General features: G+C 43.7%; 4 protein-coding genes across 7 annotated transcripts; 2 read left to right on the top strand and 2 right to left on the bottom strand.

Annotated features, from left to right (window-relative positions):
• Window positions 1-13,715: 13,715 nt before the first annotated feature.
• Window positions 13,716-21,559, top strand: TMEM221 (transmembrane protein 221). The gene is made up of 3 exons (XM_088149435.1): window positions 13,716-14,011; window positions 17,307-17,392; window positions 20,597-21,559. The coding sequence occupies exons 1-3, from the start codon at window positions 13,716-13,718 to the stop codon at window positions 21,121-21,123; spliced, it is 909 nt and encodes a 302-aa protein (XP_088005561.1). The 3' UTR covers window positions 21,124-21,559.
• Window positions 21,560-23,721: 2,162 nt separating this feature from the next.
• BORCS8 (BLOC-1 related complex subunit 8) lies at window positions 23,722-27,222 on the bottom strand. The gene is made up of 4 exons (XM_007435568.4): window positions 27,100-27,222; window positions 25,784-25,896; window positions 25,155-25,219; window positions 23,722-24,262 (listed from the first exon to the last, which is right to left on the bottom strand). The coding sequence occupies exons 1-4, from the start codon at window positions 27,134-27,136 to the stop codon at window positions 24,157-24,159; spliced, it is 321 nt and encodes a 106-aa protein (XP_007435630.1). The 5' UTR covers window positions 27,137-27,222; the 3' UTR covers window positions 23,722-24,156.
• On the top strand, window positions 27,137-40,400 carry RFXANK (regulatory factor X associated ankyrin containing protein). 2 transcript variants are annotated; one of them, XM_007435567.4, is made up of 9 exons: window positions 27,137-27,276; window positions 29,485-29,654; window positions 31,675-31,758; window positions 32,889-32,954; window positions 36,364-36,464; window positions 36,559-36,684; window positions 37,949-38,015; window positions 38,421-38,501; window positions 39,850-40,400. In XM_007435567.4, the coding sequence occupies exons 2-9, from the start codon at window positions 29,531-29,533 to the stop codon at window positions 39,927-39,929; spliced, it is 729 nt and encodes a 242-aa protein (XP_007435629.1). In that variant the 5' UTR covers window positions 27,137-27,276; window positions 29,485-29,530; the 3' UTR covers window positions 39,930-40,400. The 2 variants fall into 2 exon arrangements, with proteins under 2 accessions (XP_007435629.1, XP_007435628.1); XM_007435566.4 differs by lacking the exon at window positions 27,137-27,276 and adding an exon at window positions 29,041-29,257.
• A 15-nt stretch (window positions 40,401-40,415) lies between these two features.
• NR2C2AP (nuclear receptor 2C2 associated protein) lies at window positions 40,416-51,663 on the bottom strand. 3 transcript variants are annotated; one of them, XM_088149437.1, is made up of 7 exons: window positions 51,501-51,663; window positions 49,332-49,412; window positions 48,307-48,397; window positions 45,923-46,028; window positions 44,367-44,402; window positions 42,493-42,561; window positions 40,416-42,313 (listed from the first exon to the last, which is right to left on the bottom strand). In XM_088149437.1, exons 2-7 carry the CDS (start codon window positions 49,370-49,372, stop codon window positions 42,198-42,200), a joined length of 459 nt encoding a protein of 152 aa, XP_088005563.1. In that variant the 5' UTR covers window positions 49,373-49,412; window positions 51,501-51,663; the 3' UTR covers window positions 40,416-42,197. The 3 variants fall into 3 exon arrangements, with proteins under 3 accessions (XP_088005563.1, XP_088005562.1, XP_088005564.1); XM_088149436.1 differs by having other exon boundaries at window positions 40,418-42,313; window positions 49,332-49,482; XM_088149438.1 differs by lacking the exon at window positions 44,367-44,402 and having other exon boundaries at window positions 40,420-42,313; window positions 49,332-49,482.
• Between the last annotated feature and the right edge of the window lie 18,535 nt (window positions 51,664-70,198).

Below are 70,198 nucleotides of genomic sequence, written 5' to 3' on the forward strand. Positions count from 1 at the left end.
TCAACATATTCCAACAACTGGTGAGCCAATTTTTTTTTCAAATATTTTATTAGGATTTCTGTCAGAGTACCGGTATTTATTTGTTAGAGATATATCCCATTCTGGAGCTCAAAGTGGCAAACATAGTGATTCCTTCTCCTATTTTTCCCCACAACAGTCTTGTGAGGTAGGTTGGGCTAAGAGAGCAATTGGCCCAAACAGGGAACTTCATGAGACAACAGTGGCACAATACACTTGAGAAGTGCTACATCTGCACAATGTGGGAAGCTTGGATAGTTTGAAGTTATTTTGGGGGGCCGATTACGTTCTCTGAATCTGGGCCACTAGATTAGTTCCTGCTTCAGCACGCAGTTACAAACGCAGGAAATGGATTAATTCACTAATCTGTATGTTGGCAGAATGACATCCTGTATGCATAGGAGGGTGGAAGTTGCATTGGAAGATATAGAAATGCTGAAGATACTTAGACCTTGGAAAAAATGGCTCAAATGAAGAGAAACACAACTTTGAAAATAACAACAGCAGTGAACATGCACAGAGATCATAGAATGCTGGGTATTCATACAGGGTGGGAATGGAATATCCTTGAAAAGGGCATTTCTTTTTGGCTGGCACACTGCAAAAAGAAAATTCAACTCTACTTAACATCACCAGTTTAAAAAAAGTATGTTCAGGGCATAATCTTCTGGGTGTGGCAACCCAAGTGTGGTATTTTTCCCCAATTGTGCTTTATTTTATCCCATTTTTTAAAAATGTAAACTTGCTAAAGCCTTTTACGCGATTTTAAATAATCTTGGGCCATTTAGTTTGCCGTTGGTTGTTTGGGTTATTTATCTTTTAATTCTTTGTTGTAAACTCCAGTGAGAATAGCTGATTAAAGCATGATATAAAAATAAAATAGAATTCGAGGCCTGCACCATCTAGATAGCTCTTTAAATAGCCACAAAGACAAAGTAAGGTTCAGCATGCATGAAATCTAGGACAGGCAACTACAGCATATTATACATGCTTGTTGAAAATGGTTATTCTAATGTTTGCCATCCCGAGTTAGTAAAGCACTCTACATGTTCTCAGGGGCATCAACTCGAGACATCAGAAATGAATTTCCTGGAGTTGTATTTGCTATCTTCTCATTGTCCTCAAGAAGCAAAGCCAATTTAGTGCCAAAAAAAAAAAATTCCCTGTTGCAAATTTTGCATATTAAAGATTGCACAATCCAGCCCAATTTAAACACTTAAAAAAAAAAACCTAGATGACTTCTTTAAAAAGTTTCAGTATGTATTTAAATATTTCAGGGTAAACTCAATGGGGGTGAAAATTACTTGATCATAGCTAGATGGTGTCTCAGAGATGCTGAGTTTTCTCCTGGTGTAGAGCTTCATTATTGATAGTTAGACTTTTTTAATGACCTCTCTGATTAAAAAACAAACAAACAAACCCTCATCCAGTATTTCTCAAACTTGGCAACTTTAAGACATGTGGACTTGGGATTTGAAGTCCACATGTCTTTAAGTTGCCAAGTTTGAGAAACGCTGCCCTGATCCAAATCAACAATAACACCTGCTCCATTTGCAATAATTTCACTGGGTTCTATTTAAATTAATAACTTTTATAAACAGTGCATTTCTCCCCTCTGGTGCAACAATAATGCTTATTAATTAAAAGGATTTTGCTTCTTTCCCACAAAACTAGGAAAACAAGATAGAGGAGACCTGGTCTTCTGTTTAAAGGTAGACTGCTTCTATTGAGAGAGGACCCATTTAGCTATAGTAGCTAATAAATACTGATAGCTTTAATAAAGAACATAAGGAAGAGGTTTTAGGCAATGTACAAATGTCTGCATTCTTATAGGAATGGAGCAGCATAGAAATATTAATAAATACATATGCAACGTTTCGACAATATACTTATCCTGGTTAATTATCCCGTTTTCTGAGTTTGTAAAATACACTAACCCACAAACTAACCAAATAGCCAGGACTCCACAACTATGCCATAAAAAAAAAAATTAACCAAGGCAAATATTAACTTCACATGTTGTGGGAATATATCTGCTCAGTCTTTGCCTGACCTGGCTAATTGTGTTGTGTGAACATAGCCCCGCATATTCACATCAGTGTGGGTAGAACCAATTTTTTTCCCTCTCTCCATGCTGATATCCAGGTAGAATTTCAAAAAGTCAAGAAATCTCCTCTTTTTTTAAATCTCAGAATTTCCACTACGAAGTGCAGTCTGGGACGCTGGAAATCTCCATCCTGTGAGTGCCAAGCAGTTTGATCCCTGGTTCGCTCTTAGTAAACCACTCAGCTCAAAAGTCCACATATTCTTGGAACCTCTACTTCTCCCTATGTGTGGTACATTATGGGCTAGATTTGTAAAATCCAGTCTAAAAATGAGGTTGGGGTGTTTGCAGTTCAAGATGTGCTGAGGAACCCAGCCATTGGCTCAGCAGGTTGTGTGAACCAGGCCGTTGCATTAAGTCATAGGGGTTTGGGGTTTGGTACAGGAACAGAAGAATTGCATTCTGTGAACCTTCATTCAGTGTGTTGCATAAGCTGAGACGTTAGAGTCACATATTGTGCAAACCCATAAATCATGGTTTGTAAATCACGGTAGCAGGGTTCATATAACATGCTAAGTGAAACTCAAACACTAACTCCTGGCTTCAAGTGATGTTTGAAAGCAGCTGTTTTGTGAGGCAGCTGTATTCATGATGGTTGGGATCCCCTGTTTGGCAAGGCCCTTTCGTTCCCCAGAACTGCTCTGTAAACTTATCAGAGCTTTTTAATTTATGCATTTTCATTTTTTTTTAATTGAGGCATGCTCTTTAATTTTTCAAAATGTATTGGGGGCACACTAGTCATGGTGGAGCAGTTCTGGAGCTGCCAAGAAGTGTGGAATAGTTTGCTCATTTTGACTTTCAGCCAGCCACATAGCCAAGCCCTTTTGAATGATGGGCTATTCCCTCTTTTAAATGTCCCCTCCACATAGACATGTACCATAGACAAGTAACCCGTGGAATATAGAGAGGGAAAGCCTTAGACAGCCCTCCAAATCATCTTTATTACAGTATTATTGTTGTTGATTAATTTATAAGATTTATAAACCTCCTCACTCCAGAGGCTCTAGGTCAGGGGTCAGCAACCTATGGCCCATGGGCCAGATATGGCCCACCACCTGAAATCATGTGGCCTGTGTCCCCAAAAGAAATATATTTACCTGGCCCACCTGAGAGAGAGAGAGCTCACTGCTTCACCAGCCAGCTCAGTGCAGGTGGAACAAGTCCCGGGAAATGGTGGTGGCGTAGCCTCTGGCCCCTATGCAGAAGGTTGCCAACCCCTGCTTTAGGGGGTATACAAGGAATAGTATAATACAAAGCAATAAAATTGTAAATAATAGCGCTTTTTTTTACGTCTGCAAACCTTGTATTTGGTATCTGTCGATTCCTCCCTCTTGGGCATGGATGTGAAATTTGGGAATACATAAATCACAATGAGTGGGTCTATGTGTGTATACCTGCATATCTGGATTTCCTCAAGTTTTCCTCTGACAAGCTGTAAGTTTTGCCATTTGTAGTAATGAGTAACATCGAGGAGGTGTTTTCTCTCTTCTCTCCTCTCCTCTCTTTTCCGCTTTTGGCCACACCTATGCACGGCTGTCTGCTCTCCCTGATAGATTCCTGAGTGGCTGACGGATCCACGATCCTTGGAGAACGAGAGAGCCGGATTCCCTGGAGAAAAGTTTGTGTTTACAAGAGCTGGAAAGGAAACTGATGCAACCAACAGCCTCCGGTTACATGTGAACTGATGGCAACCGACCAGAACAGCTAGGCTCGGAGAGGCTAACAGACGCCAGCACCCTGTCCTATCTTGGCTCAGGAAGGTTAAGAGGTCCTAGTCTGCTTCTCCTGTTCCTATGTTCAGAAAAATCCAGGATAAGACTTCCTCGTGTAGGATTAAAAGCCTTGTTAACACCAGGAATTTGTTCTGATTATAGAACGGGGCTGTTTTTATAGGTGACCCCAGATGTAAAAATACAAGCCTCGTTTTTCCGACCTCTCGCTGGGGAAAACCAGGGGTTTAAATTTGGACCGGATGCAGAGAAACCCAAGTTCAAGTCCTTTAAAAAGCTCAAAGAATACTCTAGGCCAGTGTTCCTCAACCTTGATGACTTTAAGACGGGTGGACTTCAACTCCCAGAATTGAAGTTGAATTGAATTTAAGACGGGTGGACTTCAACCCCCAGAAGCTGGCTGGGGAATTCTGGGAATTGAAGTCCACACAGCTTCAAGTGGCCAAGGTTGAGAAACACTGCACGAGAAACTCAAGGCAGCTTCATTTCATCCTTGCAACAATACCCCTGAGAGAGAGGCTGGCCTATGAAACGGTGGCAATGTTTGTGGAACTTCATTAACCAGGTCAGATAAAGATCTAGCAGGTGCACTTGCTAAACCCCGACGAGGTCTTTTGTAACTGAGTGTATTGTGTAAGTCTAGCTCCCAGGGTTAGTTTATGGTTCCAAACATGGTGCAAACCTACTTCTACGTACGGCTAATGACTGCCTAGAGCAGGGTTCCTCAACCTTGGTGACTTTAAGATGGGTGGACTTCAACTCCCAGGCGCGATGATGCTGGCTGGGGAATTCTGGGAGTTGAAGTCCACACAGCTTCAAGCGGCCAAGGTTGAGAAACAGTGTTTTAGAGCATCTATATAACCAGAAGGCCCAGGGCTACAAGGAGTCCCCAAATGCCTTGGGTATCAGCCCCCAGGGCTACTCCAGAAGTTGCCACCCAACTTAATTATGAACATGATAGAAAGGAGACATTATTAACTACACAGGAATCTGATTATTATGGTTGTGATTTGGAGTGCACGAGCACACAGAGGTAGCAGGACCTGTTGAAAGAGCGTGAATCAAAAGCGTCACCTAGCTGATGGGTATCCAAAGGGCCCAAGGGCCACAATTGTATTCATCTGTTGAGTGGCGGGCTTCATCTAAACCCATTTTTGCCAAAATACATGAAAATGAGAAAAGGTGACAATTATGAAGAAAAGGTGAATTGATAGTCTGGGGAATTTACTTATTGATTGCACAATCCGTTGGCGCGATGATGATTTCCTTCTTTCACAGCGTAAAACTAAAACATTGTTTCTTGGCTAACAATATTCATTTTAATAAAATAAATTACATTTTCAGAATAACCTTGTGGGCCCGTGGGCCACCAGTTGGATACCCTTGATTTAGCCCTATTAACTGAATTAGTAAACTTTTAATTTGATTGAAGCATTGTTTCCTTGCTCAGAAATTCAGGCAGTTCTATCTCTTCCTGATCAGATGGACATCATTTTGCAGGACTGTCTTAGGAACTGCGTCTTGGAATTGTTAAATTTCTGTTTGTGTCATCAGCGACAGAATCTAGCCACCTTGTCTTCTGTTGGCCTCCATCCATCCATCCATCCATCCATCCATCCATCCATCCATCCATCCATCCATCCATCCAATTTATGTGGCCGCCCATCTCAAACAAGTGACTTTGGGTGGTTAAAAACAATTTTAAAACAATTCTTTAAAAAAATCTAGCAAAAAAAAAAATCCAACGAAAAATGTAAAATAGATATCCAGCGGCCAAGATAAAAAACAACGAAAACCATCAATACAAATGTAATACAAATATTTCAATAAAATTAATTCACAGGGGGATGATGATCTACAGGGCAGGATGAGTGACAGAAAAAGCTTTCTTCTGGGGTCCCAACAGCTGACACTCTTTAATGGGTGGATCCTATAACACGCCTCTCCTGCTGGATCTGATGGGACAGGTAGACGTGATTGGGGAGAGATGGCCCGCAAATAACCTGGCCCCATGCTTTTCTCAAGTGCCTTCTACTTTTAAAAGCATTGGGGTCTTCTCCAGCGATTCTTGCTGTTGCATTATATGTCCAAATTATCTAAACTTCAGCTTCATGATTACCAATTCCAGTGAGCAATCTGAATTTGCTTCATCTAGTAGAGAATGACATGTGGCGTAGCATATTGTGAGAACCCTGCCAATTACTCCACTGACTGATACCATAGGACAGTGTTTTTCAACCTTAGCGACTTTAAGATGAGTGGACTTCAACTCCCAGAATTCCCCAGCCAGCCATGCTGGCTGGGGAATTCTGGGAGTTGAAGTCCACTCATCTTAACGTTGCCAAGGTTGAGAAACACTGCTGTAGGATGTACAAATCCCATGAGGTTGATTGGCATGAAGAACCCAGACAGAACCATGTGCCAAAGACAACTATATTTTCCAGAATTAGCTTCTCAATCATGATTTCCCTGGGGTGGAAGAAGCCAGACTTATACCACCGACGCAAAAGACAGAATGGGCATCTCCTGGCCCTTCTGTGTTGACCGAAGGGTCTGGTTTCTCTCCTGTGCTGGGGGGGGGGGGGGGAAGGGGGGTGTTGGGAAGGGCAAAGCACGAAGGGAGATCAACTGGATGGTGAAACATTCAGGCCTGAGGATATCCACCTTTAAAAAGAGGATGCAGACTGCTGCAAATTTAGGAATAATATAATGAAAGTAGAAATGCAGTACAGTAATCTCACCCAGTGGGAAAAAGCATTTCTGTGTCAGCTTCGTGGCTGCTTTTTTATTGCCTTTGCGGGGACAAAATGTAGGGATTCCCGGTGCTTGATTTTTAAGCTGAATATTCCCCATTTCCTCTCCACCTTAGTAATTATAAATGAACACCAACTATAAATACAGGATTTAACAGTCAGTTTCTGAGTTGAATTGATGTTTTCTAGCAAATTATCCCTAGCAAGGATTGGAGAAAAATATATATGTTGTTGATTACAAAATTTCCCTGTGCAAATTGAAAACTTCCTCTTCTATTGCAGACCTATTCAGTTGTTAAGCTCTGTGGCGGGGGGTCCTTTAAAAGATGCACCAGATGTTAGATCCCCCTGGTCTTTCTGGCATGCAAGAGAGGTCTTTGTCCTAGATGAGAAAATCCAGGAGTCGCATTTGATCCCAGCAATCTCAGGATCGCGGAAACCTTTAAGGCTGGATTATTTCACTAGCTCTTTGCCTCTTTTGATTAGATTTTCTTCATGATGAATTCCTAGCCTGGTCTTTCAGGTCTTCTAATGGTGCACCCATCGCCACTGTAACGGTTCATCCACCTTGCTGCTGATTGTCCTCTACTTCAGGGTTCCTCAACCTTGGTAACTTTAAGACGGGTGGACTTCAACTCCCAGAATTCCTTGCTGGCTGGGGAATTCTGGGAATTGAAGTCCACCCATCTTAAAGTTGCCAAGGTTGAGGAACCCTGCTCTACTTCTCTTTCCTTCCACCTTTCCTTCTCCACAGAGCTGGGTCTTCGCATGACGTGTCCAAAGTAGGCTAATTTGAGCCTGGTCATTTGTACCTTGAGTGAGAACTCTGGGTTGATCTGTTCCAGGATCCATTGATTTGATTTCTTGGCTGTCCACAGTATTCTCAGGAGTCTTCTCCAACACCAAAGTTCAAAGGCGTCAATGCTCTTACTATTCATTTTAATCTACGCTTTTAACTTTCTAGGTGTTGGTTTTGTTTTTAACATTTTCTTGGCTGCCTTAAGTACTTGCCAGAGGATAAAGGCAAGAGATAAATCATATAGAAAAATAACACTTCTGTGCAGTTTGGGGAATGTCCCTTTGAGTTGAGCTCAACTTTGACAATGGCACAAACGCAGATGTGCAGTTTTATCGGCAACAGCGTGGAAGTTCCACGCGGTTGCCTTTTTCCAGGGTATTTTTGGACTTGCCACAATACAGAATTAGGATCTCCTGGAGGTGTCCCATCTCCGGTTCTGCTCAGCTTTCCAGCCCAGATGTTGGCTCGGTGCTCCCTCTGCAATTTGTCTCTACAAATTCCCTGAATTGGCAAAATAACATTTTCCAGAAAACTCACATCACTCCTGGGGGCGACTAACAGTTGATGAGCACCTTCAAGGATCCTGCTGTTTCCTTTTGGGGGGTTGGAGTCTTACATTAGAATCCGGCAGCCCTCTTAATCTTGCTTCAGACAGGGCTGCTCAGAGCATCTGCATCCAAGGTCCTCTTCATTTACAAAAATATTCCCAAATAGGCCCACCGGGCACTTGCAGATAATGAAAATACTGGAAGGTGGTCAGATCAGGTGCTCTATCAGGCCAGTGGTTTCCAAAGGTATGTGTGTGGGGGGGTGCACAATACAATCCATTAGGATGCAGGAAAAAAATATTAGAATGTCTATATTTCTTTATCTCACCTTTTATCTCCTCCTTACTTACTATTTTATATATTTTATAAGCTACCTAATAGGATAGTAGTACACCGATATCCTTTATAAATAAATCAATATCTGTATTGGCAGGACAGGCTTTTTTTTTTAACTGATTAGGGTAGTTTGTCAGAAGGTGATGCTCAAAACCAGAAGCCATTTGTGGTGTTTGAGATAGGGGACATTTTTGGACTACTGGGAAATTCCAGCCCCCCTCTGGAACAGCCAAACTGATGTGGCCCAAAAGAGAAACTAGAGATTTGGTTTTGCATGTGCTTTTTTTTTTTAATTTATTTTTTATTACTGAGGGGGGAAAAAAAACACAGTGCTTTGACAAAAAAGCGAAAAGAATACAATGAAGAAAAATGTTAATATATTATAACAGTAAACAATTATAATTCTATACATACTTATCTAATGCAAATATTATGCAAGTACATATTTATTTCTAATACATTTATGCGACTATCATTTTTTTAAGTTGCTGTATTTTGTATCAATGAGCCTCGTATTTCATTATACTTGTCCACGCAAAGTCTACTTCTACGTTTTGCACATGCTTAATTGGAAGGTAAAAAGAGTACCTCTCCTTCCTTCCTGGAGAAAGTTGCCCATTAAAACATTCTGCGGTTGAGAAAACGATGCTCTGAAGTTCTACAGCGTCCTCCAGTCCTGAAGTTGGGGCTTCAACTGCCAACGGTTGTAGCCGCCATTTTGACTTCTTTGACACATATTCCCTGGACACCCCTGCTTCGTTGCCTTTGTCTTCGTCTTCGTCTTCCTCTTCACACTGGATATTCCATGCAAACAGCATCCGGGCTAACCCTCACTTGAGCCTTTTATGTCATGTATGATCAGGATGATGCTGTGTAAGAATATCGCCATATTCTATTTTAATTCATATTTATTCTTTTACTGTAAATCACCCAGAGTCGCTTCCGGGGAGATGGGCAGTGAAAAATAAATAAATAAATAAATAAATTCTTTCCGATGTTCTGCTAGATTGGAAAAAATAAAAAGCACCGAGTTTGATCGCAGCTCGGAATATCTGCTTCCTCCCTCTCCTTTGGGTGAGACGCAAAGAAAGGTAGATTGGGGGTCGCACAAAATGCCACACTACAAAAATAGGATGGAGTTTCTAGTTCATTGTCTTATGGGGGGCTTCAGGTAGGGATGTATCTGCATCATCTAAGGCAGTGTTTTTCAAACTTGGCAACTTTAAGCTGCGTAGACTTCAACTCCCAGAATTCCACACAGCTTAAAGTTGCCGAATTTGAAAAACACTGATCTAAGGAGTCGAATTCAACTGGGCTTACTCCTAAGTAAACTTGTCTAGAGAATGGCATGGCTTGGCTATTACAGGACATTCAGTTGCAGAGCATACACCCTACTGAACTCGTAGCGCTGCAGAGCAGATGTGAACAGGATTGTGGTCTTAAGCTGCTGCTCTGGTGCTGAAAGCACTGGGTTTCCTGTTCTCTAGATCGGTAGCATCTATATTTATCCCAAGTAGCAATGCCCATTTTTCTTTCAGCTCTTCTGCGCAGAAGTTTGCCGAAGGAAGCAAAAAAGGGTAGACGTGCCTTCGTCGGCTTTGTCGCGCAGCAACGAGAGCTGGGCACGTCAGGAGAGACTTCAGAGCACGTTGAACCGAAGCGTGTGCGATGAAGCAAGAAGGGGAAAGAGCAAGAACGAAGGGCGCTGCGTGAATTTGGACGGTGTACGAAGAGGGGCCAGTTCAAATGAAGTCCACGAAGGGGTTGGGGTCATACAGAGAGAACGAACGAGGCTCAAACTGCAGAACAACCGTCGAAAGGAAGAACGAGTTGGTGAGACCGAGAAAGTTGTGGTTAGGCGAAGTTGCTGAGATCCTCAAAAGAAGAGAGGTAAGAAGAACCACAAGAAACGTAGGGAAGCATGGAGCGAAAGATCTGCAGAGGGCGAATTGGGTAGGTGTAAACTTATTTAGCCATTTTTTTTTTTTTTTAGATTTTGGATCCTGCCTTTATTACTTGGTAAGTAACTCAATGAGGCATACCTACCTAATAGGGCTTCCTCCTATTTTCCCCACAACAACAACCCTGTGAGGTGGGTTGGGCTGAGAGAGAGCGACCGGCCCAAAGTCACCCAGCTGGCTTTCGTGCCTCAAGCGGGACTGCTTTATCATTTCTCTAACTTGCTACTGCTGTGCTTTGCATAACTATTTAAAGCCTTCTGAAGAAATGAATAAAACACTAGGCAAGAAAAGAGGACTGTGTGTGTGTGTGTGTGTACGCGCGCAATATATGAATATGCCCTTTGAAGTACTTTATGACTGTGTTTCTCAACCTTGGAAACTCTAAGATGTGTGGACTTCAACTCCCAGAATTCCCCAGCCAGCATGGCTGGCTGGGGAATTCTGGGAGTTGAAGTCCACACATCTTAAATTTGCTGAAGTGGAGAAACACTGGTTTATGATATAAACCCCAATGAAAAACTTAAATACAATATAGTATTAAAGGCCTGGAAGAATACATTCATCTTTTCCTGGCATCAAAAACTCAATAAATGCTAAATGAGCGTCCTTGGAAAAGCGGCTCCAAGACTGGATCAGGCCAAGGACTTGTCCTGTCCAACATTCAGCGCCTTAGTGCCAACCAGACGCATTTGGGAAGCTGAAGGCACCCAAAGGAGGTTGATTTTCCTCTTCTATTGTCGCTCCTCAGGGGCTGGAGTTCAAAATGTACCCTCTGCGCTTCCAGAGATTGTTAAAAGCTGAACAGCCATTTCCAGTTTGAGTCACTTTCGTTTTTAAAGTCATTATTAGATTTTATCCCAGCTTTAATTCAGTCAGCTCAAGGTGGTGTACATAGCTAACGTTCTCACCTCTTATTTTCCCCACAAGAACAACGACAACCCTGTAAGGGACGTCCGGGGAAGAAATGGCGAACTGAAGACCACCATGATGGAATGAAGAGCCGGAATGTGGACCAGCTCTTTGGGATTCCTCTCCAGACAGGGAGAGGACTTGGGATCACCCACAAGTGCTCCAGACAGTTGCTGCTCGCGAGGAGGCCGCAATACAGTGGTCTCTGGTGGGTTTTTAGAGCTCTGGGAGACGAGGGAATAGCCATCTTTGCCCAAACCATGGTCGGTGCCTTTATGGAGACGGAGTTTGCATACTTCCTTTTCTAATCACTTTTGGAAATTACTTGTTAACTGCTTTTCAGCTATTAGGATCCTTTGGAACAGGTTTTACAGTACCAGCTGAGTGTCCTTCGATCCTTCGCGAAAGAAATTTTAAATAAAAGTTTAAGGACTTAAAAAAAATTATTTGGGGGGAATAAACAGCAAAAGGGTGATTAGAACGTTGATTTTGGAAAGTTACAAATGGACTAAGGGTCCAGATGGATTTGAAATAAGATTTTGAAATTAATTATAAGAATCCTTCCTGTGGGAAAATGCTTTTGTTTTGAATATTTAAAAAAAAATATGATAGGATGGGACTTTGAAGATTGGACAGTAGAGGGAATCAGGACGAACTAAAGATTACAATTAAAGGAGAAGAACACTTAAATTTGACCTAATAATACAGAATGGAGCAAAATATTTTAACATTAAACATATTGAGGGATATTTGTGAACAATGGACCCAGAAGTTAATTTTAAAAGTGTCTGCTGTTATAGATAGACTATATTTAAAAGATGTTATGGAAGAGGAACACGTTTCACCAGGCAAGACTGAGACTGATCTGAAAGTGGATTTACAAATGACAGGCTACAAGAATGATATGGAAAAAGATGCTACACTGGACATACAAAAGAAGCCAGCTAATGTCTTAATAATGAAAAGGGATATACAAATAACAGATCAAGAGAGTAACCTGGATAATTTTCTTATATTGGATTTACAAAAGAGGCTTATTGAAGTTTTGAAGAATTTTGTGAGAAGGAACAAAGAAAACATGAAAAGAAATCAAATTCTAGGACATTATTCAAAGGGATTAAAGATCAAGATTGTTAAAAGGAAGGAATATAAAGCTGGTTTATTTGATCAAAGTTAAAATAGGTATGTTATCTCTGGTAACCCTGAATGGACTTTTGCTGATCAGGACTGAATGACAAGGTTTTAAGGATTTGTTTATAGATAAGAGATGGGATATGGGAAAAAGAGATCATTTGTTGTATTTTAAGAGAAGGTGATAAGTTACTAAAATTGTTTAGACTTGTGATGAAGGGGAAGTCATTTCTTTATGCATTTCTTTTCTTCTTTTTACTATATTCTTTTTTTCTTTCTATTTTTTTATTTTTCGCACTATTTTTGTATTCCTTTAATTTGTATTAGTTTATATCTTTTTAATTGTAATGTTTAATAAAATTACTGTAAAAAACAACCACCACCCTGTGAGGTGGGTTGAACCGAGAGAGGACTGGCCTAAAGTCACTTAGCCAGCTTTCATGCCTTAGAGAGGATTAGAACTCACAATCTCTGGGTTTCTAGTCCAGCACCTTAACCCTGGGCTGTCATATCTGGTGGCAGAGAGTTTCAGTGGCTAATTTTGTGCTGGGTCAAGAATTTCTCTTTGATTGGTCCTGGATCTCCCTGTGTTTAATTTTTGTGGGTGGACTGGACTTCTGACATTGTGAAGAGAGAGAAAACGTTTTCTGTCCAGATGATTGACATACCAGAAAGCACATTTGGGGTGACATTCCTTCCTCCCCCCACTCACAGGTTAGCTTAAACAACAGTAACTATGAAATCCAAATATCCAGCTACATAGAGGTCACTTACAGTGATCAACAAATTCAAGTTACTCCTGACCTAGTTAGGTTTATCAAACACCTATTTAGGTTTATGGAATACCTATTCTGTTAAATTGGGTTCCCAGCGTAGGCTAAACCACAAGCGACCTAATCTAGGTTCATGGTAACCAAACTTCACTTCGATAGATAGATAGATAGATAGATAGATAGATAGATAGATAGATAGATAGATAGATAGATAGATAGATAGATAGATAGATATCCGTTGGGTTGTCAACTGACCTAGTTAAACCTGCTTGGTAAACAGCCTAGGATCGTGGGAACCCAGCCCAGTCCCAGCCTGCTGCCTGAGGCGGCCGCCGCGTCCAGCCCCGATCTGACCGGCTTCCGCGTAGCGTGTGAGCGCAGCAGCGGAGTTCTGCAAGCCGCGTTCAGCGCGGGGCAGTGATCGGTCGCGACTTACGCTACGCGCCGGCCTACCCCGGCATAGCAGTCTTGGGACGAGGCGGTCAGTCGCCAGGGGGACGCCGCGCCCCGGCCTCCCCGCGCAGCCGCCCACCCTCGGCCGCGCCTCCTTGCCCCTCACCGAAGCGCCGCCTCGACGCAACTTTGGGGAAAGTTTCGCCCGGGTCTCCGCGGCGGCTCCGTCGTTCCCCCCGACCGGGACCGTCCCCGCCTCCATGCTCTCCCGGTACGGGCACCGCGCCCTGGGCGCGCTGATGCTCCTGGGCACCGTGGCCGGCTTGACGGCCGTGCTAGCCTCGATGCTCCTCTTCCAGATCCAGGCGAGCGGCGGCGGCGGCGGCGGCCGCCGTGCCCTGCCCGAGCGCGTCCGCGCGGTGCTGCTGCCGCTCTCCGCCGCCCTGGCCTCGCTCTGCCTGGCGCTCAGCCTCAGCTGCCTGCTCCTGAGCCTCCTGCACGGCTACTGCGGCGCGGAGCGATGCGCGGCCTCGGGGGGCGCGCTGGGGAGCGAGAGGTGCGTATGCGGGGCGGCCGCGGACGGCCCTAGCCGGGCCCGCGCTGCGTCTCCGGGGGGTCCCGAAGCGGCAGAAGGTCCTCTCGAGGCGCGGGGCGGGCTGGAGGCCTCTTCTTGAACAAGGCGTTTGCAGAGTTGGGTTTTAAGGGAGGGGGAGGCATTTAGGTGGCAGAGATGCGGAGTATACAATGGGTTAACTTATTGCACTAAGCCATGATGCGTAGACCTCTGCTTTGCTGAAGAAGCCCCCATTGATTGGACTCACGTACCACACCAGGCCATAAACCATGGTTAAACACCACAGTGGCCTGGTTCAGCACCATGCTAATCACACAGCCTACCAATCGGATGGACCATGGCCTGTCGTGTTATATGTATTCATCCAATGGGGGCGAATTCAGTTCAACACATTCTAGTTCCACGAACCAGTGGCTCGGTTCACACAACATGCTGAACCCAAATCAAGCAAACTGCATTATGTCGCAATGCTGCATTTGAACACGCTGAAGTGCGTTGGACTCTCATCAGCCCCAGCCAGCCTGGCCGGAGGTCAGGAATGCTGGGAACTGTAGTTTATCCACATCTGGAGACACATCAGTCCCCTGAACTGCAAGAGAGATTTGTGAAATGATCCGCCTAGAATGGGAGGAGAGAAACGAATGACGTTCATTCCTGTTCCGAAAGAGGAGACATTCAGAATAGTTACAGGAAGGACTTCTCCCCTCATCATATACTGAATGCAATTAGTGTATTGCCACAATCCCCCCCCCCCACACTTTTATGCCTTCAAGTCAGTCTGACTCCTGGCCAATGCCTGAAAAAGCCCCTGCAGTTTTCTTGTCAAGGATTTGCGGAAGGGGTTTGCCATTGCCTGCTTCCTAGGGCTGAGAGAAAGCGACTGGCCCAAGGTCACCCAGATGGCTTCATACCTAAGGCAGGACTAGAACTCACGGTTTCCTAGTTTCTAGCCCTGGTCCCTTAACCCAGTGTTTCTCAACCTTGGTGACTTGAAGATGTCTGGACTTCAACTCCCAGAATTCCCCAGCCAGCATGCTGGCTGGGGAATTCTGGGAGTTGAAGTCCACTCATCTTAAAGTTGCCAAGGTTGAGAAACACTAGGCTAGATTACCAAGCTAACCAAGAACCCAACTAGTCTCTCCACTGGCTTGTTGAGAAAATAACCACTCTGGCGAACAGCGGAGGGCAAATATGGACTCTGCTAAGCCCCTGACTGCATCTTTTTCTATTTCCCCATATAAATTCACAGGAGGAATGCCACCCTTGTGATGGGGGCATTTTCTTTGACAAGGGAGAAATTTGTAACCAGTAGCATCTTGCTGACCTTGGCTGATCCCCCCTCCACAAAAAAAGAGTTAAAACTGGTTCCTTTGGGAAGGGGGATCACCGGGGAACCCCTGTTCTGTAGGCTAGATTGGTACGTTGAAAAAAAAAATCAAATCAAAGCCACATAGTCACCACAACTCAAGGGAGTCTTAGGATGAAAACTTCTCAAAAGGGCATACAATGGGAATGTATATGACGGGAACTTTATCCTAGAGTTCCTATAGGGCAGTGTTTCTCAACCTCAGCAACTTTAAGATGGGTGGACTTCAACTCCCAGAATTCCATAGGGAATCAATACAAAGGTGACAAAATTAAGCAGAGATCTTATTCTGTTGCCCTTCGAGCTTGATATAATTTCAAGTCTTCCTTTTGGTCCTGATCTTGATAAAACTTGATTGAGCTAAGCCACACAATGGCTGGGTTCACATCATATGCTAAATCAAGGTTAAGCAAACAGAGTGGCTGTGTTCACATTACATGCTGTACCCAAACAAAGGAAACGGAGCATGGTTTACTGTAATGGTTTACTGTAACGTTGAACCACAATTCCAGTTTGGCTAGTCTAACAGGTGCAAACCCAGCCAGTCTCTAAGGATGCTTGTAGCCAATATTCACATGCTTCCAAGGAAGGTCTAAAAAAATTCATTAAAACTGCAACAAAATCAGAGGGAGATAAATTTTGTAACAAGTCTTATGTTGTGGAGTTTTGCTTCAGGATCACATCAGCCTTGTGACATTGCTCACATTATTGTGCAAAGTGCAATACACACCAACCATACGTGTTTGTCACTCTTCATCTTAATGTGAAATTCCGTTTTAACGAGCAATTAAAGCAATTTAACGAGTCTTCCTGCATTCAGTCTACTCATTATCCTTTCACCTCAGATCTTCCATCTTTCCTAAGTTGCCGTGGTCATTCTGAATTAATGCTTCAAATTTCCTTTCTGGATTCCATCTCCTCTCCTCTCCTCTCCTCTCTGTCCCATCATCCACATTAACTCTCCTCCCTCCCTCCTTCCCTTCCCCTTTTCCTCCCTCCCTTCCTTCCTTCCCTCCCTCCTTTTCCTTCCTTCCCCCTCTTCCTTCCCCCTCTTCCTTCCCCCTCTTCCTTCCTTCCTTCCTTCCTTCCTTCCTTCCTTCCTTCCTTCCTTCCTTCCTTCCTTCCTTCCTTCCTTCCTTCCTTCCTTCCCTCCCTCCCTCCCTCCCTCCTTTTCCTTCCTTCCCCCTCTTCCTTCCCCCTCTTCCTTCCTTCCTTCCTTCCCTCCCTCCCTCCCTCTCCCCTTTTCCTTCCTTCCCCCTTTTCCTTCCTTCCTTCCTTCCTCCCTCCCTCCCTCCCTCGCCAAGGGGGGGTGGGGGTGGGATTCTTTCTGCAATGGCCAAAACAAGACTCTATACTTCAGGACAATAACCCCCACCCCCACCCCCCACCCCATGGCTCCCTGCAAAGATGGAGTTTCAAAACCCGGCCACCAGCTGCTGCTTTCCCACCAAAAGCGCCACATTCTTGCTCCCCAGTAACTGCTTGAATTCCTGCACGTTGAAGAGAGCTGCAGAGACTCCAACAAAACACCAGCTCTAGCCCAAGTAACAGTTTAGAAAAGATGTTTGGAGCTGTTTTATTAAAAGAAGTGGGTCAGTCATTAATAAACAGCGATCTGCCTTTGTGCTGGAGCTGACCCCCCTTCCCAACACGGACAGAGTTGATGGTTGACTCCTCAAATCTGAGGCAGTTTCAGCTCATTGCTTTTTACACTGCTTATCTTTTCCTGATGATGATCAAATCTGCAGTAGTTAGGGCAAAATGCTCCCAAGCCGGCTGAACAGAAAGAAGATTTTTGTAAAAAAAATCTAAGTTCATCAACGTTAAAGTAGGTTTGCATGTAAACTGTTTGGAGCAGAGATTCGCCTAGCCAACAAAAAATAATCCAGATATATTGTTCTTACGTCCCAGAGGTGACTGGTTCCTGCTGGAGAGCCGAAAAGTGAGACACGTCGCCGTGGGCGTGTTTTGCTGTGCTGTTTCAGCCTACTTAGCAGGTGAGTAGCTTCTCCCTTCCTTTTCTGGCTTCCCTTGCTGGTCCTTTCCTGAAGAAATGTTCAAAAAGTGGTTTGAAAGTTATGTTTGGGTTTAGGAAATGAAATTTCCCCTCTGAGTAACTTCTGGAGGACTGAATGGTATTGAGAACCAGCCTTTAAAAACAAATTGGAAACAGCGGAGAGACCTGGAGAGAAGTTACAGAAGCACCCAATCTATTTTTTAAAATCGATAACGCATTTTCAACCCAACCAGTTCTTTCTGGCAAACTGACCTCAGTAGGCGATCACCTTCTTGACTTTTTTGATCCCTCTGTGGAGTCTGCTGGATAGATAAATAGGTCCTGGCAGATCCTTGTTTTGAATAATGCAAAAAAGTGAACTTTCTGACCACGAACACCAGTAGCTATAATCTGCAGGACATGCTTTCTAGCCACCCTAAGTCTACCTCTTTGGGTCTTACTAAATTTGGACAGATTCTTGAGTAAGCATGCTAAGAAAGTCTGTAAATGTAGTGACTTTTCTCATACCGTTTCTTCACATTTCTCCATTTTATTTATTTTTGGTTTTGCTGTTGGCTTAGCCTGTTTTCCTCTGACAGCATCTCTCTTTCTCTCCTCTCCCTCTTATACCAAAGAGACTCAAGGTGGGGCGATCTTGAGTTTCTTTCTCACGCGTTCTTCTTTTCCCGGAATAAGTTCATGTTTTCTAAGAGTTGCTGCATATTTTCCTCAAGGCTGTCTCCACACTCCTTTACATCAACCCCTTGATCCTTTCGGTCATCCTCTTTGCCCTTTTTCCAGATCTATGATATGCTTTTGAAATGTGGGAACCAGAATTCTACACAGTACTCCAGATCTGGATTTACCATACAGTAGATAGAAATAAAAAGAATTGCAGTGGGAGCAGGTTTGTTTTCAATCCTGTTCCTCCATCCCTTAAAAGCCAAACATTAAGCCCAAACCACACAAACACAGGATGGTAGTTTGTATTGTATGAACCCAGGAATTCCAGATCACGGATTCCCACTTTGAGACACTGGTTTTTTTAGACACTGTCAGGCCTCCCTATGAAATATCTTTTAAGCCTGTTCACCATTTTTCTATGTTTGTTGCTGACTGGAAACCCCTTATAGATTTTTTGCATGAAACAGAAAACAATGAACTTATGATTTATGGTTTTGATGATTAGACAGGGTAGGTTATAGAAAGAAGAGAGTTATGTTGTAACCATAGAGTAAGAGGTAAATTTATAATTGTACTTATAACTGCTGTAAAGAAGACTGGAAGCTACTTCTTTGTGCCTTTCTTCTTTTCTATTTTTTTTTCTTTTTTTCCTTTCTTGCACTTTTAGATTTGATTTCTTTTTCTTTTCTTTTTCTTACTTTATATTAGTTTGTATTAGATTTTTACCTTCTTTTTAAAAAAATCTTTACATACACACACACACTGTACAGTGGTACCTTGGGTTATGAACGCCTCTGTTAACGAACTTTTCGGGTTACGACCAGCTCCGGCCGCAAAAATTTACCTCAGTTTGCGAACTCCACCTCGGGGTACGAACAGGATACGCAGCCATTTTCCCTCCCATGACACGGTCCGTGGCCATTTTTCCGCCCCGACACATGGTCCGCGGCCATTTCTCCGACACGTGGTCTGCAGCCATTTTTCCGCCCCTGACACGTGGTCTGCGGCCATTTTTCCGCCCCTGACATGTGGTCCGCGGCCATTTTCCGCCCCTGACATGTGGTCCGCGGCCATTTTTCCGCCCCAGGCACGTGGTCCGTGGCCATTTTCCGTCCCTGACATGTGGTCCGCAGCCATTTTCCGCCCGACACGTGGTCCGCGGCCATTTTTCCACCCCTGACACGTGGTCCGCGGCCATTTTTCCACCCCTGACACGTGGTCCGCGGCCATTTTCCGCCCCTGACACGTGGTCGTAGGGAGGGGGACTCTCCCTCCAAGCAATAGCCGCCTCCCTGTCCTCCACGCCAGAACGGATTAACAGTAATTACATTGAACCTTATGGGAAAATTTCCTTTGGGTTGCGACCAATTCGGGGTGCGACCAGAGTCACGGAACGAATTAAGTTCGTAAACCGAGGTTCCACTGTATATGTCCACCATTTTGTGCGGGCATAAAAGGACACATCGGGCCTCCATCTTCCTAACTCTCTACTACCAATCTGTCACCAATCAGCCCACCCAGCCTTAATCTTCCCACCACACATCGATCTTTACAACACTTTCCCTCCGTCCCTTGTATCCAGGGCACCCATGACAGCTAGATGCACACAGAAAAGGGGCAAGATTTCAACTGTGGAGTCACAGCCACCATCGTGACTTTTTTGGGCCCCCATGGATATATTCCTGCCCACATCATGGATATATTCCTGCCCACATTAGATCAGGGTTCCTCAACCGTGGCAATTTTAAGATGGGTGGACTTCAACTCCCAGAATTCCCCAGCCAGCCTTGCTGGCTGGGGAATTCTGGGAGTTGAAGTCCACCTGTTTTAAAGTTGCCAAGGTTGAGGAACCCTACGTTAGATGTTCATTTGAAAATTACAGTTTTTTTTTTTTTAACCACTATCATTCCTTTAAACGTTTCACATCCTTGCCTCCCAGTTTGAGAACTTCTATTTTAGATCCTTTTTTTGCGGTGGCACCCCATTTATGGAGGGCCCTCCCCAGAGAGGCTTGACTGGTGACCACGTTAGCATCATTTCAGTGCCAGGTTGAGACCTTTCTATTCTCCCAGGCTTTTAAACCATACTTTTAATTGTATTTTAATCATATTTTAATTTGTATCATTTTAGATTTTCAGAACCACCTTTGTGGTTGTCGAGTTTGTGTGGCGGTTTTATTTTGTATTTATCTACTGTCTATGTTTTCATTCAAATTGTATTTTTAGAGGGTTTTTTTATTGTAAACTGCATAGCCAGTGGGTGGTTTAATTTAAAATAAATACATAAATTGCAGAAAAGCATATAGGCCCAACCTTCATCACCATAGTAACTAGGGATAAAATCTGGTGGGGCAGTTGTGGGTCAGTGTGTTGAGGGAATCCAATTCTTGCCTTAGCATCTTGCATGAACACACCGCTTACAAACTCAGTTTATAGTTCTGGGGGAACCCAATTCTTTTGTAGGCTGTTTTAAGCTTCGGTCATTGCTAGAAATTTCATTTTTCCTCTGTGCCACCCTCCAGCCCTCTCAATGTATGTACTGATGGTGTTTGAGAGAGAAACAGGAATCACCTGTGCCTGCATCTTCTCCTCTGGGATCACCGTCCTGATCATTACAGCGATCCATGTGCTCGTCCGGGCTTCCAAAGCCACACAACGCAGCCCAGGAGAACTGCCACACACCCTTTACGAGAATGACTCGGCCGAGAGTGGCGAAACACCCGCCATTCCGAATCCTAATGATGCCCCAAATGTGGCCTCTCCTCGGCCACATCTGGAAATCCACCAAGAGGTTCCATACCTGCCCTACGTGGAACAGAAGTCCCACCAGACTACCCCAGCGAGCAGCACCGACGTCACATCCTCGGACAGTGTTGCGCCAACCCTGGAGAAAGAGGGCTGCAGCATCCCCAGAATGCACCGGACACTTTCGGCAGAGTCTGGCCTTCTGCTCAGCCACGGAAAGCCCTGGCATGGGGTGAGGCAGGAAATGAGGAAAGCCCTTTCTCGCAAACCGGCGGGATCAGGCAAAGATTCAACCTTGGTGTAAAATCTCAGAAAGTGGGAACCTCATTATCTCCAGAGATCTTCAACATACAGACGACCCTTGCTTCGAAGAAACATGCACTATCATTTTATTGCTTCATGTGCTATCTCATTCACTCCTAGGAAGAGGCGTGACAACCGGGTTTAGATTCCTTCAAAAGGAGATTAGGGTCAGCCCCACTAGGTAGACCAGACTAGAAAATCAACTCCACAGGAAGACCAGAACTACACTTTATTGAGATAGGCTATAATAACAGGATCTTGCAAGTCTGATTTTGCTGTCCCTCCCCTCCTTGGATCAGGGAGTTTTTTGCCCGAGCCACTTCTGAATATTATCTTGATTCCTAGGACTTAAAGAACATTTCTGACTTCTTTACCTAGGTCAGTGTTTCTCAATCTTAGCAACTTTAAGATGAGTGACTTCAATTCCCAGAACTCCCCTGCCAGCCACACTCATCTTAAAGTTGCCAAGGTTGAGAAACTCTGACCTAGGTAATGGTTCTGTATTTCTGTCAAGGTCATCTCCCTTATTCTCAACAATTAGAATTCACATAATACGGATGGTTTGATTCTCTTCAGGATGTGTACATAGATCTTCCATATTCAAAGGTCCACAGGAGAACTTTTTTCTAGGGAGGAATAATGGGAAGAGGACTATTGCTTTTAAACCCTGATGCAGCACAGATGAATCTAACGGGCTGGTTAAGTGTAGGAAAGTACATTTTACTAGCCAACCCCTTACTCTAATGCATGCTGCAAAGCAGCACTTCTGCTTTCAAGAAAGACTGCTACTGAATATGGAGGCTCCCTTTAATGACCCTATTATTGCCAATACAATTCTATTCCACTAATGTTACCTACCTAGCCCGCTCTCCCTTATTAGATACCACATTTAAAATCTTCCTAGGGGCTACTATAAGAGGCGATTAGCAATATGCCTGGACTCCCTTCAGTCAGCTTAACACCAGTAAGGGAAGGTTGCTTGTACTGAATTGAAGGCTGAGTAATCTTGCTGATCACATTGAAGACAGGCAAACAACATTGGATCAGTTTGTGAATCCATTCCAGTGCCATACAGAAATCTGTAGCAATTAGGGTTCAGGAAAGCCAGAGTCTGTAACGCAAACTCCACCCCAAGCCATGAACGAATGACATCCTTTTAGTGATTCAGTAAGAACCATTATCCACCACCCCATGTTTTCATTTGAACAAGAAATGGAATGTAGGCGTGGCCAGGGGAAAAAGTGGGCCGGCATATGCAAATGACACAGAATTCCAACAGAATTCTCCACTTCACTGCAACAAGAGAGAAAAACCACATCTGTCCAGCCTCATAATAATGGCTGGAGATCATAATTTGGACCCATCCTGGAGAGCTATTGCAAAGATTCCTAAAGGTAAAGCGTCAGCAGAATGTTTTGAAAAACTTCCCTCGTGCAAACAGCAAAAAAACAACAAAAAAACCCCCCAGGGAGTGCACAATATAAATGACAAGGACTCTATACCAGACTTAACTTGAATTCCTTGTGTTGTTACTGAAACAGGAGCATCACCTCTATCCCATGACTCCAAATTCTGGGAGCTCACCTGACCTAGATGGACACTTCTTCCTTGGCTAGAAAAAACATTATTTTGGGGGGGGAGGAAGGGGAAGAATTGGAGTGGGAAGGGAGTTGCCATGCATATGGGATTTGGGGTGGGAGAAGTTAGCAAAATTTTTAAATTACATTCATCCAACATCAGGGATGCCTACAGATTCTGCGTATTGCGTTTCCCACTTCAAAATGATAAGATGCCTCTGATTTTCAACCCTTTGGGGTTGTTGAGCGGCTTTGGTGTCTGTGAAAAGTTGATGGGGGGGGGCTGATGCAGGCCTTGGGTAGCCGGGCTCTGACCAGAGACACAAAGCTGGAAAACTCTCCCTTTATAAAGTATCTGAAGCCCGTTGGATACAAATGGGCGAGAGCAGAGTTGTGTGTAAAATGGAATGTCTCTGAGCGTGCTAAGGATCAAACAAGGCAACTATGAGGCTGTTGGTCTCTGCAGCACAAATGATTGTCTGCATTCCCAGTTAACATTTTCGCCATTCCAAAATCTATTATACGCATTTATCTGAGAGGAAAACGAGGCCTTCTTCCAAATAATTCATCTTTAACTGGGAGGATTGTATTAGATAGCTAAGAATAAAGCAGTGGAAGCATTCAAGGGTTTCTCTCTCTCACCTTCCTCGGGTAGGGAAGAGGGGGGGTCATCTTAAGTCTAAGATTGCCTTCCTTTTTGACAAATGCAGGAGATGGCAAAATCTAGCTTGACTGAGAGAGCTGAAGGAAAGGCACTTGCCATATCTTGAAAAGGGAGAGAGGATAAGGTGAAGCAGATGGAACTTGGAGAAGAATGGGCACTCAGTAGGTAAGACAACGCTTGTTTTGGCAAGCAGAAGAAGTCCTGGGTTCAAAATCTGCGATTTCCAAATGCATCTTGCACACCTGAGGCTCTGGAGCAGCATTTCTCAACTTTAGCCATTTTAAGATGGGTGGACTTCAACTCCCAGAATTCCCCAGCCAGCAAGGCTGGCTGGGGAATTCTGGGAGTTGAAGTCCACCCATCTTAAAATGGCCAAGGTTGAAAAACACTGCTCTGGAGAGTTGTAGCCAGCCTGCTACCAATCATGAGCTACGTGGACCAATAGTCTAACTCAATATAACGGACTTTCATGTATTCTTCTCTCCCTACCCACTGCCTCTACAAAGCAAATCCTGCCCAACGTGTACAAGCACATTACACTGCAGAAAAGCTCTTGCCTGCAGTGTTTCTTCCTTGGACACTGAGTGCTGCTAACATATGTTCTCTGCTTGTTGTGCTGTTTTTTAAATTAACAATAATTAGCAATGTTAAAAAAGGATTAAATCTGGAGACTGCTTAATATACACTTGTCTTGGTTGCGCTGGTGCAGAGTGGCTTCCTCCTGGCATCTGAAGCTCCTCTCCATAAATGGGGAGGGTGGCCATGAAGTTTTCCTGTATCCAGATCTCCAGAGCTACCTTCGGGCAGAATTCAACCGATGTTTTATGGTAATGGCGTGGTTGAGGAGCCCTTCGATGTTCTTGAAATACATGCTACTGTCCTTCATATTCTTGATGGCACTGGAGCAGGAGAGAAAGCATCTGGTTAGAATGACAAGGGTTGGGGAAAGAGGGCCTCAAGAACATCCCAGCCTCAGAAATCCAGGGATAGGAGTTGGACACCGAGAAGTGTGTTTATTTGGATCCCTGCCTGCAAGCACAAAGGCAAATACTTTCAGCAAATTCAAACTCTTTCAAGCACAGATGTCCTGTCATGAGGGCTAGAAACTTCTAATCTCCCTTCCCAGCACGTTTTTCTACTTGCTGGGCTAAATGATGCCCCTCTACCTATGTTATGCTGAACTGACATATTAATTAAAAGCAGAGAGATTCCTAGGAAACTGAGAACATGAACTGAGGGATCAGGATTATATAGGAGCCTCTGAATGCCCTCCAAAGCTTGTCATGAATCTGTGATGTTTGTAAAATGGTAGAAAGGGAACGTTACTGAATATATGCAGAGTAATCATGCGGACTGAACTTTCATTTAATTTCATCCTAGTTATCTTTATACCTAGTTGAAATGCACCTCCCAGCACATACTCAATATCCAAGTATGGTTCTTGGTGTGAAAAGGATTATGCACCTTTGCTTTAGAATCAAACACTAATTTAACTTTATAAATAGCTCCTTTGCAAGTGCTCTTCTACTGAACAATGACTATATTTCAATAAACCGGATCCACACAGGTTGGGCTGTGCTGTGAGCGTACAGGAAAAGCTCTGGAATGGGGGATGAGGTTTCCATTTTGAAAAGCAGCCACCGAGTTAGTTCCTAGTCTTCTTTGATGGAAAAACAAGTTTGAACATATTCATGTTAAGTCCTTTGAAAAAACGTACACTCATCTTGAAAAAGAAATACACTTGGACTCTTTGTGGTTCTCTGTATCCAATGAGTTTCTAAGGACAGTCACCTGCAGGCATATTCTACGGTGTAAATGGCTCCTTGACTCTGTTCTTCCCAGCTCTGCATGTCAGCCTGCAAAGAGAAAGGACAGCTAATTTTTTGCTAGATAGAGAGAAGCAGAAAACTTTGTTGAAAGAGCGATCTGTTGCCTCTCAATCTGGCTTGATTTTTCTTCAGGGGTAGCCTGATTACTGCCTCTTTCAAAGAGGCCGGTGCTGCTCTGTCTCTCATGGAGGCATTTCACCACCCTCTTCTTAGTAAATGTAACAAAGACAAATTGATAAAAGTCAGATATATATCCTATATATCCTCAGGCCTTAAGGACCAGTGCTTCTCCATTACAGAAAAGGCTCTGGAGAATTCAATTAGCAGATATACACGAATATACCCACTTCTCACAGCTGCCTCTACCTTGGTCTGATTCTCTGCACACAGAAAACTAACATACCACAGAAAAATTTTCAATTTCTCTTTCCCCAGTATACTACTTTTCTGCCTGCAAGGCATTATAAAGTATGGAGGAATAATTAAATATCTGAGCCCCTATTCTGAAACAGAATAGGTTTATTAGATTATATACTGTTTCTAAGAATGACACCACATCCATTCTCATTAACAGTTAAGACTGCAGCTTACTTTATGTTCAGCCAGTTCTGGGAGAGACCGCCTGACATGCTCTTGAAGCCGATACAACGCAACAGAAGGTTCATTGGCCAGGACATTCATGCTCTCTGTAAACTTGTCTGTCACTATCAGAAAAAAGGAAGCAACATTTTTCTCACAGCTTCACTTCCACACCAGGAGAAAAAAAAACGCCTTCACATTTTTCTTTCTCCTTATTGCCAGTGTTCAGTAGTACATGTCATGCCTTCATGCAACCAATGCAAGAAAGGGATGTATAGGCTTGGAGAAAATTCCAAAATATGAAAACTAACCAGCAATAGGGGAAAAGTCAGGATAGGTGGGCAGTCTAAAATAGGCACAGTGCCTCAGAATGAGAGATGAATGTTAGGGCAGAAGGAGAGAAATGAAATTGGAAAACAGGATAAGAATCCAGAAGGATGGTGGCGAAAGTGAATCTTTCACACTTCAGTTGTTGTCATTATATTTTTATCCCACTTTTTTTTATGTAACTGGAGGCATATGGTCCTTCCTCCTCCTATTTTCCCCACAACAACTATCTTCTAAAAGTTTAGGCCCACTTAATGTGGCACAATCCCTTTATCCTCACAATGAAGCTGTGAGGTAAGTTAGGTGCAGAGACTGCAACTGAGCAGTTAGGAGCCAAGTCTCCAACATGCTCCTTTCTAAGGTAAAACTCTCAACTGGGAGTTAATCCTACTAATTTTAGTGGGTTTTACTTCTGAAGAAACATGCAGACTTTCAAGTTGCACCCTCACCATTAAAACAAAAGGTCCTGGAGTCAAACTCAGCTGCTGGGAACTTCTTGGCAACAATAGAAACACGGCTTGCCATTGCTATTCTCCACTTTCAGCTTAGCTTACTCCTCTGGAATTACTTAGTGGTCTTCCATCCGGCCTTTGACCAGCTGCCACTATGGTTAGCTTGTTTGTGATCAGCCCAGGTCGGCTATGAATGGGTGCACAAGGCCAGACCAGAACAATAAATAAGAAAGATCTCTTTCAGTGCAACAGAATTGCCCTCTCCTATTTGTAGCTTGGGGGAAGATGCCCGGGACTGTTCAGTCCCTACTGAAACAAAGACAAATTTTTAGTATTAAAGCGAAAAGGGCTGGGATTCCACCCGATCGGCAGAAATTGTCCGGGCACGGATCCCACAGGCCAACTCTAGAGCCGCGACCCGTTTTACTTTGCTCCAATAACACCCAACTCTCAGCCAGAGGCCGTGGGGGGAGTATATGCGCCCCTTTCCCCATTCTTCCCCGGACTTCTTTTAGTGTAACACAACCCGGAAGTAGCCGTCACCGTTACCTTTTTTCACTTTTAGCTGCATCTCAGGCTCCTCCATGGTCCCGAACCGAGCCCGACCCGGCGTGAGAGAAAGCGGACTGCGGAGCCGGGGCGGAACTCCAGCCGAGCAGCAACTTCCGGAAGGCTGGGTGCATCGTCAGAAACGTACCTGCGTGGAAACACCGTCTGAGGAGAAAGGTTCTTACTGTTTTTTTCATCAGTGGTGTCAAAACGGTGCGGGAAATGTACCGCTTCTTCCACTTTCTTTTCGCGTTCCGTCAGGATTTATTGATTTATTTGGATCTCGGATTCCCCATGCCGGGGCTCAGGCCTGAAAAGATGCTAAGGCTTACGAGAGAGGGTTTCCCTTTCTACATGAATGGCTCTTACCAGTCCCCAAGTACTTAAGGAAAATATTCTTTTTTTCTGTTGTGTTCGGTGAGGCTTCCTCCCTAACATGGTCCACGGATCCTGGAAATAAATCCCGCTGCGCTCAGTGGGATTGTGTGTTGTGTTTTAATTAACAAAACCAAGCACAAAAGCCTGTGCAATTGTTTGTCTTAGCTAAGAAAACAACAGAAAAATACACAATCCCTTGAAAGCAGAGGGACCTTCTTCCAGGAACCTTAGTGGCCTTCTGAAGTTTTTAATTTTTCTGTGCTTGGTTTTTTTCCTGTGTTTTCAGTTTTTGTATTTACTGTTTTTATGTCACATTGGTTTTATTGCTATGGTTTTATTTAGGATTCTTTCCTCTTTCTCATATAAACCATTCCAGGCTCCTCTGAGAAAAAGAGCAATAAAGAAATACACATCTATGTATCATTTTAATAATAATGGGACTTTTACCGTAGTGTTTCTCAACCTTGGCAACTTTAAGATGTGTGGACTTCAACTCCCAGAATTCCCCAGCCAACATGGCTGGCTGGGGAATTCTGGGAGTTGAAGTTCACACATCTTAAAGTTGCCAAGGTTGGGAATCATTGTTTTACCATATAGAACTGGTTGTTATGTCAAGGTTTGTCTGGCCTAGAAATGGGAACATTTGGGCTGTGTTTGCACATGTTAAGCATGGAGAATTGAATCCTTGTTTTGGCTTTGTTCTGGTTTAGTGTGTGGTGGAAACCCAGGTCATTTGGTTAGTTTAGCATTGGATTATCCACACCCAGAAAATTGATTAGAACAAGTAGCCAAGTTAAACATGTTGTGTGAACGCAACCTTATAGAGATGGTAATTGAACCACTGAGAGGCAAGAAATAGGCTTTGAAAGAAGGATGTGGGCCAGCACAATCACTTTGTTTAAAATTTTATTAAATGCTGGCTGGGGAATTCTGGGAATTGAAGTCCACAAAATTTAAAGTTCCCAAGGTTGAGAAACACTGGTTTAAACAATTAAAAAAAAAGTGATTAAAACATGTCCCCTGGTTTCAGGGGGTTATTTTTTAGATCACCTCGCAAAACCAAAGAAGAGGAGTTGAAAGAAAGAAAGAAATGGCATGGCAAATGAAAGGAAGGAAGGAAGGAAGGAGGGGCACTATATATTTACATAAATAAAAAATGCAACAATATCTTGATCTTTCCACCATTGTTCTGGGTCATTTTTAGTTTCCTTGGCTGTTCTTAGCCCTGGAAAAATCAAGCCAGCATGGGGTATCCTATATTTATTTTTAACAGCTGCATCGTAATCTGAAATTTTACAAGCGATCACCGGGAACTCCCGAAACTGCAGGGAAGGATTAATATCTGCTCGGTGAGAGGGAGTCGAAAGTGCGTGCCTCTGATTTGGGCTTAGAAATCACCAGAAGCGCGGGCCCTTTAAGACTAACCATTCGGGGGGAAGCAGCTCCGCCCCCTCCTGGCACGTAATAGGCGGAGTGGTCGGGTGGGTGGGGCAAATTCCGGCGGCTCATTCATAAAGTAAGACTTCCTCCGTAAATTCACGGGAACCCTTAAAGGGCCAACCCGCCAGGTGCTTTTTAAAAATAACCAGAGCTTCAAATGCATTGTGGGAAGAGAAAGTTACTTTCACTTTGCATCAAAGGGCAGCAGAGGAGCGAATGCAATTCAGGACTGTTGGCTATCATTATTTCCCATCCTGGCTGGGATTGAGGACGATCATGCTTTGATCGTTCGGTATCCATCCTTCCAAAACCGGGTTAATGAAGTATCAAGAAGAGTGGGGTGAGTTAAGAATGGCGTCTTCAAACCGAGTTCTTCTGCTCGGGGAGCTTACTCCTGTTTGGAATTGCTTCACTGCTTTCTCTTTGGCCATTGCTAATTAGAAGCTCGTCTCTATTTTATGTCTTCCTTCATCCATTAGTTAGTTGTGTTTCTACCCTGCCTGGCATGCTGCCCCCACCAAGCCTCCGAGCAAGCCAATCTCATTCACTGTATCGTTGCACTTTCAGAGTGTCCACAAGCCTGCAGACACAGTAACAGCATTGCAGTACTAAAATGATCCAAGCCACCACTCAGAGGGATCCTGAAGTTTCTGCTGGCGACAGGAAAGACGACGATGATGACACAATAATAAACCTGCAATTATATCCATATTCAGAAGTTGGTGATGATTTAAATGGTAAGTTCAGAAAGCTCAGTTCTGAATGGGGAGAGTTAGAGGGGGAAACTGGATATGATAGAATATCAGCAGCAGAATTCAGCTTCTAGAATTTCTTTTAGTTCAGAATAAAAGTGGAAGTGATATTCTTATGATACCCAAGTTAAGCTAGGAATTATGTAGGTGATGAGTATTGGAATGCTATGTCTTTAATTTAAACTGCAATCCTCTACACATTTAAAAATAAACCTCATTTAACTCAACAGGACACATTTTATAATTCTTGGGTGTGGTTAAGTGCCTTGCATAAATGTGGTCTAGGACTTGCAAAACTAGCATAAATAAATTGAAATAATTTGTAACACAAATTTGTAACAATTGTGGCAGACTGGGCCGGCCTAGGTATTTCATCAGTCAGTCAATCAATCAATAAAATGCAGACCAGTTTTGTACAAGAAAATCCATGCAAGATTTAGACATTGGATTGTTTAGGATAATGATGCTCAACTTTTTATATTTTAGGTCACTTTTCCATTTTAAATGACAGGGTAATTTAAAATGATAAAATTGTAAAATAATACCCTATTGAACTGTGAAATAACCCTGTGTAGAATGTAAGAGCTTTGAATGAGAGCTGTTGGTTGGCCTCCATTTCTTCCGTTATTATTATTTCCATAACTCTGTTATCCTGCTCTTTTCTATGTTCTGAAGGTATATTATATAATTTTGCATTGTATTTTATTTTTGTTTTCATGTTTCTTTAAATTATATGTCACCGAGTGTTGCTCTTGTGAATTGGGTGGCCATATAAATCTAATAAATGAATAAACTTGGGTTCCAGTCTCCTATGATAGAAACTAAAAACTTACTTTTCCTAGGTAAGACATAGATATGTTTATACATGTTCTGTTTCTATAATTAATTTCTATGATATGACTTTGTTAAAGCTTGACTGATTAACTGGGGTCCCACCTAGATTAATTCTGGGTCCCACTATGGTGGATGAACTACTGAATAAAGGCCAGAGATGTTTGTACTAGAGCAGAGCTAAATCTTCCACAATGACATTACATGCAATCTCTTTGCATTATCTCTTCTTCCATTACTGTCTTCTGTTGTCACCCTTCTGTCAACAGGCTCTACAGCAGTGTTTTTCAGACTTGGCAACTTTAAGATGCGTGGACTTCAACTCCCAGAATTCTTGCTGATTGGGGAATTCTGGGAGTTGAAGTCCATACATCTTACAGTTGCCAAGTTTGAAAAACATTGCTGTAGAGACTGTAAGCCTCTTCGAGCAGGAATGTGACCACTAGCTCTCAATTAAATTTGATATAATTATGACTCCAGCCTTCCTTTCTTTTCTCAGCTTTTTCCCTTCTTCAGTGGCAGACACCTGCCCTGTCAGGCTGAGTAAAGCACTAGGGATGTAGAAGGCAAGAGAGAAATGAGAAAAGATGCAGATTCTACCCCGATGGAAAGTTTCTGTGCTCTGCACTCCACCAAAAGACCAAAGAACAGTTCATCTGTTGAATCTTCTCCAACCCCTGCAGTAAATATGTCCAGTTTGAATTGTACAAAAGATTGGGAGATATATCCGGAAGAAAAAGCTAGTTCTTAAAAAAGAAAATTAATTCAACACCTTCTCTTTCTCCTTTTCCTTTCTCTACATCTTTCTCCTTTTTCTCTTTCTTTCTCTTTTTCTTTCTTTCTTTCTTTCTTTCTTTCTTTCTTTCTTTCTTTCTTTCTTTCTTTCTTTCTTTCTCCTAGGGCAGGGGCGTTTGCAGGGTGTGGTCAAAAAAGTCAAGATGGCTGCCACAATAGCACAACCCATGTAAACAGGCAAAGGTTCAATCACACTGTGGTAGCCATTTTGACTTTTATGACCACACCCTGTGGATACTCTTGCCTTAGGGTGTATCTTGGGTGAACTCAGCTGGCTTCTAAAGCAAGGCTACAGCTTAGCAAGCCATGTGAATCTAGCTAATTGTGGTTAATTCAATAAACTCTGAAGATTCTCTGTCTTTTATTTCTCAAAATGTAGATGGAGGGATCCTGAAGCATTCCACCACCCTGACAAACCGTCAACGTGGCAATGAAGTGTCTGCCTTGCCAGCTACTTTGGATAGTGAGTTTTTTGTGTGACATGCAAGAAAACTCGGTTAGGTAGTGTGATTCCAGCAGCCGGACCATATTCAGCTGTCAAAATTAAGCATAGAGGGGGAAGACCTGTTGAGGGGGAAGACAAACAGGCATTTAAATATTTTATCTGAGAAACAATGGGAGAAATTTATTTATTACAAATAATAAATACATTATTTATCTGTATCTTCATACTTGTTCATAAAACTCAGGGCAGTTCACAGTCCATGCAAATACATACATGTAAAGCAACACAGCTCATCACCGTGAAGCTCCAGAATCACAGAATGTAAGGGCTGAAAGGGATCTTGGAGGCTATCCAGCCTAACCCCTTGTCAGTGCAGGATTCCACTGCTATAAATCCAATTGAATAAAATTCAAAATTCAAAGATTGACATTAAAAACATTTTTTTAACTTTTAAATGGCAGCTTTCATCCTCCTCCACTTGTACACTACTGTATTTGTTTCTGTTCAAGAAAACTAGTTCCCTGAAAGAAAGAAAAAATTTCTTCTTTGTTCTGAAAATCTTCTAGGCCTTTGTCAGTATCTGATGCATTGAACTGATTCACCAGTTCAAGTTGGGCCAATTCAGTTGTTTTTTGAACATGCATTTTAATGGTTCAAATCTGGTCTGAATTAGAGATGAGGTCCAAATCAATTTATATTGATGGATTTGAATGTTCCAAGAGAAACAGATGCAATTTGTACTCCCTTAATAACAAGATATATGCTGTAGAATGTACTGGATGGAAAATTCAGTTTCCTTATAATCTAGCTTTTGTGTTCATTGTTCTTTAAGTCAAGTTTCTGTCCTGTGAGTTTGTCAAGATAATGTGTGTTTTGCTAAAGGGATGAATAAGATTTCTACATGTTTAAAAGCATAGGGCTCCACCCCTTAGCTCCTTCCCCCCACCATGGAAATCAGAATAAAATTATGCAATATAAAACTTATTTGAATTAGCAACTCTATACCTCAGTAAATCTGGAATGTGCTAGAATGTTAAAAGATATTCCAAGTTGCATTATATAGAATATTTCATTCTTATTGATTAAAAATTTTAAATCGCCCTTAAGCCAAAGCTATCTTGATCAGCGTCTTCTCTTTTGACTTCTAGCTCTGTCTATTCACCAACTTGCAGCTCAAGGTGAACTGATCTTGTTAAAGGAGAGCCTCCGAAGAGGTGAGCCATGAAGTTTCTCAGCTTCTTGTTCTTCTGCTAGAGCAGTGTTTCTCAACCTTGGCAACTTTAAGATGTGTGGACTTCAACTTCCAGAATTCCCCAGCCAGCATGGCTGCCTGGGGAATTCTGGGAGTTGAAGTCTACACATCTTAAAGTTGCTCAGGTTGAGAAACACTATGCTAGAACAGTGTTTCTGAATTTTTTTTCTCTCTCGGGACCCCTTCCCGTGTTTAAAAATTATGGAGGACCCCAAAAGAGCTTTTCTTTGTATGGGTTACATTTACCATATTAAACATTAAAATTTATTTTATTTATCATATTTATATAGCCCCCCATCTCTCACAAGGTGACTCAGGGCAGCATACAACAATTAAAAAATAAATAGATAAAAACAATTACCCATAAAAAACTGTAAAAGCACACAAAACAGGAGGGGATAACATTAATAAGGCAGCTATCGTAAAATCTCCCCGGTCCCCTGGGAGCCCCAGGCCTGATCACACAGCCAAGTCTTGAGGGACTTGCAGAATGCTAAGAGGGATGGAGCTAATATCACTTCTGGGGGGAGAAGATTCCACAAGGTGGGCACCACGGCAAAGAAGGCCCGCCTCCTAGGACCCGCCAAGTGTAATTCTCTAGCCGACGGGACCCGCAGCATGCCTTCTCTGCCAGACCTGATGGGACGGGCAGATGTAATCGGGGAGAGGCGGTCCCTCAGGTAACCCAGCTCCACGCCATGAAGGGCTTTAAAGGTCAAAACCAGTACCTTGAACTGGACCCGGAAGCAAACTGGCAACCAGTGCAGCTCACGAAGCAGAGGTGTAACGTGTACTGCCCTAGGGGCACACATAACTGCCCGTGCCGCTGCATTTTGCACCAGCTGATACTTCTGGATACTCTTCAAGGGCAGCCCCCTGTAGAGCGCATTACAGAAATCCAAACGGGAGGTGACCAGGGCATGAGTGACAGTGATCAGGTCCTTCTGATCTAGGAATGGGCGCAACTGGCACCCAACATGAAGCTGTGCAAAGGCCCTCCTAGCCATGGCTGCCACCTGCTCTTCGAGCAGGAGTCATGAGTCCAGGAGGACCCCCAGATTGCGCACAGGGTCTGTCTGGGGCAGTGCAACCCCATTCAGTACCAAAGACGGCATAACTCTAGAAGGCCCCAGAACCCACAGCCACTCAGTCTTGCCAGGGCTCAGCTGAAGCGTGCTGTTCCCCATCCAGACCCTCACAGCCTCCAGGCACCGGGATAGGACATTCGCAGCATCGCTTAATGCGCCAGGGGGAGAGATGTATAATTGGGTATCATCAGTATACTCACCCAATGGTGACAGATGAGCTCACCTAGCAGCCTCATGTAGATGTTAAATAGGAGGGGGGAGAGCACTGAACCCTGTGGCACCCCACATAACAGGAGCTGAGGGCGGGATCTCTCCTCCCCAATCACCACTGGCTGGAATTGGCCCTGGAGGAAGGAGGTGAACCAGCACAACACAGTGCCGCCCACCCCCAGTCCTCTGAGCGGATCCAGAAGGACACCATGGTTGTTGATATCAAAAGCTGCTGAGAGGTCAAGTAGGGCAAGGATGGATGCACAACCCCCATCCCACCCTTGCCAAAGATCATCCAGAAGTGCGACCAATGCTGTTTCCTTCCCGTACCCAGATCTGAATCCCAACTGAAAGGGATCCAGATAATCCACTTCATCCAAGGTTCTCTGAAGCTGTTGTACAACCACCTTCTCAATCACCTTCCCCAAAAAGGGGAGGTTAGATACTGGATGAAAATTGTCCAGTATGGTGGGGTCTAGCAATGGCCTCTTGAGGAGGGGGCGAACCACGGCCTCCTTAAGAGGTGAGGGAACAACCCCCTCACTCAAAGTTGCATTAACCATTGCTAGAACCCCCTCGCACAACACCTCCAGGCTGCTTTCATAAGCTAGGAGGGGCATGGATTGAAAGAGCAGGTGGCTGAGCTCACAGCCCCGAGGATCCTGTCCACTTCCTTGGGTCCAACAGGTTCAAACCGTTCCCAGATAACAGGGCAAGGGTCCTCCCTAGGCACCTCCATGGGACCTGCAGTAAAGCCAGCATCCAACTGAGAATGAATCCGAGCAATTTTATCCGACAGATGCTGAGAAAGGTGGCTGGTGTGGGTCTTCCGGGCTGTGTGGCCGTGTTCTGGAAGTTTTGTTTCCTAACGTTTCGCCAGCACCTGTTCCTGCACTCTGAAGATGCCAGTCACAGGTGCTGGCGAAACGTTAGGAAACAAAACTTCCAGAACACGGCCACACAGCCCGGAAGACCCACACCAGCCATCGTATGCAGGCCGTGAAAGCCTTCGACAATACAGATGCTGAGAAAATTCCTCTGCGTGTCCCTGCAGAAGGTTCTCCAAGCCATCCTTACCCAGGAGGGCTCATGTCACCCGAAACAGGGCTGTGGGGCGGCTATCTGTGGACACAATAAGAGCGGAGGAGTAATGACGCTTTGCCGCCCTTATCGCCACTAAGTAGGCATGAATGCATTCGCTGCTGTTACAGCTTCTCACGATTGTTTGATGGGATTTTAATATTGCATTATTTTTCAACATAGGCTGGCAATTTTGATTTGGAGGAACCTTGAGGGGGAACCCTGTTCTAGAATCACAAGAAACACTGTTAGAAGTATACAGCCTGGGGAGGTTTTACTCAGTAATTTCACAAGATTTCTGCAATGATCAGAAAGACACGTTTTCAAAGCATCCTTCCACCTCTGACCTCTGTCTACTGGGTTACCTAATGTAACCTACCTCATAGGGTTGTTGTTAGAGGCAGAAGCAATGGGTCATTGCCCTGAATTTTACTGGAGGAAGGATGGCAATGAGATCAGATCGGAGGTGTGCAGTCTTTTGGAGTTAGAGGTGTTTGGAATTTTGTGTATCGGGAGCACATTCACAAAATGGCAACAATGGGAGGTTTGCCCATTTATAAAATGGCTGTCATGGTGGGCACAATCACTCACAAAGCATCTGTTGACCAGTATGTAAAAGTAGCCCCATAGGATGTTTGCTACCCTTTCAGTGGGACTTTTGTGGGCCATTGATTCCCACAAATAAACGTGATGCTATGACTGTTTCTTTGCTCTGTACTCTGCCAGCCTCTTTTATATTATTATTTTTTAAGTAAAAGGATATTTAAAATCAGACAAGAAGGAAATCTGATGGGCACCAAGGGAGGATTGGAAAGAAGGCTGCCTCCCTCTGTTAATGATTGGGCAGAACTGTTTTGCACAGGGCAGTCCAAGGATCATATCACAGTGCAGCGAAGGATTGCCTTTAAACCCTATGAGCTGCTCCTTCAAAACCTGGAGGGAGGTCCTCTTGATTTCAGTCGAGCCCCACTGCCCACTTCATCCCCATTACAGGTGAGAACCTGCTGAACAAGCCAGACGAGCGAGGATTCACCCCTCTGATGTGGGCCTCGGCTTTTGGAGAGATTGAAACCGTCCGCAACATGCTGGAATGGGTACGAAAGGTTGCATGGGGGCAATTGTCTTGGAAAGCCAACATTTCGAGCAGCAGTTGTGAAAGTTCTCTAATCTTTCTCTTACTCTCTGCAGGGTGCAGATCCCCACGCCCTGGCGAAGGAGCGGGAGAGTGCCTTGTCCCTCGCAAGCACAGGAGGATACACAGGCATTGTCACCTTGCTGTTGGAGAAGGACGTGGACATCAACACCTACGATTGGGTAACTGTCCGTGGTGTTGAGGGAGGAGACTGAAGTGGTCCTGTAAGATAGCATGATTGATGGTGTCAAAAGCCACCGAGAGATCCAGCAGGACCAGCTCTACCCCGTCCCACCACAGGTCATCCACAAAAGCCATCAAGTGGTTTTGGTACCTTGTCCAGTTTTGAACCTGGATGGAAGAACGTTCAGATAATCTGCTTCCTCCAGGGTTCTTTGTAATTGTGGCTCCACCTCCTTTTTAACACCTTCCCCAAAATGGGGAGAATGGAGACAGGATGGTGGTTGTCTAAATTTCTGCCTCTTTTTCTCGAAGGATTAAATGGGCAACAGTTTGGGCAATGTCCCAGAGTTGAATGCGTTATGGGTTAGGATAACGTAACTGATTGGGAATAGTAATTTAACTCAGAATTAGGGTGTTATTTGGGATGAAAACTGCCCTTCTCTTGCCTTAATAGTGACTAGGGCCTTAAATTGACCTAATTAGGTGTGTCATATGAATCCTCTATGTTCCAGCCCCTAAATTCCAAAAGGGTGAACATTTCAGTCCCTCCTATATTACTGCTTTGTTAATTATTTCAATTATACTTGACCTTCCTCCCAGAAAGCATCACACACCTGCCCATATTGATCCTCGCAACAATCCTGCAAGATGCGATTAAGAGGTTATAACTGAGTTCACCTTTGTGGCTGAAAGGGGATTTGAATACAGCAACTCTAAGATATGAATCTTGCCTTGCTGAGCCCTATGATCTTCTGGAGAGGAAGACTCCAGTTCCCATCGTTCCACTGAGCCATGTTGTCTGGGGATTATGGAAGCTGTCCCAACACCTCTGGCTACAGAATCATTCTTTAACCACAGGCGCGCTCTGCCCCAGTGATCCAGAGGCATTCAGAAAGGAGAGGGATCTGTGCTGGTGGCTTTACAGGGTTGGAGCTTTGGAGATCAGATGATGGGCTGGGGCTGTGGGGGCAATTGAGCAAACTAGCTTGGCTGTAAGAGGGGAGTTCTCCTATCCCTAACAGCTTACGTCAGATCTCTTCCCCATGTCCATAACCGGAATGATTTAAGTTCCATTGGATACTTTGAACGTTAACTTCCTCAACTGCATCGTAACATGGCCAACCGTGAAGATTGGCGAGATTTTTAGCTGGAAACTTCCCTAGGCAAAAGTGGCACCGATCTTCTCACAACCACCTCCCCTCCAAAAAAAAAAAAAAAAAAATTGGGACAACTATGGGTTAACCTTCTCAATCATTCTTCCAGAATGGTGGAACTCCACTTCTTTATGCTGTGCGGGGCAATCACGTGAAGTGTGTTGAGGCCTTGCTAGGTAAGTCACACATACCTGCTATGCTTGATCTTCTAATCCTCCATTCCAAAATATATATTTTTTCATTGGAGGAAAAAAAGGCAACCTTTTTGGTGGCTTAAATTATTTTTGGGTTTAAATGTTTTGGTTTTTTGCATGTAATGCTAGGTGTTATAAAAGATTGACTGTGAATTCCATCCAAAATGGTAGGACACTGGAGTGTCAGTTTCCGGCAATTGCACCATCACAATTCTATGACCTGCCAGGGGGAATTCTGGGAGATCATCATCGTCGTCATTATCATCTTGGCTCCAGTGGAATCCAAGATCTATGATGCAGTAGTGCATTATAATTATTTACAAGTTTTATCTTGTTACAGTGACATGGGGACTCCCAACCCACCTATTTTTTGCTCTGTGGTTTCAGCCCGGGGTGCCGACCTTACCACTGAAGCTGATTCTGGCTATACTCCAATGGACCTTGCGGTGGCTTTGGGGCACAAAAAAGGTAAGTCGGGGGGGGGGATTCTTTCATGGCAGCCAGAGTGTTTCTAAGCACAGCTAGTCAACTACTAAACATTTCTGTTGCTTAAGTTTTGGGTAAGTGTGAACGCAAGTTCTCCCCCATGGAAGAGCCTGGTTGCTTGGTTCTAGCAGGGATGTCCTCGTGAGGATATCTGTTTTTGGGAGAACCTGGAAGTGGGCATTTCTTATCCAGTTTCTCCAGCTGTGAAATGTTCTTTCTCTGTTCAGTTAGAGATGATGCCAGGCCGCAAGCATTGGGCATCAACTGAAGACATGTTATTTGGCTAAGATCCTGTACAAAGTTTTGTCTGATTTCAGACAAACCAGAGTGTGATACAGCATGTTATGTGATTCTGCTTTCTGTCTCTCTCCTTCTAAGCTGGTTCTCATGTTTTGCAGATGTCATGTTCTGTGGCAGCCTGTCAAACCACCCTTTAAAAGAAGGACATCACCGCCTTCCCTAATCTGGATCACAAGATTTAGCATAGAGGCATTATCTGTGGCTACAATTTCATTTCATCACAGACTCTTCAAGGCAGCAGTTGTACAATTTTAAAAGCAGCATTTCACAAAATTGATCAGTTTTTAACAATTAAATTATCCAGAGAAAGGATTTAATTACTATATTATTAATTGAGAGCTGGTTTGATGTACAGGTAGTCCTCACTTAACAACTGTTTGTTTAGCAACCATTCAAAGTTACAACAGTGCTAAAAAAGGGACTTACAACTGGTGTCTGAAGTTACACTGGTTGCAGCACCCACACGGTCACATGATTGCGATCTGGGCACTTGGCAACCAGCTCACACTTACGATGGTTGCAGTGTCCTGGGGTCATGTGATCCCCATTTGTGACCTTCCCAGTTGGCTTCTGGCAAGCAAAATCAACAGGGAACCACATGATTCACTTAACAACTGCCACAAAAAAGGTTATAAAATTGAGTCCGGTCACATGATTCACTTAACAACCGCATTGCTTAGTGACCTAAATTCTGGTCCCAAGTAGGGTTGTTAAGCGAGGACTACCTGTAGTGGTTAAAGGCACCAGGCTAGAAACCAGGAGACCATGAGTTCTAGTCCAGCCTTAGGCACCAAGCCAGCTGGTGACTTTGGGTCAGTCCCTCTCTCTCCACCCCAGGGAGAAGGCGGCATGGGAAAACCACTTCTGAAAACCTTGCCAAGAAACCTGCAGGAACTTGCCAAGAGTCAAGGACTCAGAAAAGGCAGGCACACACCTACACCCAACACCCTCGCTACCTATCCTTCCAGTGCAGTAGAGTGCTGAATATAAATACTTTTCCAAACAATAAAAATTCTTCTTTGCTTTCTAGTCCAACAAGTGATTGAAAAGCACATTCTCAAGTTATTCCGGAACAAGGAAAGAGATGAAAAGCACCTTGGGTCAGAGTGATGAGCATCTCAGTTTTCTCTCCTCAATCAAGGAAATGGACGGAAGGGTCTTTCAGACAGACCCGTTCTGTGGGAACCTGCAGAGATGGTACACAACTGGGCCTTTGAAGACAACAGGGTACCGAGAGGAGCACCTGAGTTTTTCCAAAAGAAACTCAGCCTTTTGAACAGTGGGTTACTGGGGCGTCCCGATGCCAAACTTACTACTTCTTCTCAAGGAATTGCTAATTTACCTCTCCTGGAGCTTTATGGAAATTTCTCCTGTATGCCAAGCCACAAATGGAAGAAAAAAGGAAACTGTTACCTAGCAGAACTTCCTTCAAGTTATACAAAAATCTTACTTAGATGTACCTGTGTGCAGAAGAGAGGAAAATGTGGGATTCTAGTATGATATGCCTCAACTACTTAGGACAGTATTACTCAACCTTGGCAACTGTAAGATGTACGGACTTCAACTCCCAGAATTCCCCAGCCAGCCATGCTGGCTGGGGAATTCTGGGAGTTGAAGTCCATATATCTTAGAGCTGCTAAGGGTGAGAAACACTGACTTAGTACTTGTTGTTTCCTCAGTTGCTGAGGGCGAATCAGGGTTGGGTCAAAGGAAGTTGACCGAAAAGCTTTGACAAGAGATTTTTTTTTTAAACAGAAATAAATATACATAGCAGGCTCGTTCAGTGATCTTCATTTGCAAGTCAGCTGCTGAATTCTGACCATCTTCTTACAGGTCTGGTTTTTACCTTTTACTCCCCGTCTTTCTCCTCTTTGTGAATGCATCTGATGTCAGCTTGCGTGTACGGCCGGCATGCCTACAACCAGCGAGGCTCACCGTTTCACTGCCAGATCTGGATCCGTTTGCCCTGTTCCAGACCAAAGCCGTACAAACACCGGCGAGAAACGGTTGCATGTTTTATCGTGGGTCCTTGAAAAGAAGGGCCCAAGTAACACACACGCTCTGCTTTCTTCTCTGCGGGGGCAGCCCTGGCGTCGGGTGGAGGCAGCAACATCTTCAGAGACCCGCAGCAGCTGCCTGCAGGTCGTCAGGTGGCAGTTCATCCGGTAACTCTGGAGCAGGCCGCTCATGATCAGCGCCAGAATCTGAGCTCGCCATGGCGCTGTTCCCCAGACGTTGGGTGCAGCCTTTTGGGGGAAGGGGGGGGCACAGCTCAGAGACAAATCATGGGCTTCACAAGCTGAAGATCGCAAGTTTAATTCCCGGCCCGCGTGTGTGTTTTATAAAAGACTGCTTAGCCGGATTGGTTAGAAAGAATTACGAGAAAGTGGCGGAGAGCTTCTGAGCTTCTGGCTAGGGAGAAAGGGTGGGGCCAATTAATGGGAACAGAGTTTTGGGACTCTGGGGGAAGGTGCCAGGGGAAGGGGACCCAGCCTGGGAGCAAGACTAGCTTTTTCCAATAAGCCACCATTGCCTGTAATTCTCTGCTCCTCACCAACTTGCCTTTGTAAAACCTGGATCTTCCAAACTATTGGCCAGCCTTTACACCAGTGTTTCTCAACCTTGGCAACTTTAAGATGTGTGGACTTCAACGGCTGGCTGGGGAATTCTGGGAGTTGAAGTCCACACATCTTAAAGTTGCCAAGGTTGAGAAACACTGTTTTAGATGTTTGGGTTGCCCCAGCCCTGCAAATATTAAGTTTTTTTAAAAAAAAACCTTGGATTTCCCCCCAGGCTCTGTGATAGGTTGGGGGGTTCCTTTTTGATACATATTGCTGGCTCTGGTTGTGCTATGTTCATCCCCATTCTGTAATATTTGTTCTACTTTTGGGGTTGCTTTTCAGTATTGTACTGTTTTAAACTGTACTCCACCCAGGGTTGGCTTTCGCCTGGGGCAGGCTTAGAAACTGAAATACGATAAATGGAATTTGATGAAACAGACTGTGATCCCCAAGAGGTTAAGTAATAACAAGTTGCGCAGTATTTAAGGCTCTTCTTCATAGAACTATAAGCAGCACTTGCCCCTACGTTCAAATTAGAACCAGAGATCCTTTCCTTGCAGCAAGGAAAATGTAAAGTTTTTCTTTAAGGAAGCCGGTTGTCTGCACATCAAAGAGACAAACTGTTTTCTTTCCAGCTCTTCAAGGTGCTGATGACATAGGGGGACGATGGGAAAGGAAGTCCATTTGCTATCAAACCAAGCAGCTCGGCTTTCAAAACCAGTCAATTCCAATTCACACCATCTTAGAGGCCCCAGGATGGTCTTTAGTTTGCCATCCACATACTTGACAAATCCTTCAGCTCTTGCTTCCTCCTCGATCAAAGCTTCTGCCCAAGGATGTTGAGATGGTAGACGATAATTCGCCCAAAGAAATCCGAGCTGTTTTGAAACGTAATTTTCAGTTTATCCAGTGGTTCTGCTTTGAACGGAAAGCTGTAGAGGAAGGAGTAGTTAAGGAACAGATGGTGATATACTAGGTGGAAATACAATCCCCAACTTGGCCAAAATTAAATGCAGTTGTACCAGAAAACCTTGCAGGGCTGTATATGGCCCAGAGATCCGTACATTTTGTATTTCAGTTCTTGGGAGTGCTGAATTATTTGGTAAAGGATATCTGGAGAGAGTTGTTATCTTCAGGGTAGAATTCAGCAACAGTGGAAAGATCACCTCCTTTCTGGCCACCTTTGGAAGTTTGAACACAGAAAACAAGGTGTGCAGTTGGGAAAAGTTTTGGGAAACACTGGTATTGTCAGGCACTTCCCAGTTCACAATGAAAAGAATTTGGAAAGGAAAAATACTGAGGAAGAGACAGAAGTTAATACTGCATTCTGAAAAGGCTAGCCACTTTTCTGCTCATTAGCAGCTTGCCTCTTCGGCAGTGTGAATTGTTGCTAAAGAAGCTTTTGTTCCCAAGACACATTCAGCCTAAAGCCTTTGAGAAGTGCAGAGAACAAGAACTCTTTTCTGTTTATTTTATTAATTTAAAATATTTCTACACCGCTAATTTTCTTTTTTTAAATCTCAGAGTGGTTTCCAATGAAAATCAGTGAGTACAATAATAATTTTACAACTATGAAAAGGATATATAAAATACACAAGATAAAAGAATAAAACAAAAGCAGTAAGAGAAAGGTAACATTGACAGAGGCATGAGTGTTAAAAGGCCTGGGAGACTGATAATGTCTTTGCTTGCTACTGCAAAGATGATAATCATGGCACCAGTCTTATGTCACTTGGGAGAGCATTTCAAAGTTGGGAGACACCCATTGAAAAGGCCCGTTTTTGGATAGCTATTTGCCACAGCTCAAATCACAGAAGTACCTCCAAAAATGACCTTAGGGGATGGGTAGGAGGTATTTTTTCCATCCATCCATCCATCCATCCATCCATCCATCCATCCATCCATCCATCCATCCATCCATCCATCCATTTCATTTATACAGCTGCCCATCTCAAACCAGTGACTCTGGGTGGCTAACAATAATAAAAACAATCAAACAAGTAAAACAATATAAAATATATACAGTGTATATATTTAGATGCAGCCAAGAGATCTTAAACCAACTGTGGGCGTCAGCACAACCATGAAACGGGGCCCTTCGCACACTCGGGGTCCCAGGCCCGGGCATAAAGCCAGGTCTTCAAGACCTTCTGAAAAGCCAAAGGGGTCGGGACCATCCTAATCTCAGGAGGGAGGATGTTCCAGAGGGCAGGTGCCACAGCAGAAGAGGCACGTCTCCTGGTCCCCGCCAGCTGACGTTCCTTGGCTGATGGGACCCGGAGCACGCCCAGCCTGCCGGACCGGATTGGACGGGTGGAAACAACTGGGAAAAGAGAGTCCCTCAGGTAAGGCTGTATTTATATATTTTTTTGTATTGTTTTACTTGTTTGATTCATGGTCCCAAGCCATGGAGGGTATTAAAGGTGACAACCAGCAATTTGAATTGCACCCAGAAACACACCAGCAACCAGTGCAGCTCCCGAAGCAGCGGTGTGACATGTGCTGAGTAGCCGACACTATTGACAACCCGGGCAGCTGCATTCTGTACCCAAGATTGTCACCCAGAGCTGTGAAGGTTTTTATAGGTAAAAGTCAGTACTCTGAACTGGAACCAGAAATGAACAGGGAGCCAGTGAAGATCATAAAGATCGTAAGACCTGTTCCAATGGGTACTTCTGCGGCTGCATTTTATGTTACTGAAGTTATTGGGCAGTCTTCAAGGGCAGACCCATGCATAAGGCCTTCCAGTAATCTCAACAAACAGGTATCATGGCCTTGGATCACCACTGTAAAACTATCTCTAGCCAAATAAGGCAGTAACTGGCACGCCAGTGGTGAAAGGTGCTTTCACACCACAGAGGCGATGTGTGCTAACGAATCACAAATAGATCTAGATCAGTGTTTTTCAAACTTGGCAACTTTAAGATGTGTGGACTTCAACTCCCAGAATTCCCCCACCAGCATGTGAGCCAATTGGCTGCCTCACCTGGATCCCGTGGAAAGGAGAAGTACAGCTGGGTGCCTTTAAGAAGCAGACAATATTTTATTCTAAATCTCTAAATGATCACACTGGGTGGCTTCATGGAGATGTTAAACAGTAGGGGGATAAAATGGAACTTCACAGTGAAAATATCAGGGGTTCAAGAACATCCCTGGCCCGCCCTCAGGAGATGGCCATCCAGCAGGCAGCCATTGAGGAATGACCCAAGCTACTTCAAAACTCTTCTATCCACAACTAGCTAAGTCACCTTCTCCGGAAGATAGTGTGATTGATGGTATCCAATGCTGCTGAGAGATCAAGAAAAATCAGTGTGGTTGCATTCTTCCAGCAGGACAGCCAAGGTAGGTTCAGTGCCAGATCCTAACTGAAATGGATTTAGAAAACCCATTTCATCCAAGAGTGTCTGGATCTGATCAGGCATGACATACTCAAGCACTTTGTTTAGGAAGAGAAAGTTGGCTGCTGACTTCTAATGAGGCAGATCTTCTGGGTCCAAAGAGGTCTCATTGCTACTTACTTCAATGAGGATGGGGATCACTCCTTGTTTTAAGGAGGAATTTACACTGCCTGGTTCCAGCTAAGCACTCTGTTCCTGCCAGATGTAATAAGCTATGATGGGCAAGCAAACAGGTTGGTTGAACTCACCCACATAACTGCCCATGTCATTGGGGTTTAAACAAACTCATCCAAAGAAACCTGATCAGACACAGCCTTGGATGTTTCTAGAGACTGAAGTAGTATAACTGCAGAGTTTAAGCCATGACCAGTCTAATAGATATCAGAGTCTAAGCCAACCTGTCACAGCAAGCTATGGTCTGTAACCTGGCCAGTTTCATAAGGCCCTGAACCATTTCAAAAAGCTTCAAGGGCAACTGTGCAAAGACAGAATGGTGGAGGGGGGCAAAAAACCTTCCTTTTCCCCTTCATCACACCACAAAGTAAACTCAACAGAGCTCTTATCAGAGTCAAAATGATGTTTTCTTCCCTTGTATTATCTTCCAACTTGCTTCACTGTCTTCACCTTAATCAGTAATAAGGGGCCGAACAGGCCGTAACTCAGGAGTCAGAGAGACGTGCAGGAGGAGGCATCATTCTGGTTTTTAAGGACTGATTTGCTAGTTTCCCACACTGGGCGGGTTTCTGCCAGAAAGCTCACAATAAAAGCCCTATTTTGCTGTCTTCCCAGCAGCTAATGATCAAAAATATTACTTTCGCACATGAAGCATTTACGGCTAGCTTGTTAGGATGAAGTCTATTTTATACAGATCTCCACAGCAAGAGGGATAGTTCAAAGCTGCATGCATCCTATTAAATAAAACACTAAATACTAAATGAAATATTATTTAACTAAAATAAAATACTAAAATAAATATTAAATAAAATACAAAATTAAAAACGATACAGCGGTTAAATGCATTTAAATATTTAAAACAAATACACACACACACACACACACACACACACACACACCCCTCTCTGTCTCTCATATAGAAAAAGACTGAGCAAAGAGATGAGCTTTTAACTGTGGGTGAGTTTCTTACCTTGCAGAATGCATTTCCGGCTCGCAAACCCCCCCTGGAACTGAATCTGAATTTGAGAAGCCTGGACCGTCTGAGGAAATTCCACTGTCAGCCACTGGGTGGCACCCTAATACAACAAAAACAGGATATCAGCATCACCAGCTGAAGAGACATTCAGATTACTAGAGGAGAAACACAGAAGGGCAGATCTTTTTTTTAATAGTATTTTATTGGAATTTTAAAGTTACAAAGTTAAAAGTTAGAAATGAAAAAGAAAATTGAAAATACAAATGAGAAAGAAAAGGAAAAGAAAAAGTGAGATAGAGTAAAAGAAAAAGAAAAAAGATATGAAAAATAGATAACTTCCAATCTATCTCTGGTCTTAGGAATAATAAGAGTATCAAAAGTGCTAGTTTTTAATGCATTAAGCAGGAATAATTCTTTGTCAAAACATATCCCATTACATTTATAATCTAATCTTCAAATCCTCATGTAAGCTTCACCCCACCTGCATTTTGCAAATAGTCCATCAATGGTTTCCATTCTTTAAGGTAATAATTATTTGAGTTTTCTTTTAATAAGCAAGTCAATTTATCATTTTCTGCCATTTCCATCAGTTTTAACAACCATTCTTGTATTGTTGGTAGTGTCTGGGTTTTCCAGAATTGTGCATAAAGAAGTCTTGCTGCGGTAATCATGTCCTGTAGAAGGGCAGATCTTATAAGAGGAGCATTCTGTCCAAGTTCACAAAAAAGAAGATTTAACAGCCTAATGTAAGGATGAAGCCAGCCACATTTAATATGTTTTAATTTGGATTTCTGGTGTGAAATGCATTCTTTCTCTGTGAAGATGTCCACTAACTATTTCTTGAGGACAACACGCGGTATTGTCCTCAACCTCTCTCTGCCCATCTAATGCCCACCTTTCCTCGCTCCACTTCAGATGTGGGGTTGGCTCCACTTTGGTCACCACAAGCCATGCTAAAGCGGTCAGCCTTCTGCGAATCGTTCTGGAGTAAGAAGAGGGCCGGACCATCCCCTCATCCCTGGACGCTGGTTTTCAGAATCAGCAGCCGCAGAAGCAATATGGCGCTGGTTAGGCCAAGTGAAATGAAGCAAAAACATTCCTTTCTCTCATTACAGGGACTTGAGAAACCATAAACCCTGTCTGGTCAACCGAAAAAACTTTTAGAAGGCCAAGGAATGTCGATAAAGCTGGGAGAAGATATTAGGGTACAAGCAAAGCTCTGGGAATCGAGGACAATTTAAGATACACCCCATAACTGCAAATCTCTAGAAAGCAACTATGTTCATGGAATGGCCTCTTTGTTCTCTTGCACCATTGTTTTTGTAGTTCCACCCCTTCGCCTCATCGAACCCTCCCCATATCTAACCTCACTGCCACACGAGATGCTGCTATATCCAATCCCAGCCCAATCTTATCCGATCCATTACTTGATTGATATGATTGTAATTTGCCTAATTCCATAGAGAGAGGTTCTATCCTCACCCTTTCAAGATTTGCTTCGGCTGCCTCCGATACTGCAATATAACACTGGTGCTTCAGTGAAACGGTTTGTTGGTCTCCGGTTTCATTGAATTCCTGGGGCAATTTGTGAGAGAAATTTCTCTTACTCTCCCTTTCGAAAGGGGGAGGGCTTCCTGTGGGTTTTCTGCTGCCCATAACTGGCACTAAAGGAGGCCTTCTCTAGCCAGCTTCCGTCAGCCCTTCAAGGTAGACCTGACTATGAAACCAAAGTCCTGCAGACTGCTACTACTTTTATGACAAGGTTATTGTTACAGAATCTTGCAAGTCTGAAAGTGCTCTTCCCGTCCCTTACGTTTACTCTCCTGAATGCTAGGGAGGGTCCCTTCTGAGACGCTTTCTCCACCCCTCCTCCTTCAGATTCAAATATCGTTCATCAGACTGTTGTCTAGGCTGCGGCTCTTCCTCCCAAGGTCATTCCCACATACCATTACATCACGCTTCCTCCCTCCCTCCTTCCCTTTATCTTTGTGAGAACTAGGGAGGGTCCAATTACAGATCAGGCCAGGACTCAGATTTCTTTTATCTGACTGTTGCCTTGGTTGCGGCTCTTCATCCTGTTCCTCAAGGTTGTTCCTTCTTCCCATTACAGCTTCTGGTGCAGATAAAACATCTATTTTGCTTCAGTGCCAAACCAAGAAGGAGTTGGAACTGTGGTCAGCATTTCCTTAAGCCAGCACAATTCTCTAAAAATAAGTGTAATTATGTTATGATTAGTGTGTCACTTACCAGAACTTCTCAACCCCACCATATACATAATGGGGATAATATTGGCCTAGCTTGCAAACGACCTGTAAGGCTCACGAGAAGGGTGTGTGAATGCTCCAGGCGATAGTAGGATGCTAATTATAACACTTCACCTGGTCCGAGTTCCAGCTGGTTTCCTCATTTCCGTCAAACATGTATTTCTTCCCAAATTGCTTCACCTCTCGGTTGAGGACGGAGCTGACCCTATGAATGCAGAAAACAGAAGGTAAGAGGACAATGAGGAAGGGCTGAATTGAAATCGTTACAGCCAGAGGGTGGGGACACACAGACAAATCCAAGGTTTATTGAATAAACCACAATTGACAGGGTTCAGACAACCATGCTAAGCCATAACCTATGGTTTATAGGCACAACGGCTGGGTTCATAGAGCACAGTGAGGCAAAACTAAGCAAAAAACATGATAGATTCAGACAGAAGTCAGCAATCTGGTGCCTGCAAAGCTTTGAAAGGGTATCAGTAGAACTACAAGATTAAACTTTAAAACGAATAGTCAAAAAATTGGCAGAAATCTCAGAAGATTTGACAATCTCGTTTCAGGCATCCCAAGAGATCCTCCGTGGGAATTCCAAAATCTAATGAGATCTAGCAGTCTCGTGAGATTTTAGTCATTTTTATTTTCTGGAGCCTGCACGTGGTATTTATTGCCCACAACAGCTGTTGAAGCTTGGTTTAATTTAATGTGTGAACCGGGATTATATTTATGATTTAACACGAAGCCTGAACTCAACCATGGAGCTGGAATAGAACATAGTGGTCATCTAATCCAGTGTTTTTCAACCTTGGCAACTTTAAAAGGGGTAGACTTCAACTCCCAGAATTCCCCAGCCAGCATGCTGGCTGGGGAATTCTGGGAGTTGAAGGCCACCCCTCTTAAAGTTGCCAGGTTTGACAAACGCTGATCTAGTCCACCCACCAGTCCTATGTAGGATTTGCAATGCAGAATATGGGAGCTTAATTCCTGATCTCTAACTCCTCGGTCTCCATGGAGGATCTCCAGGGACGGAGAACTCCTTTTGCCTTTTCCAGATTTCCGTGCAAAGCTAACTGGTAGCACAGAACATAATGCTGCACTTGTAATTAGTTCTTCCAAAGATGAAGATCCAAAGAAGCACTTACCTGCTGATAGTTTCAGAGCAAATCAGGGAAGACAATGCCATTTCCTGTTCTTCGGGTCAGATAAAAAACAGCAGCAGGGACCTGATGCCAAATGCAACAATGTGTGTGCACGTGCGTGTGTTCCTCCAACAACTGCAGTTTATTATTTTTACTAAAGAAGAACCAGAACAAAACGGATTTGGAACCAGTTTTATCCCCTCATCCTTAGAACTAACCCACCTTTAGATAGTCAACCCTCTAGACTCCTTCCGGTTCCTCTCTATTCTGGCCTTCTAAATTAAATCCAAATTAAATTGAGGTGCCCAGAGTCACCCTCTGGGAGAGATGGGTGGCATACAACAATAAATCAATCAATAAAATAATAAATAAATCCAAACCCTGCCTGCCGGATTAGAGGAGCCGTACTATGAATTCAGAAACACCCACTCTCGTATTTGAACCGACTATGGTTTATCATGTATTGACTTTTAACTTTGCTAGCTGCCCAGAGTCGCTGTTGCGAGACGACCATCCACCTCACTGGATCGAAATAAATAAATAAGCAAACAAATAAATAAATAAAATTGCACTTAAATGGGAACCACAATTAAGCGAACAGGTTTTAAGGCAGAAGCTGGATTCGGATGCCAGTGTGTGATCGTGGCATAACAATTAGAACCATAATTTAAACCCATGACTTCTTTAAGCTTTAACAATAACCCTACACCGCAGTGTTTCTCAACCTTGGCCACTTTAAGATGTGTGGACTTCAACTCCCAGAATTCCCCTGGCTGGGGAATTCTGGGAGTTGAAGTCCACACATCTTAAAGTGGCCAAGGTTGAGAAACACTGGCTGGTGAGTTCAAACCTTAAAACTGGATGTGGCTTAGTGGAGGATCATTCAGGCCCCTGTGCACTAAGGAGATTTTAGTATTATATCTGATTTGGACAGTGTTATTTTATAGGCAAAAGTACTGACTGTAATACTGATTTTCACTAGTATTTACAGAGCAAAATGAAGACGTTTTATCTCAGTTTTAATTTTTTTAGAATATCCTATTTAAAGATTATTTTGCAGCACAAAGTGTCCTCAAGTGTTATTAGAGGAATTCAAAGAGTATTTTAATTAAAGTAATTTTAAAAAGAGTTGGGCTCCAGAGACATAACACAGTGTCTCACATTTGGTTATAGTTTATTGAATTAAGCCACAAGTAAATGGGTTTATACAGCCTGGTGAGTGCTAAACCATGGTTTGCAAAGCTGCAACAGCTGCTTTCATACAACACACTAAAACCAAAATCAAACTATCCACACTGCGGCTTAGTACAATGTCTGAGCCTAGCCAATAATGCAGGCTGTTCTTTTTTAGCGTAGTTCCTGCCCTCCATACGTGTGGACTTCAGCTCCCAGAATTCCCCAGCCAGCAAAACTAACTCTCAGCTAAGGATTTTGGGAACTGAAGCCCCCCCGCCATCTGCCCAGGACATCTAGGCAGAAAAAGGCTTATTTTAAATCTCTTTGTGTGATTTATGCATTCACCCTCCTATTATGGCTTAGCCTTACAATTAAACCATGGTTAAAAAACATTAGCTTTAATTAGGTTTTAAACCTAATTAATTAAATTAATGTTTTAATTAAAACATTAAAATTTTAATGGTTAAATGTCTAAACATTAGGTTTGAACATTTGTTCGAATATACAGTAGTCACAATCTTTACGAGAATTTTATTCCTAGAGAAATCTTTTTTCTTCCCGGCAGAGCTCTGTCTCCCTGAAGGCCTGTTTCAATTCACTTAAATTGTCTCTAAACTATCTTTGAATGTAAAAATTGTCCCAGTAGTCACAGGAGGAATGCCAGCTTCTCACAACACAGCCCAGGCTTTTCCCTGTTTTTTTGCATGAGCTCTGACCAGGAGTTTAATCTCTAGATCAGTATTTTTCAACCTTGGGAACTTTAAGAGGTTGGACTTCAACTCCCAGAATTCCCCAGCCAGCACTGCTGGCTGGGGAATTCTGGGAGTTGAAGTCCACACCTTTTAAAGTTGCCGAGGTTGAAAAACACACTGCTCCAGATTCAACCTCTCCCCAGCATGGAAATTTAAACAATGCTTTCGACTAAGCAACTGCATGCAAAAAAGGCAAAAGAGCAGGGGCCAGGGAAAACGTTGGCAACCGGCTTTTCACACTGACCTGCAAAGTTTGCAGAGAGGAGCAGACACCGCAAATGACATCGATACACCCCACGTCTATCTATAATGCTCTCCCCACCAGGCGGGAGAGCCAGCCATAGAAGCAGAAGCAGGAATCGAAGCAGAAGGCAGGAGAAACTCGCCTCGTGCCGCGCGCGCTTCCGGTTTCCTGCAGCGCTGGAGAATCTTAAAGAGACACGACCGAAAAGAATCGCAAAAAAGTGGGGGAGAATTCCAAGGTACGGATTGCTTCACCGCTCTTCCTCCGCTAGGGGGCGGAAGCAGAGCGGCGGCTGGGGAAATCGGGACGGGAAACTTAAAGCGGAGTTAGCCCGCAGCAACAACCGCGCAAAATTGCAGAACGAATTTCCAGGAGGTTTAGGCGCCGCCCAGCTCTCGATGGCCGGCGGGGTTCTTTCTGCAAACGGGAAAAGGTACACGGACTTCGGCTTTGCCGTGGCTGGTTGCCGCGAAATAGAACCTCCATAGCCAGAGGCAGTTTACCCCTGCGTACAAGTTGTAACAGCTTTCCTCAACCTGCCAAAGAGATGGTCATTCTAGGATGGGGAGTCCAATATGTTGAAAAAAGGAAAGGAAAGATGGTTTATTTAAAGATATAAAGCAAGAAAGCTAAGTTTTGAGTAAGCAGATGTGGTTTTGAGCAGATCCAGGAGATTTTTCTTAGAGTTTTGGCGCACAGTTAGCCAGGGAGCTGAATGGTGACTCCATGTTCAGTAACAACTTTTGAATAATTGGTTGATGGGTGGCAAACACTGTTTGGTGGATTCCCTGTGGCACCAGGCCAGGGTTTCTCAACCTTGACCACTTGAAGACATGTGGACTTCAGCTCCCAGAATTCCCCAGCCAGCAATGCTGGCTGGGGAATTCTGGGAGTTGAAGTCCACATGTCTTCAAGTGGCCAAGGTTGAGAAACACTGCACTGGGCTACAGTTGGAAAAAGGATGCTGGACTAGAAGGTGATTTGGTCTGAACTACCCCGGTTGTCTTTAGGAAAATGAAATGGAATCTCCCAGGCCAGTGGCAGTTGACTGCTAAATCTGAGTGGCTGAGAATAAGGTATACAGAAGAGCCGTTGGATGGATTCGCACAAGAGATGAGTATTTCTATATGTAATAACTGTTGTTTTTGCTTTTGTTTAGGTATTGGTATTTTCGGATGAGGGTTATTATTTATTATGGATATATCGTTGCCTATTATGTTGTTCTAAGCTGCTCTAAAGGATTTGGCGGCATGGAAATGTAATAATTGATGGATTGATTATGGAGCATCAAGCCAGTGTCGATTCTCAGCGACCACACAGGTAGATTTTCTCCAGGAGAATCTGTCCCCAACCTGGTCCTTCAGGTCTTCCAATGGCACCTCCTTTGCCACTGTAACTGAGTCCACCCACCTTGCTGCTGGTCATCCTCTTCTTTTTCTTTCCGCCTTTCCCAGCATTAAGGGCTTCTTTAGAGAGCTGGGTCTTTGCATAAGGTGTCCGAAGTAGCATAATTATAATCTTTTAATTATGTATTGCCGATTTTAGTTTGTTGTAAGCCGCCCAGAGTCCCCCGTTGTGGGGAGATGGGCGGGGACAAGTCAAATTAATAATAATAATAATAATAATAATAATAATAATAATAATAATAATAATAATTTGAGCCTGGTCATGTGTGCCTCGGGTGAGAACTCTGGGTTGATTTGTTCCAGGATCCGCTGATTTGTTTTCTTGGCTGTCCACGCTATCCTCAGGAGTCTTCTCCAACACCAACATTCAAAAGTGTCAATACTCTTCCTATCCTGCTTCTTCAAAGTCCAGAATTTAACAAAGGGTAGGAATACAGGTCATCCCAGTTTAAGAACGGGTTCCATTCCCAAGGTCTGTCCTGAAGTCAAATTTGTATGTAAGCCAGAACAGTATTATTGTATAATCCTGTATAAGTAGTGTTGTGTAATGAACTCGAACCATTGGGTATTTAACTCGAATTTTGCTACAAGAGGCTCCGTCCTTAACTATGGGTCATCTGTCACCCCGGGCATTTTAACCTGGAGACTACCTGTAATGGACAAGGCTAATAATGTGGTTGGAGAGGTTACAACTCACCAAGTTATAGGAACCAAGTCTGTATCTTAGGTTTCGATACTGGCATTGCTACAATCTGCTCTGTGTCTTGGCATTTCATGTCACAGATAACTTGATCAGTCACCCAATGGTTCTTTTGAGTCCACATGGCGAAGGTGCTAAACTAGAAACCAAAAGACTCTGAGTTCTAATCCTCCCTTAGGCATAAAAGCCAGGTGGGTGATCTTGGGCCAGTCACTCAGCCCAACCTTACAGGGTTGTTGTTGTGGGGAAAATAGGTGCCTTGACTTGGACAAAATAAAAGTAGGATATAAATATAATAAATAATAACTATCATTTATCTCCTACTTGAATAACTTTCCTACAGCCTGAAACTATATTTGGCCTCTTTTAGCAGCCCCATCATACGTACTTCTGACTAATATCTGGTTTGCATACATCCAGTTCCAAAATTGCTTTTCATAAGCACGATTGCCAGGTCAGGGATCCTCTATCCTATACCTGCGTATTTAATTTCTGCTTCCTTAGTGGAGAAATGGCATTTGCAAATTGCGTTCTGTGGCTTTTCAGCCCATTTTGTCTGATGCAGGAGGGCTGTTTTGAATTTTATTCCTGCCTGCAGATTTGATAAGCATTCCCTCAGCCTCTTCATCCGAGCAATTAAGAAATAGGATGACAAGAACAGAGTACAGAACTGAACCTTGGGGCACCCCACTTGTTCCCCTCCCCAGTTTGAGGAGGAACCATTGAAGAGCACTCTCTGAATACAATTTTCAAACTGGTTATGGATATACTTAATTGTCATGCCACGCAACCCCACTTACAAGTTGAACTCCATCATATCTGAAAGGAGCCAGATTAGAAAGAACTGTTTATTCCATTCTATGCTCAAGTACTTCTCATTAGAGAATTCAAAACATGAATGCAGGGTTTTTATTTTCAATTTTTTAAATATCCCCTGTTGCCCTTGTAGCCTCGCTGTAGGAACAGCTCATCTCTAACTCAGGATATTAGCTTTGTGACCCTGGTCATTCTAAATCAGGGTTTCTCAACCTTGGCAACTTTAAGACGTGTGGACTTCAACTCCCAGAATTCCCCAGCCAGGGTTGGGGAGGTTGAGAAACACTGCATTGCAGGGTTATTGTTAAAGCTTAAAGAAGTCATGCTGGCTGGGGAATTCTGGGAGTTGAAGTCCACACGTCTTAAAGTTGCCAAGGTTTAGAAACCCTGTTCTAAATTGACTAGGGAGAAGCAAATGCAAATCTCACACTTTGGGGAGGTTCGGGGAGCAGGGGCAAGGAGGCACTGTTTTTCTGCTTTTTCGGACATTGTGGAACAGCCTCCCTGCAGAGATTTATTTATTTTTCTTTATTTAGCACATTTACCTATTTATAAGTATTAAGATCTTCCATGATATATTTATTTAGCAAATCTTTATATTTATATTGAGATCAGGCTGGCTTCCTCTTTGCAGCCCTTTCAGAAACATGTGAAGACCGAGCTGTTCCAGAGACCCTTCCCCTGACTGAGGTTGCCATCTTTATTTGTATATATCCTTGATTTTCTTCTGTATGGTTTTACAGGACTGTTGCACTGTTAGGTTGCTGCTGCTGTTTTTATTGGTGTGCCATGAATGTTTTAACTTGCCCTTTTTTTACTGAAGCTGCCAAGAGTCTTTATGATGGTCTTGGCAGTGAAAGATGTTCAATAAATAAAAAATAAATGCCAGACTGGAAAGCAATTCCTCTGGTTTTCCCTGCTGGCAGTAATGCGGATGGGCACCACTTTGGCTCTTGGGTTTCTTTCTTGCTGTGCCCAGTGCTGACAGCTTGAAACTTGAACAGGAACGATGGCCATCAAAGGAAGAAGATCACAGCGGCGGTGAGATGGAGATGCAAAAGAAGATAGGGAGAGACAGTGGCATCTTGAGGAGAAGAGTTACTGGGGGGAAAAATGCCTCCTCAAATATTTGTCCATGTAATTTGGAAGTTTGGTGCAGTGGTTAAGGCACTGGGCTAGAAATCGGGAGACCCTGAGTTCTAGTCCTGCCTTGGGCATGAAGCCAGCTGGGTGACTTTGGGGCAGTCCCTCTCTCTCAGCCCTAGGAAGAAGCAGGTGGGGGCAAACCACTTCTGAAATCTTGCCAAGAAAACTGCAGGGACTTGTCCAGGCAGTTGCCAGGCATCAACAATGCCTCAAAGGCACATACAGACACAACAATGACTTCAAAGGCACACACTTGCACACCAGCTCTCTGGGCAGCCCTAAGAAGGGAGTTGCAACATAGTAACCAGCTGAGAATCCCCAAGGTTCCATCCTCCATCAGGGACAGGCCCCCCATTGTCTCAACATTCCATCTTGTTAACAAGGATCTTCCCCAGATCTGCTGCCCTCTTGAAAGGAAGGAGAACCTCGTCTAGACGAGAACCATGAGTTCTAGTCCCACCTTAGGCACGAAGCCCGCTGGGTGACCTTGGGCCAGTCACACCCTCTCAGCCCTAGGAAGCAGGCAATGGCGGAACACTTCTGACAAACTTTGCCAAGAAAACTGCTTGGACTAGTCCAGTGTTGTCCAAACTTGGCCACTTTAAGATGGGTGGACTTCAACTCCCAGAATTCCCCAGCCAGCCATGCTGGCTGGGGAATTCTGGGAGTTGAAGTCCACTCATCTTAAAGTGGCCAAGTTTGGACAACACCGGACTAGGCAGTTGCCAGAGATCAACACTGACTCGAAGACACACACACACACACATCTGGAAGGATCCTGCCAGTCACTACTGATGGATGGTCAATTCTTGGCTCAACTAAATTGTTTGACGCAGCTCAGAGCTGGCTGAAGAAGGGTTGCAGGAAACCACTTGACTTCCATGGGGCGACTGCATTTTACAGAGTGTCTGCATGCAACAGGCGTGGCCGAACAGTGACTGACAGGACCCACAGGGCTCCCCACCCTTTCCTTGGCAACCCCCAGAGATCTTATGGCCAACTTTAGGTCGCCCTCACATCATGGCGGCAAATGTTGCAGCAGTCCTTTCTGAAAAACAAGAAGTAAAAGAGAAATTAAGCCTTGAATAGGGCAAATGTACCCGTTTTATTTTATTTTTCTGAAATGACATGAATAAGGGACCAAACATTCTGGCCCTCTGCTTTCAACAATGACATTCTGTCACCGTCACTGCCCTTGTGCTCTTTGCCTGCTGAAAACCTGGGAAAAAACCATTTTCCCCAATTGCAAAAAGTTTGCCCTTGGCATAGAGCAGTGTTTCTCAACCTTGGCAACTTGAAGATGGGTGGACTTCAACTCCCAGAATTCCCCAGCCAGGTTGGCTGGGGAATTCTGGGTGTTGGTCCACCCGTCTTCAAGTTGCCAAGGTTGAGAAACACTAGCATAATTTTCTGAATCTGCACCAAGTGTTTTCTGTACTGTTCATTTGCATTCTCCTTCTGCACTCAGTATTGATATGGAGCATAATCAATTTGCAAAACTCTCAAAAGATTAAAGAGAGTTCAGGAAAAATGCTCCATTTACACATTTCCATCTCTTTTGAGCTGGGGAGGAAGCTAGCAAGGACGATGCTTACTAAATTAAAAATTACATTAAATTACTAAATTAGAGAGCCAGTTTGGTCTTGTGGTGAAGGCTCCAGGCTAGAAAACAGGAGACGGTGAGTTCTAAACCCGCCTTTGGCATGAAAGCCGGCTGGGTGACTTTGGGCCAGTCCCTCTCTCTCAGCCCCACTCACCTCACAGGGTGGTTGTTGTGGGGAAAATAGGAGGAGGAAGGAGTATGAGGTATGTTCACTGCCTTGAGTTATTTATAAAAAATAATAAAGGCGGGATAAAAAAAATCTAAAAAAAAAAATCTAAATCTCTCAATTCTAGAACTGTGTTAGAATTAGGAACCCAGGCTCAGCCTTGGGACTCAAGCAGGGCTGATGTTATGGGAGTTGTAATCTTACACTCCTGCAGAATAGCATTAGAAGACTGAATAATTCCACTGGAGTTGGGCAGCTAATAAATTCACATAAATAAAATAAAAATAAGGCGGAACAAGGGAGTAACAGGTTGAAGGTGTTCTCAGTGGTGGCCCCTGACTGTGAAGCAATCTTGGGTAAGAACACCTAACAGGGACAAACAAGCATTCCACCACCCATTTAATGAAAATCAAGTTTTTCTGTGTCTTTTGCATTTTGCAAGCATGTCTGCAGGCATTCGCCTTCCCCATCCTGAATCTGCAAAGAGTAACCTGTTGAAAAAGTATGCTATGAAATGTTAAAAGTTTCCATCAGAAAAATGTGTGCATCAAAGAATGAAAGCATGGTAACTTCCATAACAATAATTTGCAGATTTTTTGGGGGGGGGGAATGAAACTTGGATGAATGAATGAAGGACATCTATGGTGAACTGATAAAGAGCAGGACGCTGGCAGCTCTGCAGTTGGGGGTGGGGGGATCACCTGCTCTGTATGGAGAAGAACTCCAGTCCTTGGCATCCCCTGCAAGGTTGCAAAACTTTCAGCCAGAAAAATTAGAAACCTGCTGTTCATCTCTCCTGACCATGTTTGGCTGACTGGATCAATGATCCGTTCAATTATAGCAGCTTCCTGGGTTCCTCCAATTCTTAATGCACCAGTTTCAGCTAAACAAAACGAGAGAGCAGAGATCGCTCAAATCCAGCAGGATGTTTGAAAATGGCCTGTCTCTCTGCAGTAAATGGCTAATAACTATTTCTCCAAAGAACAGCTCCCCTCCCCTCCCTCCCCTCCCTTCGCTTCCCTTCCCTTCCTCATCCATTTACTCCCTTCCCTTCCCTTCCCTTCCCTTCCCTTCCCTTCCCTTCCCTTCCCTTCCCTTCCCTTCCCTTCCCTTCCCTTCCCTTCCCTTCCCTTTTTCATCCTTTCCTTTCCTTTCCTTTCCTTTCCTTTCCTTTCCTTTCCTTTCCTTTCCTTTCCTTTCCTTTCCTTTCCTTTCCTTTCCTTTCCTTCCCTTCCCTTCCCTTCCCTTCCCTTCCCTTCCCTTCCCTTCCCTTCCCTTCCCTTCCCTTCCCTTCCCTTCCCTTTTTCATCCTTTCCTTTCCTTTCCTTTCCTTTCCTTTCCTTTCCTTTCCTTTCCTTTCCTTTCCTTTCCTTTCCTTTCCTTTCCTTTCCTTTCCTTTCCTTTCCTTTCCTTCCCTTCCCTTCCCTTCCCTTCCCTTCCCTTCCCTTCCCTTCCTTCCCTTCCCTTCCCTTCCCTTCCTTTCCCTCCCCTCCCCTCCCCTCCCCTCCCCTCCCCTCCCCTCCCCTCCCCTCCCCTCCCCTTCCCTTCCCCTCCCTTCCCTTCCCTTCCCCTCCCCTCCCCTCCCCTCCCCTCCCCTCCCCTTCCCTTCCCTTCCCTGCCTTGACAGCTTACAAAATTGGGTGCCTGTTGCTCTCCTTGCATCGCTCTCCACGCACCCCATTTAATAGTGTGGTAATTAAAGGTTGGTTTTTGCTCATGTGTCTGTAGTTTCTCATTGTCCATTTTGGCCTGACCCTTGTGAAAACAGCATCCTCACAGCCAAGCAGGATAGCAGCAAACAGGAAGAAAAATGACAGTATAACGCAACGGGGTAAAGAGTCTGCAGTGCATAAATCAAAAATAAAATTGAAAACGGATGGCTTTTTTTCTCATTGTTCATATTCAATCATCTGGCAACTTCTGCAGACAGCTCAGATAAATTAAAATTTCCCATTATTGTATTGAAACATGGGCGCTTTTTTTTTTGGCATCTTTTCGACAGACTTGCAGCTTCTTGCTTTTGTAATATCTTTTCTTTGATATTTTGTTTTACTTGTATTCTTTTCCTGCTTTTAAAGTTTAATAACTTCAAGATTTATCCAGACAACTTAGGGTTTGGGGGGCAGATTGAAAAAAAAATACAAATAATATTAATACTAATACTAAAAATATCCCAGAAGATCAGACTATGTATATCACTGTTTCCAGTTTATGACAAGCCTCCTGTAGATTCTGAGCTCCAGGGTCTCCAAACCACGGACCAAACCGAATTGGTCGCAAACTGAATCAAATTTCCCTATAAGGTTCAATGTAAATAAGGTTAATCCATTCTGAACCATATGTATTTTTTTTTTAACCACAAAAATATGAAACAAAGTACAGGACAGGACAGTATGAAGAGAGAGAACACTAACCTTGCTGGAGGCGACACCCAAAAGCTTCACAGCAAGTGTCTGTCTGCGACCGTGATCTCACCTTAGAGGAAGCCACGACCACGTGTCAGAGCAGGGAAGGTGGCCGCGGGTCGTGTTTGTCACCCGATGCAGAGTTCGCGAACGGAAGCAAAAATTTGCAAACGCTGCTGTTCGCGAACCGAATTGTTTGTGAACAGAAGTGTTCGTGAACCAAGGTATTACTGTATCTCTGCTCCATGAGCTACACTGGGTGCCAAGTGGCTTCAGAGGGCTATTCAAGGCGCTGGTTGTCATCTAGAAAGACGTTCATGGAGCAGGGCCAGGTTATTGGCGGGACCACCTATCTCCAATTGCTTCTGCCTGTCCCACAAGATCTAAGAGGGTGAACACGCTCCCGGTCCTTCCTATTAAACAATGTCATCCAATGGGATCCGGGAATTGTGCCTCCTCTGTCATGGCGCCTGCCTTATGGAACAGCCTACGGTGGGGATTAGGATGGTCCCAACCCTGGTGGCCTTCTGCAAGGCCTGGAAAACCTGGCTCTTCCCTGGGCACTGATGAATCCATTTTCGAATGGAAGGGACTATGATAATAATTGGCCTTGGTTAGCTTAATTTCTGTTGCTTTTATTCTTGTAGGGTATTTGGTTTGTTTGTCCTTCTGTTTTAAGCCACCCAGAGTTGCTTTTTACAAGATGAGCAGCCGAATACTGTAAATCAATGGAAGGAAGGAAGGAAGGAAGGAAGGAAGGAAGGAAGGAAGGAAGGAAGGAAGGAAGGAAGGAAGGAAGGAAGGAAGGAAGGTAGTACAGGGGTTTTGGTATTGTTCATTACTATTTTCTACTTGTTTTATTCTTTTACATGAGTTGTATGTCACCTAGATGTGTTTGGACAACTGAGGCAGCTGATCCATCAGAACCAACCAACCAATACATAAATAAAATTAAAAATGGAAACTTTTTTGTCCCTCTTAAGCAATCTGATCTTTTCCTTTAGCCATCAGCTCTGGGTTCTTTTTCCATTCCTTTAATTTTCCTATTAGCAGGTTTTTCAATTTTCCTCTCCAAAGTCCCTGTCCTCTGTGTTCAGTTTGAATGCCAGCTTTCCCCCACAGCCCTTGGATGGCAAACAGTCTGATCGCTCTCTTCTGCCAGCCGTGCAGACAGTTGTCGGCCTTCTGCGCCATCGCATTGGCTCACAAGGGCGATATAACGCAGACCATATAATAAAACAGCCAACTGCATGATCGTTCAGCGGCAAACCCCAGTCCCACTTGTGAATCTCTTTGAGACATTTGTCCATTAGTTTCTTCTTCTCTTCCTTGCAGTGCTCCCAGCCAAATCTGCCTCTAGTCAGGCTGCCAAGGCTTGTTGGGGCGGGGGGGGGGGGGGGGGAGATGCTGATGAGAACAACAGATGTTTAGATTTTGCCTGCAGGGACAAGCAGATCCAAGGCAGCTGAAAGCCCACAGAGAAAACAGAGAAAATGGCCTGAAGCTGTAGCTTTGCGGAGAATGCAGGTGGTGGTTCTTCCCCCATGCTCCTCCAGTTGCTCAGAAATTCATAATCCCATTCTGAGAAGGGGTTGAGCATCACCCCACTTTCAAATAGGGAACGCAGGTCCTGGGCCAAAAGAGATTACTCCACTTTACAGGGCCATCGTGAGCATTAGAACTAAGCGACAGATTGGATAAACTCCAAAACCTTGCTTTAAAAATCTCACAGGAGGTTTAGTCTGAAACCTCACGATTCCTGAGCGGCTGGTCTTTTTATTATTACTGTGTACTTTGCAGTTGTGGCTCCTGTCCTTGAGAGGGTCGTCTTTTTTCTGACCATGTGGAATGGGTGACCGTTGTCTGACTCAAAGTGCTGAAGCTAAGGATGCCCGGGGTTGGGTGGGGGCACAGCCCAGATCCTGGCATTTCTCCCCCAACTGCAAGGAAACTGAATGGCCTGCCACAGGACAAGCCCACCTCTGTCTGAAGCCCAGCTTCGCTCAGCCCCACTGCCCGGATATGGGAAATCAATTGACACAGCTAATTAACTCTGAGGAAGCTTCAAGCTTTGTTGCTCGTACGGCAGCATCTTGGCACAGCGGCCAGTGCAATGGGCGCATTCAGAAGACATAAAGCAACCCAGTGTTCTTGTTGCCAGAGGAAAATTGGCCCATCAACTCAGCCTATTGAACGGGCCTTCAGAGCTTTCCTTCTTCCTCCATAATGACCAGGTTGCGGGTGGGGGACGATAAGGAAAACGGGGATGTGGCCATAAGAAGGGGAAGATGGGTCCCTGCCTCTTAAAAATGGGAATCTTTGGGGGAATGGGTGTCAGTCTTGGGTAAGTACAGTATCTTGGAAACCGCGAGAGGCATTTCCAACTCTCATTGAGTTCATTAAGTTCTTTTTGAATGTTTTGAAATGCTTCTTCCCAGCTTTTTGGCCACCTGGGCTGAGTTGCTGTTTACGAGATAAATTAGCAGCAGACACCTCTCCCGTGTCTTGGTGGTTTATATCTAATCAGCCTTCCTTTCCCAGCCTCCCCACCATCTCTTCCCTTCCTGGGGATCCGCATTTGTTCCCAAGAGGATTTCTGGTGAAATTCTTTTTACCCTGATGTAAAATCAGGGAATGTTAGAACTGGAGATCATCTCATTCAACTCTCAGCTCACTGGAGAGGGAAAATACTGCATCTTTGACAGGAAATCCATTCACTTCCTGCTTCAGTATTACCACTTCAGCTCAAATAAAGCAGATTTGGATTTTGCACCAAGTTGATAGTGCAAATGCACATTAACTTTTACCCCAATCTGCCGAATATCCCAGTTTGTCTTCTTGTTTTAACTGGCTTGGGTGGTAAAGGGACAGAGTGGGGAAAGAAATTGACCTATCTTTTAAAACTCAAAAAACTGCATATGCTGCCTCTCATTCTCAAGATCTTCTCAAAAGGATTCTGTTTTTTTCCCCCTGGTTTTTGCCTTTATTAAAACACTCTCTCCCATTTATTTATTTTTAAAGATACCTTTCAAGACCAGGTGTACCCAGGATGGCTTGCAACTTACTAATCTCACAAAATAAAAATGTAGAGTAAGAATTAAAATGCCCAATAAAGCACAATTTAAAGACATCATAATATAAACAATAAATCTGTCAGCTCTTCAAGGTAGTCCAGACAAGAAGCACACTCAGAAGTACTAGCTCTAACTTTATTGTAAGGTTACATTAACAGAATCTTGCAAGTCTGAAAGTATATCTCTCCCCCTTTGCCTTTACAGTCCAAGAAACTAGGGAGGGTCCCTTCTGAGATGTTTGCCATGCTCCCATTCCTTCTGTGGGCTCAGCCACCTCTTATCTGACTGTTGCCTAGTCTGCAGCTCTTCCTCCTGTCTCCCAAGGTCATTCCCACATACCATTACATCGGCTGAGCTGCCAGTTCATGGGAAAACAGGTTCAGGGAGGGGATAATTTACTTCACTAGTATCTTTTTCCTTCTCCTTCACTGGCAAGGACACCCAGTTCCTTTTCAACTAGATCAGGGTTTTTCAAAGGGTTCTGCAAGAAATTGATGAGGTTCTGTGAAAGACTAAGAAAAAAGAAGAGTTCATTCAAATGCAGCCAATTTTTTAGCACCACAGCTTTAGCCCTTGATCAAGGGGTCTGGTAATTTTTTTTTTTAACTAATGGCTGTAAAGTTTGAGAACTTTTGAGAACTTGATCTAGACTACTTTGCATACCACACTCTGGATCAGTGAGCCTGCATTCATAAGCACACAGTCATTGCAGCACATAGCTTCCCACTGTGTGTGTTGTGTAGGGAGATTTCTGTGGGTTGGCATCTTTCCCTCCAACTGGATGATCTGGGTTTTATGGATTTGATCCTGGGCTGAACTCCTGGCAGGCTTTGCTAAAGTGAAAGCTTTGACTTTTGGACATGCCAAAGAGTCTTTGAGAAATAACAATAAATGAATGATTTATTATTTTGGAAAATCTTTTTTTTTTAAGCATATGATCCAATCAGAGGAATTACATAAATTATTTACAACAGTTGTCTCTTTTGTGCAAACATGCTTTCATGGGGAAAGAACTGATTAAAATCCAATTAAATGATTCCCTTTTAAACCTGCAATTTAATTTAATTATCTTATTAAGCGATTAATAAATGCCTCTAGACCTACTTCTGTACAAAATTCCCAATACTCCCTCCACTGTTCCACTTCATAATATTGATGATACACACTTATTAATACCAACTCATTTGAAGTCTCACCATGTAGTCTTTTGGTCTGTGAAGGGTAGATTTATCCACAGCTCTTAAACCATGAGTTAAAAAGGACCTGGATATTTAGATGCAGTCTACCTCTAAATGCCACATGCTCAGGGGAAACAAACTACTGTATTCAAGCACTTCACCCAGGCTTGATTCTGGAGAAATATCTGGAGAAGGCCAAATTTGGGGCTGGAGTGCCTTATAATTATAGACCAGCATTTCTCAACCTCGATAACTTTAAGATGTGTGGACTTCAACTCCCATAATTCCCCAGATACACTGCCTGGGGAATTCTGGGAATAGAAGTCTGCACATCTTAAAGGGTAGTCTTAGAGCTTGATCTTTTCCAACACAATGATTCTTCTTCCAATTAATTCTAATACTGGACAGTGTCCATTTTATTTCATGTTATTTTATGTATACCCTATTTTCTACACGGGCAAGCCCTAAAGGTATCTAACAAAAACCAAACACCTGTTAAAATTTAGATTAAAATTAAAAACCAAATAACTACTAAAATCATCTAACAAGTCTGGTAAAATGAGCTTGTTCTAAATGCAGCTTCCAGAGGAGTAAGTTCAGTGGTTTGGAAGCAATGAAAAGATGGTCTCCCATGATCCACAAAGATGCTCTTCCAATAGTGGAGTTATCTTCAAAAATGCCTCTCCTCCAGCTTACAACTAACCAGGTTTGTAAGATGAGAGCAATCCCTCTGATAGACCCTGGAGGACCTTAATACTCCATATTTAGCCAATATGATGGAGAAGGCCTTTTCTCTGCCCTCAAGGAGGTTACAGATGAAATGAATTACAGTATCTTGATCCTTTCCAAAACAACCTGGACTTGGCCTTGAGATGGCTTGTTTGCCTTGCTACACAATCCATACCGTGAAAAAGACAGTGGGAATATGACCCTGTTGATTTCCCTGGATTTCTTGTCAGTTTACAATCCCATTGACTAAGGTTTCCTGCTGAAGATCTTCTTTTGGAGAAGTCACTTTGCAGAGATTTCCCTTTTATCTCTCTGGGAACTGGCAAGAAGTGTTATTGGAAGATTTCTGCCCATCCTTTTGAGAACCATCCTGGGGATCCTGCAAGCTTCTATCTTGCCTCCCATGTTATCTTTCAGTGACAAAAGCAGTCATGTTCCCATGCTGTTGCACCTTCCTACCACAGACTCCACCCCTTTGGCAGGAGGTGGGACTTGCTTTGCAACAACCCAATTCTGCTTTTGTCAGACTGTCCCATTTGATCCCACCCCTGTAGATGCCACAGCATAAAGTTGCAGGAAATGATAATTTGCAGATGTGGAGCTGGTTATCATCAACTTGTAGGTGAATGAATGAATAATAATCTGAGTTGAACTTCTAAAAGCACATATATTAGTCTGATATGTTTCTTCTTTCCCCTAATGTTATGGTGAGTTCTAGATGCTAAGAAAGAGTATTTTGCAAGACTGCATATGTCACCTTGGGATTTTTGTTAGCTTAAAAATAATAAACGTAGAAATCAAGAGGCCTGGCATTTTCACTATTGGGGACTCTCATGTCCTCAGGTGCATATCAACATAGAACAGTGTTTCTCAACCTTGGCAACTTTAAGATGGGTGGACTTCAACTCCACTAATCCTCCACCATTGCAGGGTTATTGTTAAAGCTTAAAGAAGTCATGCTGGCTGGGGAATTCTGGGAATTGAAGTCCACACATATTAAAATTGCCAAGGTTGAGAAACACTGGTATAGAACTGGCTTCACAGTTCAGCCTTCCTTGATTCAAAAGGGAAGAGACTCTGCCTGGTTAGAAGGTTGTTAAATCTACCCTCCAGGACTGCCAAGGGGTAAGCATTAAAGCGGGCTTTGGAGAAGGCCCAACAGTATTTAAGGTAGGCAAGTGATTTTAAGGACTTTTCTTCACTACAGCCTTAAGCTCTTTGATTCATGCACGTAAACTGGATTTGAATGAAGATGTCATAAGAAATCTCTCTCTGGATTTCAACCCTTCCCTTGGTTTTACCCACAGTGATGGTCTGGTGCTCTGTCTGGACCGTGCTTCTCACAGCCCCTGCTTGGTGGAATCCTCTGCTTTTTGGCCCTCCTGTCTGCTCTGGGAAAGTGAGCACCAATCACTTTCCTTTCCGTGGATGGGTCTTTGAGGACATGCGGTTTTCACTGATGGACTTTTTGAATAAGCCTCTCTTTGTTGACACCCCTCAATCCTGACACCTCCTATTCTGGTGCATCTACTTGGGCTGGAAGGGGAAATTGGCAGAACTCTGGTCAATTTCACTTGGGAAGGGAGGAAGGGAGGAAGGAGGAGAAGGGGAGAGAGGAAGGAAGGAAGGAAGGAAGGAAGGAAGGAAGGAAGGAAGGAAGGAAGGAAGGAAGGAAGGAAGGAAGGAAGGAAGGAAGGAAGGAAGGAAGGAAACAGTTTTACCATTTTTCCTGCCACTTCGCATATAAAAAGAAACCAGCAGCCCTGTTGTCAACTTCACTTAAAAAAAAAAACTTTGTGGATGAATCCAAAGTAATTTGCAGAGTAATATCATGGACTTTCTCTAACATCCTGGGGGTTTGGCTGATTTTGCATTCTACATCCCCAATCTGTTGTTTGTTTATTTAGCTAGTCAATTTCTAGGGCTGTTCACTTGCCAACAACAAATTAGAACAGGTTTTTAAAAAACCACTAACATTGTTTAATGACCTCCTTAGCTTTGTCTAAACCAGAACATAGCAGGTATTCGGGGGACCATCCGTAAGTGGGCAGTTTATTTATAATATTTCCCCACTGGTTCAATCAATGCCTTCCAATGCTATTAGTGGGAGCAATCCCATCGTTGCCAAACTGAACCTTAGCCAAGCAAATCACATTCCTCTGCAGACTTTGGCTTCTGTTCTGGGGAGACTGGCTTTTAATCTCAATGCCGCACATCGAAGTGTTGGAGAGAGGGCTCTTAAAAGCTTTTCTGTATTTTTCATAGGCACTGAAGTTGGAAAAGGGACCTAATGGCACCCCATAAAGAGTTGAGCCATTCTTTGGGCAGCCAATACATTAAGTGCAGCTGGAAAATGGCTATTCCCCCAATTCTGGGGCAATCTGTGAATCCCTGTTGTGCTCTTGGGGGTGAGCTAAGGGAAGATGTGATGCCAGTGATACTGAGGGCATGTCTCTTTTCCCAGGAGCTCAAGGTTGGATGGTTCCAGAGGTGCCAGACAGAATTATTATTGGTTTCTTGGGATGAGCTGAATTTGGGCCATCTGCTGATTCTGGATGGCTGTATCCCCTCCTAAGCCGCAAGCTAATCATCTGGGAGGCCTCCAGGATCCGTCAGAGATGCTGGATGGGGAAGTAGCACTGGTAGCCAAGAGGAACTTTTAACAATATTGGCTACTAAAACAGAGGGAGAGAGACCTGGTTTTGGTGACTCATGGGCTGATAAGCTAACCTCTAGGCTGCACTACTACAATGCATTCTTTGTGGAACAGCCCTTGAGATAGCCTGGAAATTGCAACTACTCCAGAACATTGCATCAGAGATGGTGATTCTTAGAGTCCCACATTGGAACAACTTCACTAATTGTTACTTGCCTTCCAAGCCCAATACAACATGCCTTACAGGGCTTAATCCAATCTATTTACAGGTCCATTTACTCTGCTAGACTTCCCCACGCTCTCATGTCTTCAATGAGTCATTTTTACAGACACAGCCATGCACGCATTGGACATCGGCAAATTTGGCTTTCTCCACAATGGGACCATAGCATGAATGTGAGAAAGCGTGGGGAAGCCTTCATCCCGCTCAGTGGTTGGGGGGCTTGTCAGTAGAATACAAGTCCCCTGAGGTTGAAGCAAGACCCCTCTTTACTACAGTTCAAGAAAGGGATCCGCAAGTATTTACTTTCACAGGCCTTTCATCAGACTGTTTTCATGTTTATGCTTCAGATCCGTTTTGTTTTATGTTCTTTTGATTAAGGTTTTTACCGTTTCTCTTGACAACTGCCCAGAGGTGGGAAGACAATGGTGCGGCAGACACAGCTTTTTCAATAAAAAAATAATGAACCAAGGCATTGCTCTTTTTGAGGATGGCAGGGGGATTCTGTAGCACTTTTGCTTGTCACCTGTGGTGGCTTTGATTGGGCAGCTGGCTGCAGGTGACCATGAAGCTGGACAAAGGACAGCTGGTTCTCAGTCTGGACCCTACTCAGGATTTGCACACCAAAAGCCGGAATGATGCTTTCAGCTCCTGTTCAGATGCATCTTCAAGCAGAGTGGAAGATCTGGAGTTAGGGCAGTCTCAACCTTGGCAACTTTAAGATGTGTGGACTTCAACTCCCAGAATTCCCCAGCCAGCCTTGCTGGCTGGGGAATTCTGGGAGTTGAAGTCCACACATCTTAAAGTTGCCAAGGTTGAGAAACACTGGGTTATGGGCTGGAGGGAACGGGGGGTGGGGAATGAATTGATTATCTTTTCCCTCCCCATCGCCATGACAACTTGGGTTTTTTCTAGCAGGGTTTATTTCACTATTCTTGTAAGAATTGGACACCTTTAGCTAACGCTAGGCTCCTCCCTTAAATCTGGATTAAGTATTCCTAATCTGTTGCTCTCTAGATACCTTAGTGGTAACCTTTATTCAGTCCACGACCAGCAAAATTTACAAAATACACAACCCAAGAGTCAAATCAAATGGATAGGGTACAATGCCATCATAGCAGAGAGTCTAACCTAACCTACAGTATTATGATAATGTATATTAATAAACTGTCCAAGAATAAGTCTAAAATACTACAGTTTGTGAAACCAAAATGCACAGCGCCTAAAAGAGCAACTAACACCATTGCAAAATTTGTACATTGAATCTGGAGAATAAATCAGAAATGGTCGTTCCTGGGACCAGTTACGCCTTATTTTCATTGCGGCGACACAGGAATTGGCTGCTGAGGAAATAATGAAGGGTTTCAGATCTTCTAGAAGATAATTCATGTTGAAGTTGTTTGGCTTTCTAGATACCTTTGATCACAACTCCCATCATTGTCCAGCCAGCATGGTTGTTTTTATTGCTGGCTGAGACTGATGAACATTGTAATCCAACATATGCTGAACTGGCTGGATCAAATTGGCCTGGCTGAAATTCCTGTTTCTTCGTGAATAGTCTTGTAGGAGAGCTTATTCATTGATTGAATGATAGACAGATTGATTATCTGGCCGCCCATGTCGCAAATGTGACTCTGGGTGGCTAACAACACATTAACAACAATTTAAGAAATGTATTAACTAAAGACTTTAAAAACCCTACAGCGGTCACCAAACAAAATGGTTGTCAGTTGACCTCTCAACAGGTGGGTCCCCAATAGCAGCTGATGGGTCCTGGTATCTCTGCAATTATAGCCACTGACCCTCCCTCAAACAAATCTATTTCCAAAGGTTGTTGTGAAGATCAAGTGGGGCAGAATGATGTACTTTTGTTCTTGGTGGAAAGATGAATTTCGTGGGTGGTAATAATGAGTTTGTTCAGGAAGTAGAACAAATCATCTGAGCGTCCTCCATTGTTCCCTTTTTAAATGTCCAGTTTTTGTACAGAACGCATGTAGCTTTTTCGCAAGTTTCATCTGTGCTCTTCTTTCTTCCTACCGTAGTACCAGTATGTGTGCTGATAAATCACTGCCTAAAAGATAAAAATAACCCCATAACCCATCTTGAATGCAACTACTACAACTTGTCACATCATGTAGCTGCAGAGTTATTTGTTCCTTTATTGGCCCAGGGATTTACCAGTGTGCACAAGTCTGAAGGCATTGCAGGAAAACATCGCAGAAGGATGCAGGTTCATGCAGTTGCACGGAGAATCAAGCCCATAATATTTTAGTGGTATTTATGGGTATTTTATTTCTGCATTTGTTTATTTAGTCACATAATTGATATACCGCCCCAAATCATAGCCTCTGAGTGGCTTAAATAATCAAATAAAACAATAATAAAAACATAAAACTGAGCAAAGATTCATTACATTCATTCATTACAAAACAGTAAATTCATTGGCGCCCAACTAAGTTCCACATGTTCAGTGGAAAAGAATATTATCTTCACCTCCTTTCTGAAGGATAACAAAGAGGGTGCCATTCTAGGTTCACAAGAGGTGGAATTCTATAATTTTGGTTATATAATTTGGTTGGCCGTGGAGAAGGCTTGCTTC

The sequence above is a fragment of the Python bivittatus genome, unplaced genomic scaffold (genome assembly GCF_059951505.1).
Source record: "Python bivittatus isolate LINGU-HERP-01145 unplaced genomic scaffold, Pbiv_v1 ctg000580_np1212, whole genome shotgun sequence".
Lineage (NCBI taxonomy): Eukaryota > Metazoa > Chordata > Lepidosauria > Squamata > Pythonidae > Python > Python bivittatus.

Coding starts and splice junctions, on each gene's coding strand:
- RFXANK (XM_007435567.4), top strand. CDS start 29,531: ATGATCCAAGCCACCACTCAGAGGGATCCTGAAGTTTCTGCTGGCGAC. Junction 29,655..31,674: donor AGTTGGTGATGATTTAAATG/GTAAGTTCAGAA, acceptor CTCAAAATGTAG/ATGGAGGGATCCTGAAGCAT. Junction 38,016..38,420: donor GTGTGTTGAGGCCTTGCTAG/GTAAGTCACACA, acceptor CTGTGGTTTCAG/CCCGGGGTGCCGACCTTACC.
- BORCS8 (XM_007435568.4), bottom strand. CDS start 27,136: ATGGAGGAGCCTGAGATGCAGCTAAAAGTGAAAAAAG. Junction 25,897..27,099: donor GCAGCTAAAAGTGAAAAAAG/GTAACGGTGACG, acceptor TTTTTCTGATAG/TGACAGACAAGTTTACAGAG. Junction 24,263..25,154: donor ACCGTAGAATATGCCTGCAG/GTGACTGTCCTT, acceptor CTCCTGCTCCAG/TGCCATCAAGAATATGAAGG.
- TMEM221 (XM_088149435.1), top strand. CDS start 13,716: ATGCTCTCCCGGTACGGGCACCGCGCCCTGGGCGCGCTGATGCTCCTG. Junction 14,012..17,306: donor GGCGCGCTGGGGAGCGAGAG/GTGCGTATGCGG, acceptor CTTACGTCCCAG/AGGTGACTGGTTCCTGCTGG. Junction 17,393..20,596: donor TGTTTCAGCCTACTTAGCAG/GTGAGTAGCTTC, acceptor GCCACCCTCCAG/CCCTCTCAATGTATGTACTG.
- NR2C2AP (XM_088149437.1), bottom strand. CDS start 49,372: ATGGCATTGTCTTCCCTGATTTGCTCTGAAACTATCAGCAG. Junction 46,029..48,306: donor CCAGCTGGAACTCGGACCAG/GTGAAGTGTTAT, acceptor TTGTTGTATTAG/GGTGCCACCCAGTGGCTGAC. Junction 42,562..44,366: donor CTCCTTTCCACGGGATCCAG/GTGAGGCAGCCA, acceptor AAACTTCCAAAG/GTGGCCAGAAAGGAGGTGAT.